The sequence below is a fragment of the Juglans microcarpa x Juglans regia genome, chromosome 4D (genome assembly GCF_004785595.1).
Source record: "Juglans microcarpa x Juglans regia isolate MS1-56 chromosome 4D, Jm3101_v1.0, whole genome shotgun sequence".
NCBI lineage: Eukaryota > Viridiplantae > Streptophyta > Magnoliopsida > Fagales > Juglandaceae > Juglans > Juglans microcarpa x Juglans regia.
The window spans coordinates 14,615,442-14,687,530 of NC_054600.1; the positions used below are offsets into that span (position 1 = coordinate 14,615,442).

The 72,089-nt window shown below is 37.9% G+C and overlaps 2 protein-coding genes and 1 long non-coding RNA gene across 4 annotated transcripts in view; 2 read left to right on the forward strand and 1 right to left on the reverse strand.

Annotated features, from left to right (window-relative positions):
* The window catches only part of LOC121259641, a 64,574-nt gene extending 61,918 nt beyond the window's left edge, over positions 1-2,656 (forward strand). The window contains exons 12-13 of the mRNA XM_041161291.1: positions 1,695-1,828; positions 2,175-2,656. Coding sequence (XP_041017225.1) covers positions 1,695-1,828; positions 2,175-2,349 — 309 coding nt within the window. The 3' untranslated portion in view covers positions 2,350-2,656. The remainder of the gene's footprint in view (positions 1-1,694; positions 1,829-2,174) is intronic.
* Positions 2,657-17,869: 15,213 nt separating this feature from the next.
* On the reverse strand, positions 17,870-43,075 carry LOC121260384 (adenine DNA glycosylase). Of its 2 annotated transcripts, XR_005939710.1 has the most exons (8): positions 42,449-43,075; positions 42,274-42,333; positions 26,471-26,590; positions 26,307-26,404; positions 25,414-25,955; positions 18,893-18,999; positions 18,089-18,324; positions 17,870-17,975 (listed from the first exon to the last, which is right to left on the reverse strand). XR_005939710.1 is itself a non-coding variant. In XM_041162239.1 (7 exons), the coding sequence occupies exons 1-7, from the start codon at positions 43,010-43,012 to the stop codon at positions 18,241-18,243; spliced, it is 1,575 nt and encodes a 524-aa protein (XP_041018173.1). In that variant the 5' UTR covers positions 43,013-43,075; the 3' UTR covers positions 17,870-18,240. The 2 variants fall into 2 exon arrangements, 1 of the variants encoding a protein (XP_041018173.1); XM_041162239.1 differs by having other exon boundaries at positions 17,870-18,324.
* Positions 43,076-43,898: 823 nt separating this feature from the next.
* Positions 43,899-46,146, forward strand: LOC121261714. The gene is made up of 3 exons (XR_005939946.1): positions 43,899-43,930; positions 45,704-45,842; positions 45,926-46,146. It is a non-coding gene; the product is annotated as an uncharacterized LOC121261714 (long non-coding RNA).
* Positions 46,147-72,089: the final 25,943 nt, after the last annotated feature.

Here is a 72,089-nt window from a genome sequence, read left to right on the forward strand (position 1 = left end):
CTCAAGATAATCTTCTTTAACACTCCCACTCAAGTTGGAGACTATATCCCATCTTCAAGCGGATTGATTCTACCCGACCACAACCAAGGGCCTTGGTAAATAAATCTTCCAGTTGAATTTCTGACTTTACATATGGAGTGGTGATTTCTTTAGTGATTAACTTGTCATGATCAAAGAGGCAATCTATTTCGATTCGTTGTTTTGTTCATGTGTCTGTGGGTTGCTACCTGATTATCCACTATAAATCCCATTTCTTGAAGAAAATCTCTCTACACAACCTCACAAATATTTTTTTTTTGATAAGCAAACGATTGTATTGATGATAGGCATAGCCCCAAGTACACAAGGTATACAAGAGATAAGACCTATCTAGGTCGCAGCAACAGAAACAAGAAAATCATGAATATCTAGGCCATCATAACCTCACAAATTTTGCGGGACATACTTTAATGTTCTGCTTCAGCACTAGACTTGGCACCAGCAATCTGTTTTTTACTCTTCCGTGTCACTAAATTATCTCCCAGAAATGTACAATATCCAGTCTTAGAGCTTCTATTTAACGGTGAACCAGCCCAATATGCATTTGGGTACTTTTATATTCAAGTGTCAATTAACTCCATCATCCAGTTTGAATGTAATCGATGCAGTAAGAGTAAATATTATTTTTAGGTTGATTTTTCCATAATACCCTTAACTATCATACTTATAAAAAAAATAGTCTCAATTATCAGATTTATTTTTAGTAGATGGAGGCTGGAGCTATGTTGGTAGAGGGAAAAAATACCCTTGACTATTATATTTATTTTTAGTAGATGGAGGTATGGTGGTAGAGGGGTTGTTGAGGTTGGCTACGTCTTGGGTTCAAATCCTACTCCTGAAGAGAGAATGATATATTGATGCTATGTTGCTAATGTTTCCCAACTGATTTGGAGGGGCTTTATCTCTTCGTGAAGACTATAATTTGAGCAGAGCTCAGTGTGATAGGTTTGGAGTTTTGGTGTTGTATTTTATTACATTATGTGTACTATATAACAAGTGCCTTATACGTTGAATTTTCTGAACATTACATGAACTGTATCTATTATCCTGTATGAGTCTTGTTTTCTTACAACTATATTGTTTTGGATGTCCCTAAAATTCTCCCCATCTCTCAAGACTCCCCCTATTATTTAAATGGTCATTTGTTGCATAAAAGACTCTTTGATTTCTGATTCCCAAAAGACCTTTTAATTTCCATTTCTCAAAAGATCCTCTGGGCTTCCACTTCAATTGTAGTCATCACACAAAAAATAGGACTTTTTTAATTTTTTTTCTTTTCCTATAATGAATTTAGGGATTTTTTTCCCATGCATATAGTTTGGGTGTGAGACTACTTTGCCTGAAAGTCGAAGTATCTATTATCAAAATATGCTTTGGCTTCTATATCACCAACTCTTATCAATATGTCTGTATTTTGAGACTTGATGTGACCATTTTAAAACTCCCCACATCATAACACGCTAGTAACACGTTTGCCTAAACATATATTGCCATTCCATGCTCTCCATATTTGGCGGGACCTCCCAAGAATATAGTGAAAGACTAAAGTATTTATTTGGTATCGTTTCATTGGTTTGGAGACTATACTGCTCCAATAGAAGCATTTGCTTTAATTGTATTGTTCTTTTTGAAAGATTGAAATAATGAATATTCAGGTAATAGAGTTGGGTGGAACACCCACTATTGGGGACTGTGCCATGATCTTGCGTGCTGCAATAAGGGCTCCAGTGCCATCAGCATTCTTGAAGATATTGCAGACAACACATAGTCTTGGCTATGCATTTGGGAGGTGAGATAATGTTCTCTATTCGAGGAGAATGAAAAAAAAAATAGAGGTTTGATTTTCTTGATCTAAAAATTAGGCTGTCTACACAAGATTGTAATTTGATATTTTTATGGATTGTTTGTGCATCATATTGCAAAACCGGGAGCTTTTTTACTGCATTTAAGTTGAGTCTTGCCTCTTCCTAATAGCATGCCAGATATCTTTTTGAAGATACAAACTTGGCAATTTCAACATGAAGTATCATTCATCAGAAAAGTTTTTTAACAAGAGAGCCTTAAATTATGTATATTTTTGTTGGCAAACCAAAACCACTCCAACATAATCTCATTTGCGGTTTCTTCTATTGCAGTCCCCTTTATGATGAAATCATCTTGCAATGTCTTGATCTTGGAGAACTAGATGCAGCCATTGCAATTGTTGCAGACTTAGAGACATCTGGGATTACAGTTCCAGACCAAACCTTGGACAGATTGATTTCTGCTAGACAGACGATTGACATTACTGCCAATGATGTACCCTCCTAGCTGCGGTTTATAATTCTAGTTCCCTTTCGAATAGCCTGATTCTGGAAGAGCAAAACAGTATTTGTTATGGTGGCACAGCAGACAAGTAGCAGCTTCCGTTGCTACAAATCTGTGTAGAAGATGACGGACGGTATAGATGTCTCAACTTCTCCGATAATAGCAACATTTATTAATAATAACAAAAATTTGTGCTTAGGTCTTCCAAGAGAGTAGTGTGGTCACTTACCCTGATCTAGTGCATTTTCAGTTTGTAATTGAGACTCAAACGCATCAAATTAACCAAATCACTGATACTAATTATATAGAATCTTGCATAGATGTCTCTTTCCTTTTTTCCTAGGATACTATTCAGCTATGTACCATCTATATATTATTGGTATGAATTTCAAACCAAGCATGGATGTGCAAGCTAAGTATGTGCAAATCAAATCCTGCACAGATTGAAGGAAAAAAACAACTGATAAAGTACTTAGTTTTTGTGTCTACGGAGTCTCAATTTGATTTGAATCATTTTATTTTGTCATTCTATAGGGAGTCCTGAAAAGCTAAAAAGTTGAGAGAAGTTTGTTAATGTCGTTAAAAGAATTGGTGTCAGATTTTTAATGGATATTGGAGTTGTAGCAACGGCTCTCTCTTTCTTTGTACAAGAGTGCGAGCATCAGTTTCTTTGACCCCTTTTGTTATTCAGTTAGTTTAATTAATTAGCCACCAAGGTCTATAAATTAGTGAGAATCAAGAAATGGTGGGTGGATCTTTTCCATTGTGGACGGGAGGAGGAGATGGCCTATGGGGTAAGCTGACGGGAATGCATCTTTAGGATAAAGACGTGACCCTTGTTGCCAAGTTGCGCACATTTGTATTTGCACGACTAGCGATTAAAGAGAGAAACAAGTCTTTTTGCTTTACAAGGAGATCCCTGATGCTCTAGATGGTTGGTTCAATTTCCCAATATGTTGATGATACAACTTTGTTTAGGGCCTTGTAGACAATCTCGAGTCCCCTTCTGGAATAATTTGTTGTTTCTTTAAGTTCTTTGCTTCAGTGGATGCAAGGAGAGCCGCTAATGTTTCTATAGTTGTAAGGTCATTTGTGAGGCACTTTTTGGTCCATTTGTGGAGTATTCTTCCCTTTTTATTGCAGCATAGGGCATCTATGATTGAAAAGTCTGGATGTACGACAAACATCATAGTTGATCTTGAGGAATCCTTGTTGTGGTGGTTGCCATTTATGTAGGGGTTTCATGGTGGGGTTTGATCCCCATGCCTTAGTGTGCTTTGATGATAACCTTGCAGCCTATGCAGCTACTTGTCTAGGATTCTGGTGAGTTCCTCCATGTATAACTCTATTTCTTTCCATCCAATTGAGGTCTAGAGTTACAGTAGCAAGCATCTGAAGGCTGTCACTTGGTTATTGGGGATCTGTAGAGATAGAGTGGCACATACCTTTGCTTATGAGGTCGTTTGTTCCCATCTTCCATGTCCATGAGTTTGTCGGCTTTGGTTTTGTTTGTAGAAAAAAGGAATTGTGAAGGTACTTTCTAGAGATGTGATGTACCCAAAGTCTTGGTGCTGCAGTGTGGATCATCTAGGCTAATTTGGATACCAGTGCCCTGTTATGATTATAACTTGGTTTGATGCCAAGTCCTCTGTGACAAGAAGGGAGACAGATTGATTGACATGCCTTTGGGGTATAATTTCTAGCCTTCTCCTCAGGAAAGCCCGACCAAAATCTTTTGAAAAGTTGATCTATTGAATACGAGTGACTTTTGGGAAGGAGGAAGGTTGGCATTGGGTAATATGAAATTCCTGATGCAACAATGTAACACCCTTGTAATAGCTCTAGTTGTATTTAATAGTTTCTATAATGGATGATGGAAAGGTGTGATGAAAATGGAAATAGCTCACTTCAAGGGTGAGAGCCTCCAGAGAAATAGAGAGTAAAGGGAAGGAAATTGATAACTAAATTCTCATAAAATATGGTTTAACCTTCTCACGTACAGACTGACCTCATATAAGGCTGACACAAGGAATACCAAACTTGGATTCCTCTTCTGGAAACTCACTACATGGCAAAAACTAATAACAGAATGCAAAACAGACTTCTAGTGGATTGGACTAGTTCACGGGCTAGCCATCTGGCCCATAACCTTTACAAACACATGATAATCACTAACGTAACACTTATTAATTGGCCCAACCCTTAAACCCTCAGCTCGAGCCCAGCCCAAGGGCCCAATTTGATAGCCAAGACACAACCCTAACTCATCTGCTTCTTCCTTCTTCGAACCAGTGACCTACGATGTGTGACAGAGCTGCCCTTTTAGAGCACCTTGCCCACAAGGTGCAGGTAAGATGTCTTCAACCACTCATACGCATTTCACGTTGCATCATCTTCATTATGATCTTTCCATTGCACTAGCAAATATGTCACTGGAAGGTTCTTGCTCTTGCAGAAACGACGGCTCAACACCCGTATGGGTTCGAGCGTCAAAACCCCTACGAAATCGATGGGAGGTAGATCGGCAAGAGGCTTTTGTTTTTGTCCCAACTTTTTTTTTTTTTTTATTATTCTGAAACATGGAATACCGGATGTATAACTGTTGTGGGTGGTAGTTGTAGTTTATAAGGCATAGATCCCACTTTTTGGATGACCTAGAAGGGTCCAAAATACCTTGGTGCTAGTTTTAGGTTTTGACGTGTTGCTGCCGATAAGGCTGGAGACGAAGATAAGCCCATTCTCCGATCTCAAATTTTTGATTTTTCTTCTCAGATCCGCGTACTTCTTCATGTAGCTTTGGGCCTTCTGCAAATTTTGCTTTAGGAAAATTAGGATCTATTCTTTGGTCTTTAGATTTCCTTCCACTGCTTCGACCTCGATTGTTCTAGGCACATAGCTTAGTAATCGAGGAGGGGGATACCCATATAGGACCTAGAATGGGGTGGTCTTAGTAGATGAATGTTGGGTGGTATTGTACCCCCACTTAACAAGAGGCACCCATAATGCCCAATCTTGGGGTCTGTCCCCTGTGAAACAACACAAGTAGTTCTCAATACACTTATTGATTGCCTTAGTCTGGCTATCAGACTAAGGATGATAAGCTGTGCTAAATGCCAACTGCACCTCTTGAAATTTAAAAAGCTCTCGCCAAAACTGCGAAGTGAAGGTATTTTCTCTATCAGAGACCACTGAGTTAGGCATCCCATGGAGCTTGAGGATGTACTTGGTGAATAGTTGAGCTACTGTCTTAGCAGAAAAGGGATGGGCCAAAGGAGTAAAGTGTCCATACTTCGTTAACCTATCCATTACCACCCATAAACTATTAAACCCTTGAGACAAGGGCACCCTTTCAATAAAGTCCATGGAGATTTGTGTCCATGGTTGTGATGGTATAGGGAGAGGCTATAGTAATCCACTAGGTTTAGTTTGATCTGCCTTGACACTTCGGCAAGTATCACACTCTCGAACCTTTTTACATCAGTGTTCATGCCATGCTAGAAGAAATCTCTTCTGAGTCTATGAAGGATTTTATTTTAACTTAAGTGCCCCCCACTGGACTATGGGGTAACAATTTGAGCAATTTTTGTTTCAACCTTTGGTCATATGCCACTACCACCCTCTTCTTATACAACAATGGGCCTTCTCTCACCTTGTAGGCTGGTGACAACTCCCCTCTTTGAAATTTCTGTAATAACTCTTGAATCTTAGGGTTTGGAATGTAGCCTCTTTTAATGTCCTCCCACCAATCCAATGTAGGTAGAGAAATGACTGCCAAAGTGGCACTGTTATCCCCTAGGTGCTCTATTTCAGTCTTCCTAGACAGTGCATCTGCTACTTTATTCTCAAGTCCTCTTTTATACTCCACCAATAGGTCATACCCTAGTAACTTTGACACCCATTTATGCTGCATAGGTGTTCCCACCTTCTGTTCTAGTAAGTGTTTTAAACTTTGGTGGTTGGTTTTGACCACAAATTGGTGCCCCAGTAAATAAGGCCTCCACCTTTGTACTACAATTACCAATGCATATAGCTCATTCTCATAGGTAGACAAGGACGAGATTATCCCCTTAAGGGCCTAACTGTAAAAGGCTATAGGTTTGTTTTTATGCATTAATACTGCCCCAATGGCCAAACCAGAAACATTCTATTACAAATGGTAAGGAAAAATCAGGTAGGGCCAACATAGGTGGCCTAATTAATGCTTCTTTTAGTTTTAAGAAAGCCTTTTTAGCTTCCTCATTCCAACAGAATTGATTCTTTTTAAGTAACTGAGTCCCCTTTATAAACCTTATGTAGTACCCTGTCAACCCCAAGAACCCTCTTAGGGACTTGATTGTAGTTGGGAATAACCAATGCCATTGATGCCAACTTTTCAGGATCTGTTTTAACACCTTCAATAGAGATTAAATGGCCCAAATATGTTACTTATGTTGTAGCAAACCAACACTTAGAGTATTTGGCCAACAAGCTGTGTTTTTTCAAAATTTCTAAGTTTTCTTAAAGTAGAAGGGACATTTGTTAACCCAAAAGGCATTACCAGAAATTAGTAATGCCCTTCATGTGTCCAAAAGGCAATTTTATGAATGTCATTAGGTTTTACCCTGATTTGGTGATATCTTGAATGCAAGTCAAGCTTAGAAAACAACCTTGAACCACTGAGTTCATCCAATAATTCCTCCACCACTAGGATGGGGAATTTATCCTTCAATGTGACCTTATTTAAGGCCTATAATCCACACATATACGTCATGATCCGTCAGCCTTTCGCACTAGAAAAACAGGGGAAGAATATGGGCTATGACTGGGCCTTATAACTCTAGAATTTAGTAGTTCATTCACAATTTTCTCGATCTCATCTTTTTAGAAATAAGGGTAACGATATGGTCTTACTGAAATTGGATTGGTGTTTGGAAAAAGGGTGATGGAGTGGTCATGGTCACGGGTTGGGGGAAGGCCTTTAGGATCATGAAAGACATCCTCATATTGTTTGAGTTGCATTGGTTTTGGAAAGTCTCTTGTTGAATCCTCCTCATTGTGCTCAATAAGTTGCAATAACGGTCCCTTCTTTTCCAACTTATTAATCACATTAGGATTACCCTCCTCAATAAGGTTAGAAGGATATAACCCCTTTAACTCAATAGCCCTTCCCTGGGATTGAAATTTCATGGATAGATTCTTAAAATTCCCAAAAATGGGTCCCAACTCATGTAACCATTGGACCCCTAATACCATGTCACACCTTACTAGTACTAGCACATATGCATCTACAGTGAAAATTGTCCCTTGCAACTTAATCTTGATGGCGCACACCTCCCTTCACTACCAACTTGCTCCCCATTAGCCACCTTAACTTTGACAATCTCATGCACATTCACTGGTAGTCTCCCTTTTTTAACAATAGAGTGGTCCAAAAAATTATGGGTACTACCTGAGTCAATTAAAATCACCACCTCTTGACTTCCTATTTTCCCCTTAATTCTCATAGTTCTCGGGTTTAGTGAACCAGTGAGAGAATGTAATGAAATTTATGGTTGGTTAGGTTGATTGACAAAGTCTAAGAATTCCTCAGTCACCACCTCCTCTCTTTCTGCTTCAGCTTCCCCTTGCTCATCCTCCACCTCATCTATTAAAAACAACTTGGGTTGTGGGCACTTATGGCCCAGATTCCACTTGGAATCACAATAATAGCATAACCCTTTTTCTCTCATTTCCTTCATCCGTTGTGTTTTAATTTTTTGTACTGGAACTATGGCTTTTGGATATGATTGGTTGCTGTTATGGGTTTGGTTGGGTGTATGGTTGCTATTTTGAGAAGTAAATTTTTACGGATGCCAAATTCATGGGGTTGGAAGTTTCTGTGGCTTTTCTTGGTAACAATGACATTTTCTTCTTAAATCTTAGACAAATTGTAGGCTGTTAACAGATTTGTAGGGTTAAACATCTATGCTGTATGCCTAATCTCATCCTTTAACCCATTGAGAAAACATCTTAACTTGTATCCTTCAGATAAACCCCTTAACCTATTGGAAAGTGACTCAAAGTTGGATTTATATTCTTCCAAAGAACCAATTTGTTTAAGTCTTGTTAAGGACTCCATGGGGTCATCATAAGAGGACGACCCAAACCTGGTTAATAAGGCCTTAGTAAAACTCTCCCAGTTCCTTATTTCTCCAGAATCTTCTACATCTTGGAACCATACTAAGGCTTGGCCTTCCATGTGAAGCTAGCCTTACTTTATGTTGTGGAAGTGTGTTATAGTATGCAAAGAAATGATTAGCCTTATATAACCAACCAGTTGGGTTTTCTCCATGAAAACAGGGAAAATCATTTCTTACTTGTCTGGGATGGGGCTCCCCCTAGCTCCATCTGCTCATTTTGGGGGATATTATTCCCAGAAGATGACTCTCCTTGAGGGCTATTGGTATTCCACTTCTAAAGTTCTAGAGTCAAGGAAGCAAGTTGTTGCATCACCGACTCTGATTGTCACTTGAGTGCCAACATCTCTGTCTCCAAGTTCTTCAACTGAGAGTTTGTGGATTTTTTCAAAGCCGAGAGGCCATCTTGAAGCTAATTAAGCCTTATGCCTTATGCCATGTATTGCCATTATGGATCTGATTCTCTGATACCATAATGCAACACCCTTGTAATAGCTCTAGTCATATTTAATAGTTTTTGTAATGGATGATGGAAATGTGTGATGAAAATGGAAATAGCCCGGTGAGAGCCTCCATAGAAATAGAGAGAGTAAAGGGAAGGAAATTGATAACTAAATTCTCATAAAATCTTGCTTAACCATCTCACGTACAAACTGGCCTCATATAAGGCTGACACAGGGAATACCAGACTTGGATTCCTCTTTTGGAAACTCACTACACAACAAGAACTAATAACATAATGCAAAATAGACTTCTAGTGGATTGGACTACTTCACGGGCTGGCCATCTAGCTCATAACCCTTACAGACACATGATAATCACTAACTTAACACTTATTAATTGGCCTAACCCTTAAGCCCTCAACTCGAGCCCTGCCCAAGGGCCTAATCTGATAGCCAAGAAACAACCCTAACTCATCTGCTTCTTCATTCTTCGAACTAGTTGAAACGTCTGTCCTTGTGGTGAGATTTTTTATAGAATGATTTTAAAAAAGACAACGAGAATTATCGTTCGATTTAAAACTTTTTACTTCCATACCAGGGTGCAAGACTTTACATTTTAAAATAAAATATGCTTTGAGAATAAAAGAGGTTTACAGTGGAAAACATAAATCTTAAGATAAAAATGCCTTTCATACAATTAAAACTCTTATGCTTAGACTTCCATGCTCTTCCCCTTGGGCCGTATCCGTCTTGACGCGTACTGCTCATTTAGTTCCTATGGGGGGAAGGCATACATAAAACTAAAATGAGTTGATGACTCGTAAGCATTACTTCATACAGTTAAAATATAATAACATAAGTTTTCATCCATACATTCATCACTCCATATATACTATACGTACATGAGGCATGCATTCGTTTTCAAAACATCACTCGGCGGGATTTTTCTTTAAAAAGTGTTTTCTTTTCTTAAAACATAACTCCTGTCAGTGCCTTCATTTCTTAAAGAATTCGATGCATTCATACATTCTTTCTTATCACTTTCTTTGGCCGGTACACACTGTCACGCCCTGTGTGTTGTGGTTAGCGGTCTTCTTTTAGACCTGGACTTCGCCCGTGGCTATGGGTTGGGAACCCCTTTCAGCCAGGGGGCATCACTGGGTACTACCAGTACTACTTACCCGGCATTGCAATCTGCCCAGTCCTTTGGTACCCTTTTCATTCATTTATGTGGCCGTTACGTATTTTCATACATTAAACATTCAGTCATTTCTTTCAATTCAATCATTTCAGTCATTTCCTTTCATTCAGTCATTTTCATTTAACAGTTCATTCATAGAAAAACGTCATTTAAAAGTATGAGCTTAAACATCATCTTTCATGGCGTCATTTAAAGCATCGGTTAAAGCACGAGGCATAAGCCGCAACATTTCATTTCGTAGAAAATACATATAATAGATACTGCGTATAGTTATCCATTCACATGCATACACTTCATACTTTGGTTGCATAAAAAGGGGCTGCCAAGGAGGGCAATACATACGTATACCTTTGAACACTTAGCATGCTTTCGTAAAACATCTTTTGTGTCGTTTCGTAATGCATTGTAAAGGAAAAACATTTCATTTTCATTTTCATATCCTTTAGAAAACTCTAGAAGAGTATGAACGTAATGCTTACCTGGACTCCATGCTATACTCATATCATGCAGTTCGTTCATGTGCATGTCAGATGGCAACCTACATGCATACACGTAACCTTAGCGTCATCTTTATTTAATGCATAAGTAACAAAACTTAGAATAGAACTACATTTCAGTTGAAACACTTTCCTTCTATCGCATGCTCTTACGTGTCCCTTTACTATGTTAAAGCCTTCGGGGACCACTTACGGTCACTATCTCTTCCAAATTTGACGTTCTATTACGAGTGCTTATCCACTAGGGTGAACCCATGATTCACCTTAGGATTAAGACGCTAAGACATTCATCTTACTCTTACTATTAACCACATTTCGACACATGATTCCGACCGACGAAGTCATGCATCCCAATCTTAGGCAATGCACCCGTCACTACCTTCATGCACCTTAGCTCACACTAAATCCTCATTCACATCCATACACGCCACACGGCTCTAAGCCAACTCTGAGGCTTAAGCACCGTGTAACCATGCTTAGGATAGATTACCCATTACATATGGTGAATTCGTTCGGCACATGTGTCTAACCAGATTACACACATGCCTTACTCCTTTATAACCAAAGATCAATATACAATCTATTGATCACATGCTCGTAGGGACAAGCGCCATACTCCGATACCAACCTTTTCTTAACCCAGCTAGCATGACTCTTTATGTTACTCGTCCCTCTTGACAGTTCATCCCAACACTTAACACGACAAAACTCCATTCATAACTACGCCTTATGTCACATCATAGCTCGAGACTACTCCCAAGCTACACCGTGACCTTGTCACGTCACCTGACATCCTGCTATATCATTCTTACACTAACTCCTCACCCATCACAAGCACAACTTCTTACTTAACCATGTCACTTCGTAACATGGCCCCATCATGCTTCCGCTGTGCTACTCTTACACTTATTCTGTCACTTCTCACATACTTCCAGCCATAAGTCAACAACACGGTGACACTTGTCACCTCAGACTATAGGCTATGTCATAACTACTTAGGGACACTATTCCACAGTTCCCGACACTACTCATCACGTTCCATGCTCATCAACTATACAACCATCCTTATCTTCACGACACCACACAATGTATCGCTGCACCTCATGGAGTACACTCTACGAGTACTCCCTTCACACACACTACGCCACATCACTAATACAGCACACTTCACACCCACACTTCACAACACACTACACAGATATGCCTAACATTTCACTCCACAATTACTAACAACATAGTACACAACCTAACCAACCAACCAACTAACATAAATAACGAGGGATAGAGGATTATACCATCGTTGGGTTTTACCTGTATGTTGTTCGCTGACCGTCACGATTGATGACGTCGGAAGGGTTGTACATGGCGGCTAACCCACGTAGAGTGGCTGTTTGGGCCCTTGAAGATGGCTACGGGTGTTGATCCATGTGGATGAGGGTTGGGTCTCGTGGTGGTGCTGAAGTGGCACACATAAGAGACATGGTGGCTCGTGGAGGAGTTTAGACTGTGGGTCTCAAATAGGGGAAATGGAGGGGGGAGCCCGGATGGTCGTTGGCTAGCCATGGAGAGGCTCAGGAGGTTGCTGGTGGAGCTATGGTGGCAAGGTGGAGACGGCACGGTGGCCTACGGTGGCGGATCTAGGCCATGCATGAGGGAGAGTCCGTAAGAGAGTAAGAGAGAGTGGGGCAGCTAGGTGGCTCGGCTGGACATAGGGGTGGCTAGAGGAGATTGCTGGTGGGAGGAGAAGCCTCTTGTGCTTGGGAGGCGGAGCACGACCGTGGGTATGGAGAACTTGTGTGTGGAGGAGCTACATGTGTGCGGTCTAGGGAGAGACTACCGGCATTGGATCAAGGGGAGGAGGAGGGGGGAGGTCAAGGGTGTTCATGGTGGTGGCCTTGGCTGATGGAGGCGATGCTAGGAGGAGATAAATGGGTGAAACCCATTTCAGTTGGTTACCATAGGAGAAGAGAGAGAGTTGCGTGTGGGGGAGATCGATGGTGGCTTGCTTGGTCACCGGTGTGAGGGGGAGTCGCCGGTGGCGGCGGTGAGGCTGGGCGGTGCATGGTGGCGCCGAGCTGGGCTGAAAAAGATTCGGCTGAGGGAGAGGGGGCATGCAGTGTAAGCTGAAGGGAGAGGGAGGAGAGAGAGAGGGGGAAGGGATAAGTAAGGGAGAAAGAGAGGGGGCTTGGGAACTTAAAAACACTGAGAAGAATTAAGATAGAATATTATTTAGACTAAACTTTAGTTTATAAAATAATATTCCTTCATCGTTACTAAAATGATGAAGTCTTATTTAATATCTTTAAGGAAATAAAACCATATAATTAATTAGAGTTTTCAACATAATTTAAATCTCATAATATTTTAAATAACTAAAATTAGAGGTCCAAAAATATTATAATTTTCTTATTTAAAATCAGGGTTGGTTCAATAACATTGGAAATACCCCATACAAATATTTCCAGACATTTAAAATATTTGAGGGCTTTAAAAGACTGAGCTTACTTTAGAAATCACATAATATCTTTAAAAACACACTATCGAGGTTCGACACACATAACGAGACTTGCAATTGAATTTACTTACGTCAGAAAGGAGCGGGGTGTTATGCTAGTGACCTATGAAGTGTGACAAATAGTCTTGATGAGTGTGGTTCTAAAGGCTAGAGATAGGAGTTTGATCTGGGCATTAGTAGTGGGATTTCGAGATGTTTTGGGATCATTTAGTGACGTTTGAGATCTATTGATTTCAATTACTCTCTACTGACGAAGTGTCTACTGAAATATACACTTGGTTTTTGCCAATTTATGCTCTAGCTAGACGTGTTAATTAATTTAGGCGGCAATTTAAGGCAGTAATTGTTTTCTTGTTAGCTTTCCCAAAAAGAAGGAGATCATCTGCAAAAGAAAAAAGAAAAAAAAAGGTGGGTGATTGTCACAATGAGTTTGGTTAGGGTTCGAGCAGATGAGAAGGGAAATTGTGGGTTGGAGGCTTGGAGCAGATGGACAGAGAGGAAGAACAAGTAGTGGGCCTTGCCCATGAACTTAAGTGGTTAATGTTGAATTTAGTACTTTTATTTTGTTTCAATTACTTTCCTTTGGACTTTCCGTTTGGCCCAGGGGCCCGAACTAGTTGTATTAGCAATTTACTTTTCTATCCCTAGTTTGTTAGCAGTGAATAATTTCTATTGGTTTACTCTGTATGTCTCGAGAGCATGTTCCCTATATAGTAATGTGGACCATTTGTAGAAAGGTATCTAGAGAATTAAAAAAACTTTTTGTTATCTCTTCTTTGTCTTCTTCCCTTTCTAGAGGTTCTCACCCTAAGTGAGTATATTCTATCGCAAAGTGAATTTAGAGAGATGATTTTGTGACAGTGATTGAAGGAAATTGGCAACGGATCTTAATACCAGAAAGATGACCTTGCCCATTGGTGAAAAGCCGGTGATTTACTTGATCTGTGAGATGGGGTGGGTTATACAAGTCTAGGATTAAACTAGATAATAGACTGTAAAGACCTAGCCCAATAATTCTAAGGTCGAGATAATAATAATTTTTATTGATCCTAAATTATATTTAATGGGTCATATTGGATAAGTCTACGAGCGATAACTTATTGAGACTGATTAGGTGTTTTAATTAGGCTCAATAACTAGGTTAAATCTCATTTATTATTTATTGAATGAGTTAGACCTATTTTAGAATCTAAAGATTTGCCATTAGAAATTTCTTTCAATTTAAAATCATCACTAATTGGAGTCTTATACGCAGTCTTAGTCACTACTAATCATATATTAAATGAACTACTAGATCATGTTTTTAAATTCATACTCTCATCTTAAATCGAACTCGAACTCGAACTCGTTGGCATCCTATTCCAACAGGGATACAACTCTATAAGTCATCTTCACGTTAAAACTCTTTAAATCGAGTCCAACTCAAATTGGACATCACCTACTCCCAAATCTCTTTATAAATATCTCAATTCTGCGTGTTATTTAAAAAAAAAAAATCATAAACCTCCCAGCCCAGCACCGTGATCGATTTTGTGTAAAAAATTTTAAGAAACAACACTACAAGGTAAGTAACTTGATCATAAATTAAGATTAGCATATGTTAGATAGTTATATATATTATTATTACAACCAGTTCTTTCAAAGCTAGTGTTTACGTACCACGCATGTCAGGATATTTACAACCACGTCATTCATCATGTTTCATTCTGCATATTATAGTTATATATGTATTATGCATCTCATGCATCTCGCATTACATAAGACACGTGAGCTTTCATATGATCAAGTGTAAGATAAGATCATAATAGTTAATCAGATGATCATTTAGATGCATGGTATCAATGCAGTTTCAGGGTAGGCGTGCAAGCCACAGACTCAAGCGTGGTCCATCATAGTATGCCAGAGTACTGCACAGTTGACTTCCTTTGCTGCAGTAGGGGAAGTTAGTGCACAACCTTGCACACATGGTTAAGTGTGTTGGCCAACCAGATAAGTCAGATCAATCCGATAAATTAGATAAGTCAGTTAATTCAGATAAATTAGTCATGCATAGCATAAATATCAGTATGATCAGTCATGATTTTAAGTTCTCAGCATGAAATATTTTATGGAAAATCTTATGTTAAGTATGCTTATGTTATGATGAGTTCTTACTGAGTCATCAACTCATTTTAGCTTATTTTTATGTTTTTAAACCACCCAGGTCAGGATAATTATGACATTAAAGCTGCAGGACGAGACTTAGTCCAGAGAGGCATGACAGTAACCTATATCATGTCCAGAAATTTTAAATTATGATTTTTATGGCATGGATTTTGAGAAATTTTAATAAATGCTTCCGTGCACTCGCTTTTATGATCTCAGTATTTTAATAAAAAATTATTTTATTTATAGAATTTTTGTACCTGACGCTTCCTTTAAAATAAAAGAAAATATTTTTAAATCAAAGTTCAGTAGTAGCACTCCAGGTTTCAAGAATTTTTAAAAATGAGTTTATTATTAACCATGGGAAGTGGGGTGTTATAGTTGATGTCAGAGCTAGGTTGAAGATTTTGTAGACTTTTTTTTGTTTAAAAAAAAATCTTTTTACATGGAAAATGGAATTTTGAAAGTTGAAAGTGAAAAAAAAAAAATCTAGGCCAAGGTCTCCTTAAGGCATGTCCTACTCTGCAGTAAATATTTTTAATTGTAATATTTTATTGTTTTAATGAAAATTATGAATGAAATATGCCAAAGTGCACCTACTACATGAAAGGGGTTTAGTGCATAACGTGAGGAAGTTTCTAAATATGAGGATAGGAACCTTTGGTTTTAAGATTAATGAAACATCTTGTTAATGAGAAAATAGTCTTATATTTTGTGGAGCTTGATCCGATGAAATTAATAATGAATTTATGGAATTTTAGAGTTATGACATAGATCTATGTATGGTGTATGGTATTTCATGATAATTGGTGGAGAATATCTTATGGTCTATAGGTAACACGATTCTATCACCAAGAATGAGGTGTAAGATTTAGAACCTAAATTTTGAAGAGTTTTAGGTTACGATTTATTGAGGTTATTATTTTAGGTGGAGAATTTTATTATTATTTCATGTGAAGAGTTTTATTTATGTGAGAATCGTTAGTTACTATTGTATGTGGAGCTAAAATAATCGTTGGGTGAATTTATTATTAGGCTTTTAATTGATCTCATTGTGAAGGCAGATACTTGTTTAGGTTTGAGTTGAATTTGGAATGTATGATGGTTGATACATAGCATGCCAATGTGTATGCTTAAAGGTTTAGTGAAGCATCGAACCAAAATAGGGGACAATTATAATTGTTAGAATATTAAGTTCGACTAAACTATTGAGGAGTAAAAGAGACAGAAAGAAAGTAGGTTGTTAGAGGTCTAGTAAATTTCGAGGATGAAATTTTTATAAGGAGGGGAGATTGTAACGACCCAACCCAATAATTCTGAGATCGAGATAATAATAATTTTTATTGAGCATAAATTATATTTAATGGGTTATATTGGATAAACCCACGATCGATAAATTATTGAGACTGATTAGGAGTTTTAATTAAGCTCAATAACTAGATTAAATCTAATTTATTATTTATTGAATTAGTTAGACTCATTTTAGAATTTAAAAATCTGCCATTAGAAATTGATTTCAATTTAAAATATCACTAATTGAAGTTTCATACGCAATCTCAGTTACTGCTAATCATATATTAAATGAACTATTAGATCATGTTTTTAAATTCAAACTCTCTTTTTGAATGATCATGACCGAGTCCAACTCGAACTCGAACTTGTCGGCATCCTATTCCAACAAGGATACAATTCTACAAGTCATCTTCACGTTAAAACTCTTTAAATCGAGTCCAACTCAAACGGGTCGTCACCCTCTCCCAAATCTCTCTATAAATATCTCAACTCCGCGTGTTATTTAGAAAAAAAAAATCATAAACCTCCTAGTCCAGCACTGTAATCGATTGTGTCAAAAATTTTAAGAAACAACACTATAAGGTAAGTAGCTTGATCATAAATTAAGATTAGCATACGTTTGCTAGTTATATATATTATTATTACAACCAATTCTTTCGAAGCTAGTGTTTATGTACCACGCATGTCATGATATTTGCAACCACGTCATTCATCATGTTTCATTCTGCATATTATAGTTATGTATGTATTATGCATCTCGTGTTACATAAGACACGTGAGCTTTCATAAGATCAAGTGTAAAATAAGATCAGAACTGTTCATCAGATGACCATTCAAATGCATGGTATCAATGCAGTTTTAGGGTGGGCGTGCAAGTCACGGACTTAAGTGTGGTCCATCATAGTATGCCAGAGTACTGCATAGTTGACTTCCTTTGCTATAGTAGGGGAAGTTAGTGCATAACGTTGCACACATGATTAAATGTGTTGGCCATCCAGATAAGTAAGATCAGTCAGATAAATTAGATACGTCAATTAATTCAAATCAATTAGTCATGCATAGCATAAACATTAGTATAATCAGTCATGATTTTAAGTTCTCAGTATAAAATATTTTATGAAAAATCTTATGTTAAGTATGTTTATGTTATAATAAATTTCTTACTGAGTCATCGACCCATTTTAACTTATTTTTATATTTTTAAACCACCTCAGGTTAGAATAATTATGACATTAGAGCTGCAAGACGAAACTTGATCCTAGGAGGCATGACAGTGGTATTCCGCGGGTAGTACCCACCAATAATCTGCATTGTTGCATGTCCAATGATAACTACAAAACAACGAATCATGGTATTCCGCCGGAAGTACCCACCAATAATCTGCATTGTTGCATGTCCAATGATTACAAAACAACGAATCTTACTAAGTCCTAAAGTACCATATTGCAAGCATGTAAAATGAGAAGCAGCAAAACCCGAGGGCCAGCACTCACCAATAATCTGCATTGTTGCATGTCCAATGTGCACTTCTGTGACAGATAAATGTAGAGAATAGGTCTCATGACGCCTTTCTTGTTGAATTAGTTTAATAAAGCACCCCCTTTAGATCACTTGAACAGGCTCAAGCAGGAATATGTTGTTTTGTTCATGTCATTCTGTTCCTCTTTCTTGATGGGGTAACATTATTGGACAACTTTTCCTGCTTAAATTTCTGAACCATGATGTATGCCTGCATTAGGATAAAGATTTACTTGCAAGTAGTTGACATTGCAAACACATTCAATTCGATAACCGAATTGCACAACTCAAATACTACTTATAGACTAGGCAAAATGACAGAACAGAAAAAACTATTATGTCCAGCCCAAATTTAGAATAAGAACGAAAAAAAATCAATCTTGAGAATCAAGTTCAGGAATTTATAATAATATACTTTTGACTAACTTATAAAAAAAAATAATATACTTTTGACTAAGAGCTCCCATTTTGCAACTGAGGGTTTGAATCATAATATGCCTTTTTTTCATTCTAACTAGAGCTTGGTAGAATACAATGCTCAAAATTGAACTATAAAATTAGCTCTGCAGTTTTCGACATCAGCCAACATGTATCTATCTCAGTGGCTTTGAATACCAACCAACTGGAAAAATGGCCCAAGTAGTAAATAACTAAAAGGCAAGTGAGTGAGCGGTTAGTGTCAATTATAGAGTTCTTCAATAGGAAGTATTAAGCAGCACGAATTATATGTATATAAATTTAGAACTGTGGATAGGAACATTTATATTACGTGTAGTTACCTTCCTCACAGCAGATGTCAATCCCAAACTTGAAAGGGCATCGCCATCCACACATTTCCAATGCATAGCTTCTTTGTCTTGCTTTCCAAATAAGTGATTTTTCCTCCCTTCATGCCATTAGAAAGCAAACAAGGATTACGCAAAGACATGAATGTGTGTGTGAGCATATGAGTGGAAAAAGCTTGAAAGAGATCCTCTTCACCAAAAGGAATAAAAAGAACTAAAACGGTTAAATATGTATACCCTTCCAATAGAAAGTAACGCAGCTACCAGTCTAATGATATTGCCGTAAAAGTATGCTGTCACAATTTGTATCATTTTCCAAATATTCTTTTATAACTAAGATAAATATTATTAATGATGAAAAAGGGATAATGTCCCCGTAGACAGTAAGTACACACGGATCCACTCAATGAACGAAAGGAAAAGAGCTATAAAGTATAAAGTCCTAAAAATTAGAAAAAGAAAAGGGAGCACCATAATGTGCCTTTTGTCCAATGATACAAGGTGTTGAGAACAAAAATATTTTTTAACTCCGACACCAATATTTCGCAGTCCCTCAAAACTACGCTTGCTTTGATCATTTTGCAAATATGACTTCTCTTTGACATTGACCTACCCAGAAAAAGTAAGGTCATAATATAATACAAACAGCATAAAATTGAGGGGTATCTTCAACTATTCTGACTTCTCTTTCTATTATAGCTTATCATACTGGAAAGTGTTCTCTCATTCCTCTCCCTTTCTCTCTCCTCACTCTATCTCTGAAGGCTACCTCAGGTGATTCATGCTGGAGATACCTCCTTTCCTCATCATTTCTGTCTCGCAAATACTCTGCTCTCAGCAGTTTATATAGTCTAGACGCTATTTGTTTCTAAAAACTTAATATTTTCGATTGGATTGTCAAATTATTTTTCGATCGAAGCAAAGTCATTTGTCTTCGAATCACCTAGGCCCATTAGATCTATTGCCACTGCCCACAAGAGCAAAGTTTTAAAAAGAAAGCTTTTAACTCACCATTGTGCGCTTGCAATCTTCAAAGCTTCTATCATTTCTCTCCCTCCAAATACAACAACACATACATATAGGAGCCATCTTCCCAATTGCCACCACTTGTGGGTTGCCATGAATGCCTCTCCAACTTGCAAGAAAATCCACCAGTCTTCTAGGGATGACCCATTATATTCCAACTCTTGCAAAAAAGTCATCGCACAAAGGCCTGGCCACCTCGCAGTGTAGAAGCAAATGATTCACCGATTCACCATTCTTCTTGCACATGCAACACCATCTAACACCATGATCTGTCACTTCCTTAAGCTGTCTATAGTAAAGATCTTTCCCAAGGAGGCAGTCCCCATGAAAAAGGTTGCTTTCAAGGGAGCTTTAGTCTTCCATATATTCCTCCACGGAAAGGCATTCGCGCCTTGGCTAGTCAAGACCTGGTAAAAAGATCAGACAGTGAATCAACCTTTCTTGGAGGGGCTCCATGTGATCTTGTCAATAGTTCCAAATGTCACTCTTGTGGAGTACAAAATAGAGTAAAAAACTCAGTGACAACATCTAATTCAAAGTCTTGTGCTACTCTGATAAAGTTAACATTCCACTGAGGAGAGCCTCTAGGGAAAATTCCAAGAGCTCAGCTATTGAAGCTTCCTTCGCGCGTGAAATATCAAATAATGATGGAAATGTGTCTTTGAGGCTTCAATCACCACACAGTATGCCATGCCAAAATTTGATTCGAGAGCCATCACCCAACTCAAGACAATAGGCTTCCCATCCTCTTCTTATGTGCTTCCATAAACCCACCCCATGTGGTCCACTTACCTCATTCGACCACCAGCTGCTCCCATGCTTCACCGACTTTGAATCTATAACGGCCTTCCATGAAGCCTCCCTTGCTTGTTGGTATTGCCACAACCATTTTCCCAAGAGAGTTTGGTTGAACATCACCAACTTACAAACACCCAATCCTCCCCTGGAAATTCGTGTAGATACCATTGACCAATTCACGAGATGAAATTTAAACTCATCCCCCATCCCATTCCACAAGAAATCTCATTGTAGCTTCTCAATACGGTTGGCAACCTTTATAGGAAGTGGAAACAAGGATAAAAGCTATGTGAGCAAGTTCGACAGAGTGCATTTGATTAGAGTAAGCCTACGTGCTTTGGACAGTTTAATCTTTTCCGGGTAGCTAATCTACACTCCAACCTTTTCAATCATAGCATCCCAAAAACCTGCCGTCTTGAAAGTAGCACCCAGAGGGTAGACCAAGGTACTTCATGGGTAAGGAAGATAGCCTGCATCCCAAAAAAATAGCCAGGTTGACCACAGTAGGAACATTTCCCACTGGGACCACTTTGGACTTAGTTAACTTCAATTTCAGACCAAATACCACTTCAAAACATAAAGAAGTGCCCTTAGATATCGAATTTGACCTTGGTCTGCCCCACAAAAGATGAAGATATCATCACCAAATAAGAGGTGAGGGATCTCAAGAGAACTACCCTTCCTCACCGAGAAGCCTGAGAGAAAACCAACATACACCAGACCTAATACCAGCTCAGTAGAGCTTCCATGACAATAATGAAAAGTAGCGGGGAAAGCAAATCCAACTGTCACAAGTTACAGGACAGAAAAGTGAACTATAGAGATACAATACACTATCCAAAACCATTTCACCCCAAAGCCAACTCTCTCAAGCAAATAGAACAAGAAATTCCAGTTGACATGGTCATAAGTTTTCTCAATGTCCAACTTGCAAATTAGCCCATGTTCTCTTGACTTGAATCTACCATCCAAGCATTCATTAGAAATTAATACGAAATCTAGAATTTTTCTACCTTTGTCAAAAGTGTTTTGAGGCTTCAATATTGGCTTCTGCATCACCATACTCAATCGGTTCGCCAAAACATTAACAAGACTGATAGGGCAAGAGTCTTTCATATCCACTACCTAGGCTTTTTGGGAATAAGAGAGCTATGAAGGTAGCATTAAAATTCTCAAAACTTCTAATAATTTCATTCTCAAAAATCACTCAAACAAAAAACACTTTTCAATTTCAAATTATCAACTTTTTGATCTAATCATTACCTAATCATTATTCAAATACAAAAATCAATACAACTTTTACAAACTTCCAAAACAAAAATAGTATTAAAAAATAATATTCAATCAATTTTTTAACTTTATAATATTTTTATTCAACTCTCTCCTTTCCCAAAACCCAATAAAACATCTTCACTCAAATCATTTCACTACTATTCACAAAATTCTGAGATACTACAAGCATCCAAACATGCCCTAAGACTTTTTTCAAACCTTGCATTTGTATGGAAATCTTGGAATACCTTCATTAGGTCATCTTTAGCCACTTCCCAGCAAACTATTACAATTGACCATTAGAATAATCTGGACAGGTCGGTTTTTTCAATAATAGGCATAGCACATGTTTACAGTACATATGCAAGAGAGACACCAAAGTATGATTAACAACCAATACAAGAAAATCCTGGACACTTAGTCCAATAAAATCTATTACAATTGACCATTGGAATAAAGTGTTAAGGTAGAGAAAACTCCAAGTTCCTATGTAGTTCGCTTGCAGTCTTCAAAGCTTCTATCATTTCTTTCCCTCCAAAGGCACTATTAGAAGAGAAGTGGGAGCCATCTTCCACCAAATTGCCATGTAATCCTCTCCAACTTGCTAAGAAATTTACCAACCTTCTAGGCGGTGATCCCATCCTATTGAAAAAATCATTCCATAATATGTGAGTGGCAATCTCACAATGAAGAAGTAGGTGATCAACTGTCTCCCCATTTGTTTTGCACATACAACACCAATCCATAATGATAATCCGGTGCTTCCTTAAGTTGTCTATGGTGAGAATCCTTCCTAATGAAGCTATGCATACAAAAAAGCTGCTTTGACTGGCGCCTTATGACAGCAAGACCTTCCTTATTTAGCTTTCCTAATTGACAACAAGACCTTCCTTATTTAGCTTTCCTACTCTGTATATATATACTTCCTTACTTAGACAGACCATGTTCCTTATTTAGACAGATTATGTAAATAGTCCTAGTTTCCTTTTGTAGACAGATTTGATTGATATAAATTTGGCTCGATTCTAGCCTTGTATCATGCACACTTGTGCCTATATAATGAAAGGAAATCCTCACAAAGGAGGCATTCAAATCCAATTTGACACCATAAGCCTCATTTGGATGTTGAAATGAGATAAAAAAAATCTATGAATAGTAGTGAAATAGTTTTTGTTAAGATGTTTTATGGGGTTTTGAGAAATGAGAGAAAAAGTTGAATAAAAATATTATAAAGTTAAAATATTGTTAGAATATAATTTTTTAATATTATTTTTGTTTAGGGATTTGAAAATGATGAATTATTTTTTGTGTTTTGTTTGGAAGTTTGGGAAAGTTGTAATGATTAGGTTAATGATTAGATGAAAAAGTTGAAGATTTGAAATTGAAAAGTGTTTGTGTTTGAGTGATGTTTGAATATTGAGAAAAGAAATTTCTCATCTCATCTCAACATCCAAACGTGCCGTCTTCCAAATAATCCTCCAAGGAAATGGATTTGCATTTTGAATGCTAAGGGTGTGATTGAATGAAGGACGATGAACTTCTCTTATTTAAAGGCACCAGAACACCTTGTCTACATCTCCCATTCTCACACTAATAGGGTATAAAAGATTATAGAACTCTATGAAAGCATCAATTTCTCAATCTAGTGCTGCTCTAGAGAAACCGACATTCTATTGAGTAACAACATTGGACAGCTCCAAAACATCTGTATGGAGGGTTCCTTCACCCTTGCAAATTGTACACATCTGGAAAGGCATTCCTCAGGATCACCTACCTCAAGCTGAGTATGCGCCGAGAGAAAGTCTATGTGCTTCCACAACCCACCGGGCCACCCCATGTGATCCTTGCACTTCATTAGAGCATCATCCACACCAAGCCCCACCAAACTGCCTTCCAAAAAGTCTCCATTTCTTGTTGATATCTCCAAAGCTGTTTCCCTAATAGCACGGTTGAAAACCAACAAGTGACAAATTTCTAACCCTCCCTTAAGATTGGAGTGCATACCTTTGCCCAGTTCAAAGGATGAAATTTGAGCTCACCATCCATTCCTCCACCCAAGAAATCACGTTGTAGTTTCTTACATTTGACTGTGAGAAACCAAGGCCTTGTAATCGTCATTGCATGTGCAAGATAAGTGGAGAATCAGTGGAGCGCCTTCTTTTATGTTGCGAGTTTGCTAGCATTCTCTGAAACATGGTCTTTTTGGCCTCTTTGGGATGTGTTGGGCAATGCCTTCTTTGGTGGTGGATCTCCTAAGGAGTTGAAAAGGGCTGTTTGGAAACCATCAATGCACACTTTTGTGGAGGATGAACTCATCCTGCTTATTACGTGTCTGTGGAAAGAAATAAGCGCAGCTTGGAGGATCATGAAAGATTGTAACCAGAGCATAAGTGTTTCATTCTTAATACCCATTATGATTGGATAATGGACCACTATGGTGTTGCCCTTTCTATTTCTTTTCAAGAATTTCTAGCACCTTTCCCATTAGTTAGTTAAGTGGATCTCTTGTACTTCCTGTGTATTGAAGTAACACCCTTTTTCGTCATAAAGAAAATATTTAGCTTACATATGAAAAAAGCAACAGCATAAAATACAAGTCAAAAGAACCTTATAGGTGATTAATTGAGCGTGTTAAATGCCCAACCATCATAGAAGAACAATTTATTGGTGTTGGCATGCATAAAGTTGCACCGAGTACATTATGACACTTCTTTCCACAAGTATCTAAAAATGGGGGAAAATATAGAGGGAGCATATCCAAACACACAAAATTCATATTATTTTGTTCCATTAATTTGCTCCAAAACATAACACGATGGTTTGAAAATTATGTTGCTAAACCTTGGATGCTTCATATCAGTTTTAGACAAAACCAGCATTCTGCAAAATCCAATTAACATATTAGAATTTGCTTAAACTATGCTAATATAGTTTTGTAAATGGTTTAGAAATATATATTTTATTGACAAGTAATTTTCAAAGTGCAAAGGGGTGCAAATTAAGCACATGGACCATACACTAAGAAAAACCCAATTAGATGGATGAAGAAAAAAGAGCAAAATTCCATAAAATCTAGAAAGCTAGAGGAACAAAGGTATTTGTGTCTCCATCCAAACATACAGAGAATAAAACATAATGGCTCTTAATTCTAACACCATCCTCTCACAACCTTCGACAGCCCGAGAATTTCGTTCCCACTGAATACACCATATCAAATGCAAAGGGACCATGCTCCAAAAGAACTTAACCAAGAGTATGACCAGAAAACATGAAAAGTACAATTTTATACACTTTCCAAAAAAGAATTATTATTAAACTCATCAAAAAAAGAATTATTATTAAAACCAGTTATTTAAATAAGCACACCTATTTGCCATATCAGAATGAGAGAGAGAGAGAGAGAGAGAGAGAGAGCAAACCTTTTAGACGAACTACCAACAATTCCACAAAAACTTTTAGACGAATGTGAGTGAACATATGGACAAACTCTCCAACATCTTTCCTGACAACTATGTTGCCGGTCTTTTTAGAATCAAGTCCAAACTTCTTTTCCAGAAAGTGGTCAATTGCTTCTCTTCTAGTCGCCAAACCAGCATCTCCATCCAGCAAGACAGACGGGAACTCCCAGAGGCCAGCCAGCAGACCTTCATCCGGCCTTTTTACAAGAAGAAATCTACTGTCACTTTGGTTTCCCTCCAATTTTTTTTGACCTCCCAGTAGTTCCACCACACATACGGCAGAAAAATCATGTCTCTGTTTGACCTTCACTCCCTTAGCAGGGAAATCTGTCACCTGTACCAAACTATCGTGTCCAGAGACTGACAGTGCATGGCAGTGTCCGGATGCAGGACATGAAGAGCAGTTTGGGTTCAATGGGGTGCATACAGTTGCACCAAGTTCCATGAGAGCCTGATTTAAGTCTCCAGGCCGGATAGGATCAACTAGTTGAGCTGCTAGTTTCCTATTCCCACGCCACATAAAACCTAACCATGAGACTTCCGGGAAATATTTTCTACTTATTACCACCTTGTAATCACTTCAATTGAATCATGAATGCTGACGCAAATGTGACTGGTATGACCCGTTATGCAAGTTTTTTTTCTATGCCAAGAAACCCTGGAGATCATTATGCAAATTGCTCTATAGATGACTAAAAATGCATGGTTTCTTAATGAACAGAATACAATTAAGTCCGAAAAAAGAGAGTAGATAAAGATATGTTAACTAAAATCTTCTATTCCACCAAATCAAAATGAAGTTTATACAATAAATGAAAATCAAAGAAAAAGTTGTAGGGGCCACTAGAGCTCACCATATTTTCTTGACAGTCACCAAGTCTTTTGGATTTGCAGAAATAGCCCTTAGTCTAGTAATCACCCTTATCACGTTCCCATCAACCACCGGCACTACCTGATGTAGTAAAACTTGAACAAGGGTTGAAACTGATCAAACAAAATAATTCCATAAGCTACTCACCTCCCCAAATGCAATTGAAGCAATAGCCCCAGCAGTATAGTCTCCAATTCCTCGAATCTTTCGCAGTTCAGAAACTGTTTTAGGAAATCTACCTCCTCCCGCAACAACCATCTTGGCTCCCTTACAACAAAAACAAAATTGAGAAAGAGAGAATTAGGACATGGTTTATGGTCAAGATAATGATGGGAGTCTCTCCTTTTTAAATTAGATCGCTGTTCTTTCCTTTGAGATTGCAAGAACTCGCCCTTCTCATCTCAAATACACAAAACAGATCTTCAGTTGAGATCAAAGATATAAAAAAGACCGTTCACAACTGTCTAAAGGCCTTCATCGTAGACCCTAAGCTCTTCACGACAACACGAAGATGTTGCCAGTCCACCTATTAGGAATTCCACTTACTTTAAGATGTCTAAGAACCATAATGTACTATATCACTAGTTCTCCGGATGCTAGGGTAGGGAGAAGGGTGGATGGGGGAAGCAATACCGTGGTGGTATACCACATCAGCACCTCCATTAGGGTTAAACAAAACTAACAAGGGAACCATTTTTCAAAAAGAGGAAAAACCCCTTGGAATTCCTCTAGGGCAGCTGGCCAATAAGAGAAAAAGGAGAGGCAAAAGCGCAAGGTATGGGGAAGGGTGTGACTGGGTTTTTATGGAGGAGCTCCAATCCTTTTCCATATCGGAGTTCAAATTCATTTCAAAGAAGGAATCCTAGTCCTTTTGTTTCTCTTTCTTGATAAGTAATAAGATTTTATGAGATAGGCACAAAAGACACAATACAAGTACACAAGAAGTATATAAGAAATACATCTTTCTAAAAGGAGAAAATCGAAGGGGAGTATAATCACTCTGATCAAAAGCACTTTATCTAACCTCCCTACGTACTTTTTTTCTTTATTTCCTTTACCTGCAGGTGTAGCTTCTTGTATTGAGAAAATCTTCTGTAATTTTCTTTGGGGAGGAAGCTAAGTTTCATCTTGTTTGTTGGGACAAAGCTTGTTCTCTAGTACCTTGTGGTGGTTTGGGGTGCGTAACTTAGGACCTTCAATAGCTCTTGGGGAAGTGGTTATGGAGAGTAGTTATAGATTCAAAATACGGGAGAATTAGGGGGGATAGTGTTCTAATGAAGTTAGGAGGGCATATGGTATGGGGTTAGGGAAAAATATTCATTCAGGGTGGGAGAGCTTCACCAACTTTTTCAGATTTGAGGTTGGGAAGGGCCATGGTGTTTAATTTTGGGATGATTTTTGGTGTGGTGCGCGGGCTCTTTAATTTTTCTTTTTACACTCTCCACCGAATTTCAAGTGACAAAGAGGCTGTGGTGGCTGACTTGTTGGTTTGTTCCAATGGCTCTATCCATTGGAATGTAAATTTTTTTAGAGTGGCTCAAGATTGGGAACTTGGAACGTTTGTTGATTTCTTCAGTTCATTGTATGTTATGACTTTTGGTAATGTGGTGGAGGACAGGATGATTTGAACTCCTTATGGGAGTAAAAGATTTTCAATGTGTTCCTATTATACGGCCCTTTCGGGATTTTCTAATGATCATTGCTTACCCTGGAAGAGTATTTGGAAATGTAGGGTTCCTCCCAATATTGCTTTCTTTGAATGGACTGCATCCCTTGGGAGAATCCTCACCACTAACAGTTTGAGGAAACGGGGTCTAATCATTATGGATTTGGTGTTTCTTGTGTAAGAAAAATGAGGAATCCGTGGATTATCTATTGTTTCATTGTGAGGTGGCTAAGTTTTTGTGGGATGAGATCCTTAACCAGACTGGTGTGGCATGGGTAATGCTTGGAAGAGTTATTGATATTTTCAAGTGTTGGACAGGTATTAGGGGTAATGCTCACGTTGCCGCTTTGTGGAAAATGATTCCTCATTGTATTATGTGTTGTTCGTGGATGGAGAGAAAAAAAAACAATTTATTGGCACCGGGTGTCTGGAAATAACATCCATGCTAATCCTGAGGGTGCACAGACCCTCGGCAAAGAGTTTCCTACAAATGCACCTCAGTTAATTCAGGGGGAAAATCCCTCAGTCCGATCGCCCCTAGAGATTGTTTGCACCTAAGAGAATTTGAACCTTAGACCTGGGGGAAGCATACGCCCAAACCCAAGGCCTTTACCACTTGAACCAACCTCTAGGCCTAGGGCTTATAATAGGTGTGTTGAAGACCAGGAGCATTCCTTGGACGAGCTGAAGAGATTCTTTTTCAACACACTATTCTCCTGGGCTTCAGTCATTATTTGTAACGGGGGCAGATTTCATAATTTGCCTATATCCATCATCAGTGCTTAGTGGTATTTAGGCGCATTTTGTGTATACTTCCTGTGTACTTGGGCTACGCCTTTTTCTATTAATAAAGTTTTACTTTTACTTATTAAAAAAAAAAAAACCGAGAATATAATACATGAAAATGAAAGTTAAACCCGTTAAAGTCTATGGAAGATGTCCAAAGGAAGTTAGTGTTGGGAAGTGGTTGTGGAGATACACTATGGAACCGGAAACCCTTTGGAAGTCGGTGATAGACCTTAAATATGGAGATGTGTGTGTGCGTGTGTGTGTGGGGGGGGGGGGGGGTGTTTGGAGCACTAGAGAGGTGAGTGGGGCTTATGGAGTGGGAGTTTGGAAGCATATTAGGCGAGGGTGGGGGGGTTTTTACACATCACACAAGACTTATGTTGGGAGATGGCTCTAGAATTAAATTCTGAAGTGACCTATGGTGTGGAGATAATGCCCTTAAGATTCATTCCCTTCAATTTTCAGGATTGCTTGTGAAAAAGAAGCTTCAGTGGCAGATGTTTTGGTACTATCTGGGGATCAAGTCCAATGGAACATCAACTTTAGTAGGGCTGCCCAAGATTGGGAAATTGGTAGCTTTGAGGATTTTTTTCGTATTCTATACTCCATGAGACCGAACGTTCAACGAGCTGACAGGCGGTGGTGGAAACCAACAGATAGAGGCATGTTCTCGGTTTGTTCTTTTTATAAGTCTCACACAATCGCAAGACAACCAAGTTCCATGGAAGAAGATTTGGCAAAATAGAGCACCGCCTAAAGCGGCATTTTTGGCTTGGTCAGCTTCCTCGGGTAAGATTTTGACAATAGACAACTTAAGGAAACAAGGGGCTGATCATAGTAGACTGGTGCTGCATGTGTAAGAAAAGTGGTGAAATTGTGGATCATCTTTTACTACATTGTGAGGTAGCTAGAGAGCTATGGAATGATGTGTTCTGCAGGTTGGAGTTAGCTTGGGTCATGCCAGCTAGTGGTTGAGTTCTTGGCCAGCTGGACAAACCTAAGAGGAGCCCCCCAAATCACATCTGTGTGGAAATTGGTGCTAATTTGCATCTTGTGGTGCCTATGGAAGGAGTGTAATGACCGGACGTTTGAAGATAAAGAATGCTCTATAGAGGAACTTAGATCACTTTTTGTTAGAACTTTATTTTTATGGGCCATAGCTGTAGATTTTAATGGCCTGGGCATTCATGACTTTCTTGTTTCTTTTTCTTCTTCCTAGATAGGCATTAACTCGTGTATACCCTCTTGTGTACTAGGGCTCAGCCTTTTGTTATTAATACAATCATTTACTTATAAAAAAACAAAAAAGGAAGTGAGTGTTGAAGAAGAAAGTTTTGAGGTCCTCAAGGTATTTAAACTATCCTAGTCATTTCCTACGTAGGAATCATAATCCTATTTCAACCAGGAATTCTAGTGTTCTTCCAAGTACAAGCCATATCCTTTTCTAGGTAGGATTCCATATTATTTTGCTAGAATCCCAAGGAAATTTCTTTATGTTTCAAAATTAGGATGGTTTCATAATTTGAAACATCAAAAGTTTCCTAATCCAAAACAACAAGAATTCCTAACCAGGTCTAGTTTCCTAATTAGAAACAACTAACTGTCCTAATCTAGAACCAGGCTACTAATCCTGTACACCCCAAGTTTCCTAATTCCTAATCTAGGATAACATCCTCTCTTTAATTCCACATAATAGATCTTTTCAACAACTCTTGCCCAACATGGTAGTGCGAGTCTTTAGGAGTACTAAGTTTGTGCTATAGTCCAGTAACACTAGTCAATCTGTTTAATAAGTAGAAAGAGTAGTCAAATTATAATTAGATATCGCGGAAATTGACTGTAAACTCAAGTTTCACATATTAAACATCACATGTGACTTGGTACTCAATTATATATTTGCATTTCATTCACCTAATGCTAAGACTTATCACAATCTGGGGTACCACATATTACACTCAGGGTTTCTTCTACGCCACACTTCTAAGAGGACCGCATCGCACGGCACTTTAAGAAAACTCCATAACTTTGACGTTTAAGCAAATTGCTACATTTTTGTGGGGGAGGAATTGGCGATGAGTTCAATTCCACCTAGTTAGGTGGGATAAGATCTGCACCACAATTGCTGGTGGTGAATTGGTTATTAAAAATATGATCCCATTCAATAAAGCCTAGAAATGGTTATTGTGGTATACCATTGAGAGGAAAGCTTTATGGTGATTGGTTGTGTAAACCAAAATATGATAACATGTGGGGAGGATGGTGTTGAAATGAGGTCAGTGGGCCTTTTAGGGTGGAGGGACCTCTTGCTTTATTAAATTTATGGTGGATGAAGAATCTAAAAATCAGATTTGGGTATGATGTGTGGTGTGGGGACCAACCTTTGAATACAGTATAACTAGAGTTGTTCCATTTATCTTATCATAAGGAGGTTTCAGCTATAGAACAACTTGTAGATCTCAGATAATGTGCTCAAATGAAATATTACTTTTACAGGATCAGCCCATGATTGGGAGTTAAGTGTTTCCTCTTCATTCGAGGTCATGTCCAATTTCAAAATGCTCCTCCCTTCATTGGCCCTTCTTTATCCTAGAAGTGTATTTAGAGAAACAAGACATCTACCAGAGTAGCTATCTTTGTGGATGGCAACCTTGGAAAGATTTTCATTTTTTTTTATAAGTTGAGAATTTTTTTTTATCAAGAATTAAACCTTGGAAAGATTTTAACGATGGGTATCGTGAGAAGAAGACATATTGTAGTATTGGAATGGTGCTGAATATGCAAGCAAAACGGGGAAAATATTGATCACGTTTTACTGCATTGAGAGTAAGCGAGGAGCTTATGGGTTGGGATTTTTAACACTTTGGGTTTGAGTGGGTTGGGCCCTAGAGGGTGGACCTATTGGTATGTTGGCAGTCTCCTTGTGATGACCACAAAAATTCAAAATTTGGAGGATGGCCCCTTTATGTTTGATGTGGTGCATTTGGCAAGAGTGTAATACCCGAGCTTTTGAAACTCGGAGAGGACAATGACGGAACTAAAAGCCATATTGCTTAACAATCTTTATGCTTGGACGAAAGCTCACAACAGCCCCCCATGTTTCCAACCTTTTAGATTTTGAGGATTTTTGCTCTTTTTCACCTTCTTGCTAGTTGGGTGTATCCTTTTGTATACTTTTTGTGTACTTGGAGTTGTAATACCCGAGCTTCTGAACACTCGGAGAGAATGCTGAACACTCAGAGAGAATGATGACGGAACTAAAAGCCATATTGCTTAACAATCTTTATGCTTGGACTGTCAAAGTAAGGCAAAATACTGTATGAATGGCCGAATCCTTGGCCTCGAGAGTTCTGTATATTATATAATCTTTACAAAGCAATTCTATACATGGAAATAAATCAGTATACGCCTAATTCTAGCCCTATACATGGAAGCTATAATCTGTCAAACTAGAGAAATAAGGAAAGAGTTGTATAAGGAAAGAATAATGAACGATAATGGGCAGCGTTGCTGCCCATTGACATGGACGAAAGCTCACAACAGCTCCCATGTTTCCAACCTTTTAGATTTTAAGAATTTTGCTCTTTTTGGGTGTATCTTTATGTATACTTCTTGTGGACTAGGAGTTGTGCCCCTTTGCACTTTCAATAAAATTTTGTATCACTTACAAAAAAAATTAAGTAAGCATGCTCAATTTAATAGATACATTTATATATAGACATTTAGTAGCCAACCGTGATGGGACTTAAGACTTTTTAAGTTTTGACTACTAAGCTCAACCTAGACAAGAATAGAAACCATAAAATATAAAAATATAAGAGGGGTCCTGATGGTTTGCACTTGATAAGCTTGTGAAAGATTGACAGCATGGATGAGAATAACATTCCACCACCAAATATGTAAAAGATCATTATAGAAGACTAAGAACTAGAGAGTTCCAAGTTTTGATGAAAATTATAGGTCAACCAGATGGACTGTATCTCTATTTATCCAACAAAGAGATAACTGATTCCCTTAGAAAGGTCAGCCGTTGATTCTGGTTTTATCAGAGTATTAGAGGGTTTATTTTTCAATAGCGCAAAAATTGGTCTTCTCTTGTTCTTGGTTCCATGATAATGACACCTTAATAGTGTTTGACGATCGAGAAAGAGAACACTTGGTGAAACACGGAGAGAGAAAACCCTAAGGAACTCAATCCCCGCCGTCACCCTCCACCCAAAACCCAAGGCACCCCGCCACAAACAAGATTGACAGGCTCCGGCAACACTGCTGAGGGCAGTTCGGCGTCGATCCTCCCTCCAGCAACCTAGAGTGTTTTTCTAGGGCTAAATCGACGAGATTCTCGATGACAAGGAGATCTCTCGAAGGTGACATTGACCATCGAACCTGTGCCTCTGCCACTGCCACAGCCACAGACAAGACCGATGGGTTTCGACAACTCCTTTGAGGGCACTCCAGGGTCGGTCCTACCTCCGACAACCGGGATTTTCCATTCCTTTGGTTCGTTGGCCCAAATCTGGGGTAGTTCCATAACTCTTTTCTCGTAGAACATCTCAGATTGCATTTTATTCCCTTATAACATCTTCTCTCCTTGAGATGATGAAGTGATAAGATCCTGGGAGATGATCCTATGATTTGGGATCAGAGGATGACGCCGCACGACATGGATCTTTTTACGAAATAGGGAGGAAATAGTTTTTGCATCTCTGAACGGAGTAAGACTCAGCCACTGCAGCCCCTTTATCTCTAGCAATCCTAAATAAATTAGGATAAATGACTTAAGAGCTTAATCCCCGCACCAAGTATCATGCCAAAAGTAAATATTTGCCCCATCCCCCACTTTAAAATTTAAGTTATTAACAAAGTCTCCCCATACTAACCGGATGGACTTCCACAAGCCCACCCTATGTTACGGAGATATGATTTGGGATTTGATTTATTGTATTTTTTGTGATAATTTCCTTTCTAGCTAGATTAGATATTGCTATAAATACTTACCTTATATAGCATATTAGACGCATAGAATCTGGTGACAATCTTGTATATTCTCTTCTATATAATGAAAGCAAACCCTCGGTAAAGGGTATTCAAACCAATTTGACATGGTATCAGAGCCCCTACTCTGCTATTCATCTCTGTGGTTTTAATCACTCGTGTGTGACAAGAAGAATTTTTTTTTCTTCTTGCTCTTGGTGTGTTGGCACTTTCTGTGGTCACCGACTTCGTGGGTTTCTTGTTTTGTGGTTGTCAATGTACTGTTCTGGGTGTAGCGTACACCTTTGAGTTGCGCATCCTTTTCTTCGGGTGTTTTTCTCGTCCTGGCTAGCAAGGTGTCCATCGGCTTCCTCTGTGGCAGTCGACCTTGTCTGTGGAGGCGTTCGGCATTTTCTGTGGTGTTGAGTGGTGTTTGCCCATCTCTGTGGTGGCTGTTGCTCTGTTTCTAGCAGTTATTCTCTCTTTCGGTGCTTACTTTGTGGTGGTTGGGTTGATGTGGGCACGTCGGCTCTCTATGTGGCAGATGGGAGGTTCTGTGGTGGTTGCGAGGTGGTCAGCCAGTTCTGTTGACGTCGGTGCTTGGTGCACATTCCTCTCTATGTGAACTCGGCATTTTTGTTTGCCGATTGGGCAGGTATCATTTTTGGGCCCTCTTATTGTGTTACTTGGGCCTCATCATTCTGTCCGTGAGCTTCTATTATTTGCATTGCGTGTTTGGGCCTCTTTTCACTTGGAGTTGGAACTGATTTACTTTGGGCTTGCTGTTATTTTTTTTGACTGCTTGGGCTGATTTTGTTTTACGTAATTTTCATCATGTCTATGGAAAATACTATTGTTCGTTTTACTGGGAAGAATTTTCCTACGTGGGAATTTCAATTTAAAATGTTCTTGAAAGGGAAAGAATTATCAAATCATATTGATAGTTCTGTTCGAGTTCCCACTGATGAAAAGGAATTTGCCCAATGGGAGGTCAAGGATGCTAAGGTGATCTCTTGGCTATTGGGAACGATTGAGCCCCATCTTGTCACCAATCTTCAGTGTTTCACTACGGCTCAAGCTATGTGGGCCTATCTGCATCGTATTTATCACCAAGACCACAGCGCTCGGAAATTCCAATTGGAATTGGAAATTAGCAATTACACTCAAAGTAATTTGACCATTGAGCAATTTTATTATGCTTTTATTAATATTTGGAGCGAGTATTGTGCTATTGTTCATGCTAAGGTTCCCACCGCGACCCTCGCGGCTCTTCAAGCGGTTCATGCTGAGAGTCAACGTGATCAATTTTTTATGAAGCTTTGACCTGAATTTGAGCTTGTTCGAGCCGGTTTATTGAACCGTAATCCAGTTCCTTCCTTGGATATTTGCTTGGGAGAATTATTGCGTGAGGAACAGCAATTATCCACTCAGATGGGTATGACTTCTGAGAAGGTCTTTTCTGAGACTGTGAATGTCGCCTATGCAGCACAAGGGAGAGGGAGGAACAAGTTGCAGTGTTTCAATTGCAAGGAGTTCGGTCACATTGCTCGCTACTATCCGAAGAAAGTTTGTAACTACTGCAAGAAAAATGGACATCTTATCCAAGACTGTCGTGTGCGTCCTCAAAATCGCCAATTCCAAGCCTTTCAAGCTGATGTTCAGTCCTCGTCTTCTTCTGCGCCCTCCACTGTAAGCTCTGATTCATCTGTTCTCACACCTGCCATGGTTCAACAGATGATTGTGTCTGCTTTTACGGCTTTGGGTCTTCAAGGTACAAATCCTACCTCCACTTCTTGGATTGTTGATTCGGGTGCCTCTAATCATATGACTGGTAGTACGACGGGTCTCTATGGTGTTCGTAAGTATGGAGGCACGCAAACTATTTAGATTGCTGATGGCAGCACACTTCCCATTGGTACTTTGGGTTCTTCATTTTGAAATGTTTTTATCTCTCCTGGCTTATTTACCAATTTGATTTCTGTTGGATAATTGGTGGATAATAACTGTGATGTTCATTTCTCTCGTGGTGGTTGTCTTGTGCAGGATCAGGTGTCGGGGACGGTGATCGCGAAGGGGCCTAAAGTGGGACGTCTATTTCCTTTACAGTTTTCTATTCCTAATGTTGTTTCTTTTGATTGTACGGCTACTGCCAATAATAATGAAGTCTAGCATAAGAAATTGGGTCATCCTAATTCTGTTGTCTTGACTCATCTTTTGAAACATAGTTTTTTGGGCAATAAAGATTCATATTCTCCGTCTCATGTATCTTTTGATTGTGCTACTTGTCGTCTTGGTAAAAGTAAAACATTACATTTTCCTGCGCATGGTAGTCGTGCTTCTACTTGTTTTGCGATTGTGCATACTGATGTTTGGGATGTCAGTCCAATTATTTCTCATGGTCAGTATCGTTATTTTGTGACGTTTATCGATGATTATAGTTGATTTACTTGGATCTATTTTCTTCGTTCTAAAGCTGACATGTTCTCTGTTTTTCAAAAATTTGTTGCACTTGTCGAGACATAGTTCAGTACTTGTATCAAAATCTTACGCTTCGACTCAGGGGGGAATACATGTCTCATTCCTTTCAGGCTTATCTTCATCGAAAATGGATCATTTCTCAGCATTCTTGTCCTTATACCCCTCAACAAAATGGAGTCGCTGAGCGTAAGAATCGTTATCTCTTAGATGTTGTTCGTACTTTGCTGATTGATTCATCTGTCCCTTCTAAGTTCTGGGTAGAAGCTTCATCTACTTCTGCTTACCTGATCAATCGTTTGCCTACTACCACTCTAAATTATGATTCTCCCTATTTTCGATTATTTGGCATATCTCCTGAGTATCAATCCTTTCATACTTTTGGGTGTGTTTGTTTTATTCATCTGCCACTTGTTGATCGTCACAAGCTTGCTGCCCAATCTGTCACATGTGCTTTTATAGGATATAGCCTTACTCAGAAAGAATTTGTTTGTTATGATGCTCATGCGAAAAAATTCCGAATCTCCCGAAATGTGATTTTTTTTTTAAACTCAATATTTCTTTCAGTCTCAGGTTATTTCTGATCCTTCTATTACTCTTCTACCCGCTTTTGATGATGTGTCTTCTTCTTCTTCTATTGAGCGATTTAAACCAGGTGTGGTGTATCATAGACGTCCTCCTTCAACGCCTCTTCAAGACACTGATCCGTCATCTGATTCTACGCTTCCTATACCTCGACGCTCCACCCGAGTTATACATCCACCAAATAGATATGGTTTTTCTCATACCTCACTTATTGCCACTCTCGACACTGTTTCTATTCCTCGCTCTTATACTCAGGCAGCCACCCAAGCATGTTGGCAGCAGGATATGCAAGAAGAAATCCAAGCTCTTCAAGACAATCACACTTGGGATCTTGTGACTTGTCCCTCTGTTATCAAACCTATTGGTTGTAAATGGGTGTACTCAGTCAAGTTTCGATCTGATGGCTCACTGGACCAATATAAGGCTCGTCTCGTAGCCCTTGGGAACCAGCAGGAGTATGGTATTGATTATGAAGAGACATTTGCACCTGTTGCCAAAATGACTACTGTACGGACTATCTTTGCACTTGCTGCGTCGCAAGGATGGTCTCTCCGGCAGATGGACGTGAAGAATGCGTTTCTACATGGGGATTTGAAGGAAGAAATCTATATGTCTCCACCTCCCGGCATGTTTACTACACCTTCCTCAGAGATTTTTCGGCTACGCCGATCTTTGTATGGACTGAAACAGGCTCCGCGTGCGTGGTTTGATAAATTTCGCTCTACTTTACTTGCTTTTCACTTTAGTCAGAGTTAGTTTGATTCCTCTCTGTTTCTTCGCAAGACTTCTACAGGGATTGTACTGCTTCTGGTATATGTTGATGACATTGTGATTATTGGCTCTGATACTGATTTAATTAAGCAATTACAACAACATCTCAAGGCCTCTTTTCACATGAAAGATTTTGGTCCCTTGCAGTACTTTCTTGGCTTTGAGGTGCAGATTACTCCGACTAGTACATTGTTACACCAGCACAAATACACACAGGAACTGATTTCATTGGTCGGTCTCCAGTCGGGTAACTCTGTTCTTACTCCCTTGGAGGTAAATCTTAAGCTTCGTCAGGAGGAAGGCGAACTTCTCTCAGATCCATCCTTGTATCGACAACTCGTTGGGAGTTTGAACTACTTAACGATTACTCGTCCTAACATTTCTTTTGCTGTGCAGCAGGTCAGTCAATTTATGCAGGCCCCCCGACATCTTCATTTAGCTGCTGTCCGCTGCATTATCCGATATCTGAAGGGCACCTCTACACGCGGGTTATTCTTTTCTAAGGAATCTTCTTTACAGTTGGTGGGGTATAGTGATGCTGATTGGGCCGGATGTGCGGATACTCGTCGCTCTGTTACTAGTTGGTGCATGTTTTTAGGCAATGCACTCATTTCTTGGAAGAGTAAGAAGCAAGACAGAGTTTTCAAGTCCTCCACTGAGTCTGAGTATCGTGCTATGTCTTCCACATGCTCTGAGATCACATGGCTTCGTGGGTTATTGGGTGAACTTGGTTTTCCTTAGCTTTAGTCCACTCCTCTTCATACTGATAATACTAGTGCTATTCAGATCGCCGCTAATCCTGTCTTCCATGAGCGTACGAAACATATCGAAGTCGATTGTCATTCCATACAAGAATCCTTTGACAAACATGTGATTACTCTTCCTCACATTTCCACCGAACATCAAACTGCCGACATATTCACTAAAACTCTTTCTCGACACCGCCATCAGTTCTTGGTTGACAAATTGATGCTTCTTGACCTACCAGCATCAATTTGAGGAGGGGATGTTACGGAGATATGATTTGGGATATGATTTATTGTATTTTTTGTGATAATTTCCTTTCTAGCTAGATTAGATATTGCTGTAAATACATACCTTGTATAGCATATTAGACGCATAGAATCTGGCGACAATCTTGTATATTCTCTTCTATATAATGAAAGCAAACCCTCGGTAAAGGGTATTCAAACCAATTTGACACCCCATACACCACTTTAACTTCATTTGTGCACCAGCTCCCCCACATTCTCCCATATTTAAAATTCACAATTTGTCTCCATAATGCATTACTCTCAAAATGGTACCTCCAAAGCCATTTTCCAAGTAGAGCTTTATCGAAAAGCTTTAAATTTCTCACACCCAAACCTCCACATGAAACTGGTTGACAAACCTTATTCCAACTCACCAAATTAAATTTTCTTTCCTCCCCATTACCATCCCACAAGAAATTCCGAAAAATCCTCTTATCTTTTTTGCAACCCCCACGGGTAAGGGAAAGAGAGAAAGGAAATATGTGGGGAAATTAGACAAAGTACTCTTAATTAGTAACTCTTTCCCCTTTTGACAAATAGCATTTTTTCCAACCAGCTAGCCACCTCCCAATCTTCTCAATAACCCCATCCCATATCGAAAGTGATTTGTGAGGAGCACCCAAAGGTAATCCAAGATATTTCGAAGGTAAAGAAGCTACCTTACATCCCAAGATGTTGGCCAAATCAAAAATATTCCTAACCGTACCCGCCAAAACAATTTCAGACTTAGATAAGTTAATTCTAAGTCCTAAAACAGCTTCAAAGCATAGCAATAAGGCTCTCAAAGCACGGAGATGATCTTGACTTGAATCACTAAGTATTAAAGTATCGTCTGCAAAAAGTAAATGTGAAATAGTAATTTTGCCCCATAAGTCATCTCCCACCATAAATCCCGACAAAATTCCTCTTCACAGCCGCTTCGATCATATGACTCATAGCATCCATAACTAATACAAAAATATAAGGAGATAAAGGGTCTCCTTGCCTTAGTCCACGAGAGCTATTAAAAAAACCCACCGGAGTGCCATTCACCAATAAAGAAAATCTGGCCATCGAAATACAATGTTATGAACACCACTTCTCTCCAAAACCAAATCTCCCAAGTAATTAAAGAAGAAAGTCTGAATTGACATGGTCAAAAGCCTTTTCCATGTGCAATTTAACTAAGATTCCCGATTTACCCATTCTAATTCTGCTTTCCAAACATTCATTAGCAATTAAAACCAAATCTAGGATTAGTCTTCCCCTCACGAATGCATTCTGAGACTTCGAAATAATCTTGTCCATGATCACACTCATGTGGTTAGCTAGCACCTTATAAATGATCTTATACATCCCATTCACCAAGCTCATAGGGCGAAAATCCCTCATATCTACAGTGCCAGCGATGAATGTAGTATTAAAACTCTTCTCAAATTTTAAGAAAGAATAAAATTCTCCAAAAACTTTCATAATGTCTTCCTTCAAAATATCCCAACATGCTTGAAAAAAAGTCATCCAGACCCAATGCCTTATCTTTACACATACCTTTAACAACATCAAGAACTTCCTTTTCCTCAAAATTCCTTTCCAACCAATCTGCACTAAGCTGATTAATGGACTCGAAAGACAGCCCATCTAACTTAGGTCTCCAAGAACATTCTTCCCAAAAAAGCTTCTCATAATAATTCACAAAAAGATCACCAATCTCCCCATTATCGGTAATAACATTATCACCTAAATGAAGAACCTCAATAACATTATGTCTACGGTGTGAATTAGCCATTTTGTGAAAGAATTTCGTACATTTGTCGCCTTCCTTCAGCCAAAGAATTCTTGATTTTTGCCTCCATGAAATTTCTTCCATAAGAGTGAGCTTTTCAATTTCTGTCATTACCCCTTTCTTCTTCTCTTTTTCCTCATAGGATATTTCACCCTTCATCTCCTTTTCCTCCAAAATATGCAGCTGCTCCACAAGTTGTTTTCTTTTATTATTAACACTGCCAAGAACCTCCACATTCCATCTTTTCAAATCCTGTTTTAACGCCTTAAGCTTAGCAGCCAAAACAAAGCTTGGAGTACCGGAAACTGATATGAAACCCACCACCTCCTTACCCTTTCAATAAAACCCTCATCCTCCAACCACATATTTTCAAATTTAAAATATCTCTTTCCACTAACAATGCCCCCACAATCCAACAAGATAGGATAATGTTCTGAAACAATTCGTTGCAATCTTTTTTGTCTTAATTTCAGAAAGTGTGCTTCCCAAGAAGCCGAAACCAAGAATCTATCCAGCTGGGACCATGCTCTCCCATTTGACCACATATAGTCCCCTCCCACCATTGGTAAATCAACCAGCTGCAGCTCAGAAATGAAATCAGAAAACTCGGACATAGCTCTAGAAATCATAGAATCCCCTACTCGCTCACAAGGATAATGAGTAATATTAAAGTCTCCTCCTATACACCATGGAAGTTCCCACCAGCTGCAAATTCCCACGATTTCATCCCACAAAATACTTCTACTAGCATCAAAATTTGGCCCATATACACCACCAAAAGCCCATTCTACCTCACCATCCACATTCTTAAAGTGACATGCAGCCAAAACTTTTTTTTTTTGATAAAGAAATGTAACCAAAATTTACCCACATAATAGTCTACTAATTCCACAGCCCTCCTATCCCACATTACAATAATACCCCCCAAAGCTCCATTTGAAACTAATTCAACCCATCCCACACATTGGCAGCTCCATAAACTATTAATCAACGATTTATTGACTATCTTCAATTTAGTTTCTTGAAAACAAATAACTTCAGCCTTCCATTGATATATATTGATATATATAATATTTTTACTTATAAAAAAAAAAAAGTCTGAGAACTAGAAAATACCAATGACTCCTAACAAAAAAAAAAAAAAAAAAACCTCAATCAAAACAAAATCAGCTCCGAATTTTGTAACACCATGAGGAATGGTCTGAACTTTGAAGATCAAGAAAAAACAATGGATGAACTTAAACGTCTCTTTTTCAACACTTGTTCCTTTGGGCAGTAGCTAAAGATTTCCATTGCATACATATGCATATATACATCTTTTTCTCCCTACTCGTAACTTTTTGTAACTTAAAACACTTTCACATCATATGCATAGTAGAAGAATGCAACACAAAAACAAGATAAACTTGTGAACATAACATATCATGTAAGATACCTTAAAGGGGGCTTTGGAAGAAAAGGCAACAATTTTATGGGTATGATAAACATAACTTTTTTCACAACCCTTTTTGCAATCATAGTTTAAATGATGGGCATTTTTGTAAACTAACTCATAAAATAATTACAACAGTATTTTAAATGATGGGTATTATTATTTTACAAAAGTACTCCCATTTAAAAACTGAAAAGAATTGTTTGTCCATCATTACTCGAATGGTAATCAAGCAGAGTAAATAATCTACCTTTGTTCAGGTGGTGCGTAGCCAAAACTGGTCATTAGAGTAGGTTTCATAAAAGAAAACAAGAAATCGAGGCAATGCGTTTCATGCGTTCTAAATTGAGTCTTAAAAAAAAATAGAACCGTCAATTAAAGAACGAGGATTTTTTCTGCAAAGCAGGAAAAGCTAATTTTGGAAGGAAAGCAAGGAAGACACAATGGCAAATGATGAGAGAATACCTCCAACAGAAAACGTGCACGGCGGTAGTACCCCAGACCAGCCCACATTTCATTCACCTCCTGCTCACAAGATTAAAAGGAATGGAGTTCTCAATCTATGTATGAATCAAGGAAACAAATAGAGACGGTTTTGTTTAAATCAGAGAAAAATAAAAATAAAAGGAGCCTTCTTTACCTCAAGAGAAGCCTGAGAGAGAAGGTGAAGGGTTGGCCATTTGTGCATCCAACGGTTGTAGTATTGAATGACAGTCTGAACCCTCGTCTGTTGAAGCATTACTTCCGAAACCCAAACCCCATAAGCCCTTTCTTCCTGTGGTTGTGATGGTGATGATGAATCTAATTTCTTTGAGCGCCAGGGCAGGTCCCTCTTGTTCAGGTCGTACCACTCCAACAAACATTCACTAATTTTATGGGTTTCGTCCCCGCTGAAACTCCACTTAACGATATCTTCTATGTCATCTTCTTCTTGTTTCTCTGTTGGTGAAGGCGGTCGTTCTCTGGCCACTCGTCGTGGCCTCTCAACAACGACAGCTTTCTTACCTTGCTTCTGCTGCTTCCTTTTCTTATTATTTTCCTCGTCCTCCATGCTTGAAATGCAAAACCCGCTTGCACTTTTTGATTTTGAAGCAGAAGTGGCGACCGATGCGTGGCGCTCAGTAGCGACCGATGCGTGGCGCTCAGTGAGTCCAACAAAGTGCTGGGCCGTCAACTTCCTGTCGTAAAAGACATTGATCTGCATGAGTATGATGCTGATCAGCTTCCCATCGGCGAGTCCAATCTTCGAACTTGGCAACCAACAACAGTTTCGCAGTAAATTGGTTTTTGAAAATTTGGGTCCCACAGCCGCTTTATATTGCCCATGGGTAATATCCCATCAACTCTCGTCTCGTTTTATCGCATTTTAATTTATTCTCAAATACCATATAAAAATAAGTACTTTTAAATTAATTATTATAATTTTTTCAAATTAATCATTATAATTTTTTTAAATTTTTAAATAAAAAATAATTTAAATTTTTTAAATCTTAAAATAAAAATTATATTATAATAATATTTTAACTTTATAATATTTTTTATTCAATTTTTTCTCTCTTCTTTTTTAAATTCAATAAATATTTTATTCAAACTATCTCCCTACTATTCATAAACGATTTTATTATTATTTACAAAATTTTTATCATCATTCCATTCTACAAACTTTCGATTTTCTTCAAAACTTTATCTAGAAATAATTCTCGTATAAGTTTATTAGACGATACCTTTCATTAATTTTTGCATTCATCATTTTAATTGAAAGGAAAACTCTAAAGGCAGGCGAGATGCGCAGGCGATTGCGCACCTATCCAACGTGGCTTAGATAAGTTTAATGAAACGATTCGTTTGGGCTGAAGGAATTGGGCGGGATTGAATTTTGAGCTACAGGCATGTCTCTTCGTTGTTAGTGAAACGGTGCGTTTTAGAGCAAACGAACCGTTTGGGCTGAAGCAGGAAGACGAGATTGAATATTGAGCTACATGCACCTTCTTCTTCTCTGGTTGGAGCCCCGAAGCGCCCTTCTCTCTTCTCTGGTTTGAGCCCCGATGCACCGCAATCTGCTTCTCTTCTCCAGGCCGTCGGTTCTCTTCTCTCTTCAAGCCGTCGAAAGCTCCCATTTTTCGTGCCTAATCTCTTCTCTGGTTTAACCCTCATATTTGGTCCGAGCCCTAATATTCTCCGCGTGCCTTTGTTGCGCCTCTTCCCCACGAATACAGCTGCGGCCATTAGTTCTCTCTCTCTCTCTCTCTCTCTCTCTCTCTATAACAGATTAATGCAGTTGATTAATTTTCTATTGTGCATATATTTTTATTTTGTGGTTCTGAATTTAGGTTTTGAATTTAGGTTTTTACATTCTCTATCAATAAAAAATGGTAAGAATCAAGCAACTGAAACCTAAGCCTCTGAGTTCTCAGGTAATAAAATTTAGGGGAAAAAGATATGAAAAAAAAAATGTTGTTGGTAGGCTGGTTGGTTTATTGAGCATTTTATATTAATTCTGAATTCTTGTTTTTGGTTTATTTGAGAGTACTCTCAGATGCCTTGGATTTATTTGAGTACTCAGGTAATAAAATTCAGGGGAAAATGTGGCAAATTGCATGAGTGGAGTACTCTCAGATGCCTTGGATTTATTTGAGTACTCAGGTAATAAAATTCAGGGGAAAATGTTACATATTGCGTGAGTGGAGTACTCTCAGATGCCTTGGATTTATTTGAGATTGATTGCTGAGTTGCCTCTTTTTTATTTGGAAGGCTTTAAAAGATTTTAAAAGTTGGGGTTGATAGATAGAAATAGAAAGCCTACAGATGAGTCGTGCATTTATGTGGAACACCCATATGATCATGCCCCTTTCTGACTCTGTGTGTGTGTGTGAGAGAGAGAGAGAGAGAGAGAGAGAGAGTTGTGTGCTTAACAGTCCAAAATCCTGACAGAAATTCACCCATATGATCATGCCCCTTTCTTCCACATGTTTCAAGTTTTCAACCCTATTAGGCCAAGCCCGGAAGCCCCCACCAAACTGTTCCTTGACAGAAATTCACAAATACTTCCAAATTCTTTTCTTTCCACCAACAGAATGTTTATCACCATGTTATAATGTTTTTATCAAAAAGAAATTATAAAAGTAAAACATAGAAAAGAAAACCAAAAATTTGAAGATATGTCTCATCTTAAATAGGAATGGTATTCTTTTCTTTGTGGGTTTAACTGCAGCATATATTATGCTATGAGATGACAATCTAAATGGTAAGAGTAAACATGTTGATGCTTGTGATTTGCTTGTACATGGAGGACAAGCATATTTTCTTTTCTTTGATCCAATGGCTGTACTCTGTTTCATGCTGGATTGCTCACTGTTATTGTGATTCTAATTAAGATATTATATATAAAGTGCAGCTATCAAGTTGAGCTCCTTTCATTATATCTTGTCTACTTGATTGTCTCTATTATTTTGCTTGTGAGAGTGACTGTTTTGTCGTGTGCATGCAGATTGGTAACTTGCAAAGTTTTGGTAATATAGAATTGAGCTATTATTCAAAGTTTTGCACAAAGTTTTGGTAATGTGCAAAGTTTGGTAACTTGCAAAGTTTGGTAACTTGCAAAGTTTTGCTTGTGATATGCAAAGTTTTGGTAATGTGCAAAGTTTTGGTAACTTGCAAAGTTTTGGTAACTGATATGCAAAGTTTTGGTAACTTGCAAAGTTTTGCTTGTGATGTGCAAAGTTTTTGTAATGTGCAAAGTTTTGGTAACTTGCAAAGTTTTGCTTGTGATATGCAAAGTTTTGGTAATGTGCAAAGTTTTGGTAACTTGCAAAGTTTTGCTTGTGATATGCAAAGTTTTGGTAATGTGCAAAGTTTTTGTATTCTTTGGTTGATTTGTTGACATTGTCTTCATTAGGATGTCATCCTCAGCTTCTTCATGGATTTCGACGAACAACCCAATGTGCACTTGTGGGAAGCTCGCAAAACTTAGAACATCGAATACGCCAAAAAATCCGGGCCGATCATTTTTTGGATGTCCAAACTACAATACAGAGGTAGAAATTTTTTAGTATAACTTTGACGTGTATTTGAGTTTCTACAAAAGTTTGATATTTTACGTTTATTTCTTTATAATTAGGGATTACCACACTGCAACTATTTCAAATGGGCAAATTACAGTGAGAAAAGAGAAACAAAACTCTTCAAGATAGACGATGAGTTGTTAAGAAATGAGGAAGAGCTTCGAAGAAGAGATGAAGAGATTGTAAAGTATAAGTTGGGAATTCACAATGACCAACTTGATATTCAAAGACAACAAGCAGACATCCGGCGTGAACGCACACTACTTCGTGTCTGTTGGATTATTTTTATATTAATTTCATTGTATTGCGTCTGTAAACAATGAAATCATATTACTAAAGGGAACTTTGTATATACTTTTGTGGCCTTTGTTGTGTATAACCTTAAGCAACTAGTTGAGAAATTGAGATGTAAACGATGCATGCGAATCAATGTTCTTGTATATAACTTATCTATGTATGAAGCTGGGAAGTGTTTCCTAAGATTATTTGTTCCCATGAAAGTACTTTAAACAGGTTGATGCCAGATATTGTCCTAATACATTAGTAGACAGATCATGGCAAATTCGTTGGCAAAAATAAGCTATTCACCAAGCATATAATTTCAAGTCCCTGATTTCATTTTAACCAAGCAACTATTCACAAATCCAATCAAAATTCTACAACTCAGTAGCATAACTTCAAGTCCCTGATTTCATTTAAAAAAAATATAATTGGTTGGCAAAATGAAATCAAGAAACCATTCACAAATTACATGAAAAATTACACAACTCAGTAGCATAACTTCAAGTCCCTGAATACACTTTAACAAAATATAACTTCATTAGTGTCCCTAATTTCACTTTAACAAAATATAACTTCATTATATACAAGATTCCATTGCATATACATGTAACATTCTACCAACGAAATTAATTATAAATGAAAGTCCCTGAATACATCTTCAGTCCTGCACGTGTCCACGATCTTGAGTCCCATCTAGAGCTTTATGAAGTTCTAGTTGTCTCCCATCCCCAAGTTGGGTTTCACTAAAGTCCAACAATTCGGTAGTGTTTTGAGGAGGCTAGCAATAGATAAAAAAATAAAAAAGTCAGAATCATATTACCAAACATTGCAAAAAATAAGAATAAAAAATAAGAGAGATGCCTGAATGACAACACTCTCTTGAGTCCCAACAATTGTTTGCCCAAATAAATTCCTGCATGTGTCAACCCTATCGATATCTCTTCCATGTGGCTACAAATCAATAAAAAAACCAAATTATGTCTAAGAAACAAATACACAAGATAAAAATATCAAATTTTCATAATGGAACACTAAGTTTACCTGTTTACGTTTTCCCTTCTGAGTAGTCTTCTTCACCGTGGGTTTGACTCTCTCAATCATTGATTTTTTCCTGAGGCATGGTGGTCTTCCTTTGCCTCTAACTACAAGGGGACTTACGACTTTCTTTGAACTCCCAGCTGTACTTGCATCAACAACTGTATTTGCAACATGTTCCAAGGGTCGTTGGGGTGACTTCTTGGTGCGGTAGACGATGTTCATTGCATGTAACTTATCTATCATATCATCAGCATGCTCATCACATGACGCTGCATTTGTGGCAATGTCATAGCATACCTATTCAATTTTTTTTTTTTTTTTGTTAAGTTCAAAACAAAATAGGAATGAACAATCCAACTATGTAACAAACCACTAACAAAAAGATATACGTGAAAATAAGATTGACTGCATACCTTCAAAATACGGGAATATCTGCTCACTTCTGGCCTTGCATCAACTGAGTCATAAGTACTGCGTATGAGAGTGTATGTCCTTTTAATGTCTTTTCTCCATCGATCTAATATATACTTTTCTGGCACATTTTTCACTTTGTTAACTCTCATAATAGCTAATGCATGTCTACACAATATCCCTCTCATTTCGAACAGTGAGCATTGACACTTCACATCAACTTCGGCCTCATTAAAGTACACCGTTTGAGTCACCTCCTTGATGAAATCATCAACTTCTATTTCATCTTCTACATGGTACGTTGCAATTACACCATCTTTTCGGTGTAGAGTTGGAAGAACACCAAGCATTCCCACTACTTCTTTTTGAACTTCTCTAAATTTAGAGTTCGTATATGTGGCTTGAAATATCTTCTCAAGTGGAGAAATAGAGACGGCGGGAATTGTGACGTTGAATGAGTGAAAGTCTGCTGCATTTTCATTCTCAATCTTCTTTCTCAACGCATTATCGAATTGATCAACAAACTCTTTTAAGTTTGTCCTAGCATGAACGTACCCGTCAAAGAAAGCATTCATGCTCTCGCTTCGTTGGGTTGTGCTCATTCCAGCCCAAAATATTTCTTTCAGGAATACTGGTGCCCAATAGGTACGCTCAGTATATAAACTCTGCAACCAAGCATTCTCCTGGAAGTTGTATGTTGTAATCATCACTTCCCAACAACTCTCAAACTCCTCTATTGTTTGAGAGTCATACACACACTTAAGAATTTGACTTTTCAACCCATCTTTGTATGCACCATGTGAACCGAGTTTTTCAGGTAATTTCTTCAGTATGTGCCATAAGCAAAATCGGTGTCGGGTTTTCGGAAAGACAAGCGCAATCGCATTTTTCATGGCTCTATCTTGATCTGTGAGAATAGCCTTTGGAGCTTCACCATCCATACAGTTCAACCAACTCTGAAACAACCATGTGAATGTTTCTGTATCTTCATTAGAAATCAATCCTGCCCCCAAAAGGATTGACTGTCCATGGTGGTTTACACCAACAAACGGTGCAAACGGCATCCCATACCTATTTGTCAGATATGTAGTGTCGAACGTGACAACATCACCAAAATATTTATATGATGCCCTACTTCGTGAATCTGCCCAAAAGACATTTTTCAACCTCCCATCATCATCCATATCCATTAGTGAAAAGAATCCATTATTTTTGTATTGCATCCTAGCAAAATACTCATGGAGGGCTCCAGCGCCACCTTTCCCAAGTCGAAGGTGGCGTGCCTTGTCAATGTAGTTACGGCAGTCTTTTTCATTGAATGGCAAGTTCTCAAACCCGCCTGCTTCTTGCACAAGAGCGGCAAAGCTCTTGTTCATTCTGATACCAGCCTGATCATTTGTATCTAACATTCTCTTAACAGACAAACTCACTTCTCTATTGCAGCGAAAGAACCTCGACTTTTTTGGACTTAGTCCGTGATTGTGGGTATTGTGAACAGTCAATAACTTCAACACCCCTTCAAAAAATGTAGCATTTATCCTTGCACTACAACCTGTCTTTGATGTCGGACGTGGTCGAGCTACATTTGTGGTCCGATTCCGTGCCTTCCCGCCACGAGCACAACCCAATGTGATATATCTGAGCCTCCCATCCTCAAACCTATGGCTCCTTTGTGTCATTATTCCAAAGCCGCATTGTTTCCCATAGCTTTTATAGTAAGAAATTAAATCTTCTTCAGATTTAAACACCATCCCCAACTTCGGCTCCTCAATGATATCGGCCTCCTCAGTATGCACGTTAATTTGTGTCCCTTCTTCATTGTAATCTTTGGATTCAGAGGGCATAGACAAAGTTTTAACCTCCCTCGAGTCAGGTGTGGGCTCCTGAATTTCTTCCATATGGCTTGAGCTTGCAGAGTTTAAACCAATCGCAGAGGGGGCTGATGACTGCAATCCCTACATAAGATTTACATTCAATTTACAACAATATTTTGAATCAATTTAAGCATTTTCAAAAATACACACGCTACTTCAAAATTTAACTCATCACCTGACAAGTCCATTGAGATGGATTGGCATTAGGACGAGATAAGAATGGTGGGAACCAAGCATGTGGCATTGGTGCATGGCCCTCATGCATATAGCTTGAGAAATCCGGATAAAAAGGCATTGGTATCACCTAACATATAGATCAATAATGACAATTAACCAAAGATGTAATAATAAATATAGACATTAATATAAAATAGATTATATATACATTAATTCAATCACCTAATGCACGCGATCGATCCTTACAAAACATGATATATAGGTAATAATTAATTATAATCAAATAAAATTAACAATCTATTTCATTAGCTAAGATTCTCTCAAAGATCATCCATATATATTATAAGCAGTACCTACCACTACTACTTTCATATATATATATATATATATATATATATACACGTACTTCTTGTACAATTATATATATATATAAATATAGAATATAAGTATAGGCTGCTTTTTATGTCAGGAAATTACTAATTTCATACAACTATTCACTATTTAGAAAATTACTAATTAGCTCAATCTATAAACATGTTATTTCTTTATAGGCTACTTTTAGGGTCTATCATGATTGGGATGAAGATAGTAATTACAGGGTGATTTGTGTTTTAAAAGACCTTCCCTAGCTACCAACAAAAAAAAAAAAAAAAGGAAATATTTTGACATCCAGCTTCATCTTTTTCTTATTCACTAAATTAATTTGTTGTCTCACAAAGAATTCCTGCACGTGTTGTTCTTCCAATTAATTCATATATGTATATATACACCAATTCAAACTAAAGATTTGAAGATAGATCAAAATCAAAATTAAATATATTGGCTGGCCTGTTCTAAATTTTTTATATTCATAATACCTGAGTTGCAGGATTGATAGATGGATCTATGCTAGGAGGTGTTGACAAATATGTATAAAATGGTCTTGGTATCATCTGATTTGATGGATTTGGTGATAGATTTGTGGTAGGAGGTGTGATAGGAGATGCGTGCTCTTTCCCTTTCTCCATCAGAATACTTTGTTGGAAGAGGAGCCACTACAGACTTATTAATTTTGTTGATCAGTGCTTGAATGTCCTGTACAAGAATAAGAGTGTAAATTAAAAATTAATCCAATACAATCACTAAATGGACAAGACAAAGCTTAAAAGCATAGAAGTTGCAGCGAAGCCTTCCAACATTAATCATGAAGAACAAGTTACCAAATAAAAACAAGTTATATCAAAGGAACTACACAATCATACAACCAAATTTGTTGCATTTACTGATTTTTAACATACTTGGAATTCCAAATCCAAGCAATGCAAAGAAGAACTTCAAATATTTGAAACTTCTAAAAAATCTCAAACTAAGTTCATAACAAGTGGATATTCTAAATTCTAGAAATGCTAAACATAGATAGAATTGCACAACTAATAAAAGTTTTGCTTTAGATGATTTTCTTGAAGTATGAAATTCTCCAAAATTGAATTTTCATAAAGTTCCAAGCTAAGCCTTGAATCCAAAAGCAGCCATAATTGAAACCACTCATTCAAACTTTTAGACTTAATTATTTATGTGCGATTGCACTCATAGACAAGAAACTGAGCCAATTAGAAATATCACGTATACCTATTTGTTATCACTTAAATGGTTCTTTTCTTGTAGATCTTCCCTCATTGTAAGACCAAAGTGGGTCCAAAGCCACCAAGACATATAGTTTTCCTCACTCCAATTATTTGAAGTTTTACACGCAGCTCTCACTACTGTCACTCCAATGGGAAAACTGCATGAAGAGAGATTTGAAAAGAGGGGCAAAGAAATCACCTCCAACTATATACATTCCCTAGGTGCGTGGCGGAAATCTTTTTTATTTTATTTTTTACTTAAGTTTGTTAATGTGAAATATTTTTATGATTATTTGTTCTATATCTCTGTCAGGAAACACTAATTACTTTAATTAGATTTGAATAGCATGGAATCTAATATTCCCTCAAAAGCAAGAACAAAGAGTAAAGTAGTGCATTCATCAGAAAAATAGAAAAAAAAAGAAGCTTAATCCTAATTAATCCTAGAAGTGGGTGACTCATTTAGAGCAAAAGCTACTCTCTTTTTCACTCCTCATGGTTGATATTTAACCTCTTCTTACGAGGATTTTAACACTAAAGCATGCTTTCTTTTTTTTTTTTTTTTTTTAACATTCAGATGTTCACCTTTTTCATTCTAAGAAATTTTAGTGGCGAAAGCAGAAAAAAAATAAATAAATAAAGATATTCTTGTAGCTCAATGTACAAAACCTTATTACTTGACCATGTGCATCATTTTTCGGTTGGTTGATTCTTCATAGGAGATTTGGAGAGATGGAAGGAAGCAGCTTTCGATTTTGGAGGGAGACATGAATAGTGCTGCTTTCGATCGAGAGAGACGGAAGAATAGTTCAATTTTTCTTTGTTTAATTGCTTTTCTTTTCTTAGTTCTTATAATTACATAAATGCCCCTATTACATGCCATGTCATCTTTCGGTACACAATTGGTACGCAGTTCGGCTTGTATGTAGCAGCATTGTAATTGAAAACAAGTGACCGGATTATAGATTGTAACTCATCCGTTTGATTTTTTTCCATCGAAATTTAATTAACATTTTAGAAAAAAAAAATAAGAAATTTGTTTCTACTTTTTTAAGTGTTTACATTTTGAGCTTTAAAAAAAATACAAAATCTCAAATCAATCCTAAAAAGGTACGAATACATGAGAAAATCGTAAAATTAGATGAGGTGACAAACTGAGTTTTACACCACTCAATAGAAGGGAACGGGTTAGCAGTCCCATGTACTTACCGTAGATCCAGTTAGGGATGGGCAAAAATTTTGACATTCTAACTTCATCTGAATTCCGACAGCACTTCGACTTCGACTTCGACTTCCCTACTCGAAGTTTTTAGAAATTAGAGTCGGAGTTACTCTGACTAATCACATAATCAAAACAATATTGTTCCACTCGTTTCGTTCATAAGGGGGTAAAAAATGCAGGACCCCCTATTGAAGTAACTAAACGACGTTATTATGGTTGAAGCAGAACGACGTCGTTTCGTGAAGAATGGGGTCCAAAATGCAGGACCCCCTTCTTCCCCCTCACTTTCGCACAACACCTGCAACTCCCTTTATCTCCTTCTTCTCCACATTGTGCTTCACCTCCCCCGCCGTCTACCATTGTCTGAGGTCGCCACGAGCTACCTTCATGAGTTTATCGGTTGATTGTATTTGTAAGCCACTCACTCACTCAGTCAAATTGTCACATTGTGGTTTGAGATTTATTAAATGTGTATGATTTGTTGATAATCCCAATGATTTGTTGTTTGCATTTCAATAATTTCAATTTTAGGCTGTTAAATTTAAGAATTGGGGGATTTAGGTTTTGGAAAATTGGATATTTTTTTTATTCTAGACAACATTTACTCGATGCCCGATCAATTGTGGCTCAAGTGAACTTCACACAGATTCTTTGCTCGAGCCTTCGCTCGAGTGTGGCTCGAGCGGACATTTAGTTTTTGTATTTTATTTATTTTTAAAACCACAAACATGACTAGACACATATGTTTTTCATTTTCAATGTGTAGATAATTTTCGTAACTTGTTAAATGACAATTGTTTGTTAATTGTTTTAGATAGTTTTATACGAAAGTTGAGCAAATTATGGATGTTACACCATCTCGTAGTCGCCGCGAACTTCCACAAGAGGAGGATGCACAACCATTTGCCAATAGGTACTTCGGGTCGTAGACCCCCATTTAAAGCAATTGTCTCCTATGCAAGTAGTCGAGTCCCAATAGATTTATAATATGTAGATATGCTTAAGGCAAGGAGACCCTTTATCTCCTTATCTTTTTGTATTAGTTATGGATGCTTTGAGTCATATGATAGAAGCGGCTGTGAAGAGGAATTTTGTCGGGATTTATGGTGGGAGATGACTTACAGGGCAAAATTACTATTTCACATTTACTTTTTGCAGACAATACTTTAATACTTAGTGATTCAAGTCAATATCATCTATGTGCTTTGAGAGCCTTATTGCTATGCTTTGAAGCTGTTTTAGGACTTAGAATGAACTTATCTAAGTCCGAAATTGTTTTGGTGGATACGGTAAGGAATATTTTTGATTTGGCTAACATCTTGGGATGTAAGGGAGCTTCTTTACCTTTGAAATATCTTGGATTACCTTTGGGTGCTCCTCACAAATCACTTTCGATATGGGATGGGGTTATTGAGAAGATTGGGAGGTGGCTAGCTGGTCGGAAAAAAACGCTATTTGTCAAAAGGGGGAAGAGTTACTGATTAAGAGTACTTTGTCTAATCTCCCCACAAATTTCCTCTCTCTTTCCCTTACCAGCGGGGGATGATCTTGACTTGAATCACTAAGAATTGGGGTAGGTGACTCACTAAAAAATGAGTAGCATAAAGGCTATCCCAAGTGCAGGAGGGTGTCGCGTAATAATTAGGAATAAATTCCTAGATCGTCTCCTTAGAGAAAGTTACTTAAAATCAAACTAGTTTAAAACTGTGAAAATATTCACAAATAGAAAATAAAAATGATGGTATGTGCAATGGATGGAAGAGTGTAACAAGAATGAAAATGGCACTAGTCATGGACTAGATTCATATTTTTAGATTTGTGTGTCGAAATGAAATGTAAAAGACTAACAAATTGAAATTAACAATCAAAGAATCAACTAAACTAAATAATCTTAATTAATCTGAAAATTAAACAATAAAACTGAAATTATTTAAGTCCTAATTAAACTTTAATCAATCTAATATGCAATGGAACTAAGAGATTAATAAAAATAAGCTAAGAATTAAACTAGATTAGAAAGTAATTGACAAAATACGAACTGAAAATTGAAAAGCCCCAAAATCAAGATTCTAGGGTTCATCCTTGTATTCAAATCACAAATTCTCAAAATTAATCCATAGCAATTGTAATCACTGTTCAATGAAATCTTAAAAGAGCAAGAAAAATAGCGACATTAAGTAAAATAAATAGCAAATAAATTGCCCAAATTTCTAAGCCAAAAATCTTAAAATTACTCTATAAACTTTAAACTAAAATTAAATAAACAATAAAGAGTGAAAAGAGCAAGCCAAATGAATGGAGATGGAGGTGGTAGGCGGCTGGAGTGGCAATTGGACCCTGGAAGAGTTCTTCAAATGTGCGGCGCTACTCTGCAAAAAGTCTCCAATTTCGTGCTAATGATATGCTTAAATATGGTAGGAAAGAAACCCTAATGTCTTCATATTCCCACACATAAAATCGCTTAAATTTTAGGACTCAACTTGGCAGCCACGTACGTGCTTTAGGAGTTCGAATTTGGAAATCCTTATTAGAGATAACTTAGCATCCCTTTAAGATAGCTTTCCAACGCATCAAGAATCCTATCAATCTGATATTTAAGCGGAAAGTTATGATTAAAATACTAAAGTGTATCCATTCTGTAAACTTGACTTTTCTTAAGCTTTTCATTTCTTGACCTTTTGGTACCTTGACTTTTCTCAAACTTTTCATTTCTTGACCTATAAAAACAATAGAAATTAGAAATAAAAAAAAAAGAATAATAGAATCTCAAAAATATATTGTGCATGTGAATGAACATTATCCAATTAAATCATAAGTTATAAAATTAAGCATAAATCATGTTATTAACCAATTTAAATCACAATTCAGATTTATTCATCTTAATCATTTTTCCATCTAAAACCAATAATAATGTAATAAAATAAATAAAATATATTTGTTCTAAATGTATAAAATATGTAATAACTCAGCTCAATCAGTAGGAGGAGTTGAGGAAAGTTGAGGCCGATTGACCATTACGACCTAGTAAAAAAAGGTCATGGACATGAGAACATTTCACCAAAATTCTCGGTGATCATGAGAACTTGCAAGCTCGATGCCACTACTATGGGCAACTATGTGGTTATCATCGAAGAAGTAAGCCACGTCAGTATTAATAGCACATCTTACGGGCTGCCAACGATATAAGATATACAAAGAGTTGTGGTGATTGATCAGACGAAGGTGAGTTACGAGAGTTCTATGGCCACTGATGGCACGCAGATTAAGAAGATGTCAATCCCTCAATACAGTGAGAAGATGTTAAGGTATATGCTTGCAGCGATGACCATCATTGATGAGATGTCTTTTTACCAAGGTTAACAAAGCAGACTTCCACAAATTTGTGCACATGATTGAGCCACAATTTTCCATGTCTTCATTGTATATAGTGATGCGCGGTTGTTTGAAGAGGCATGCCAGAGATGAAGGAAATGTTTGTTGCCACTGGCCAGATAGTGTCATTTACGACTGATACATAGACCTCTATACAGAATATGAGTTACATGTGTATCACAATCCACTTTATTGATAGTGAGTGGATGTTGCAAAAGTGGATTATCGGTTTCAAAGAAATTTTTGATTACAAGAGTTCATTCATTGGCAAGGAGATAGATGATTGTATAAAAAATTGACGGATCAGAAAAGTGTTTTATATCACGGTTGACAATGCTAGTGCGAATGACACTGCCATTGATTGGTTCAGGTAGAATATAACGGTAAAGGAGGATACCATTCGTGAGCACCAATTTACCATGTTCGATGTTGTGCTCATATCATTAACCTCATAGTTTCTGAGAGGTTAAAAGAGATTGATGATTCCATTACTAAAATCCGAAACCTTGTGAGATATGTGAGGGCTTCCCCCCAATGGCTCCGCCAGTTTAATACAATAGCCAAACATCTTGAGATCTCATCTTTCAGTATGCAACTGGACGTTCTGACTCAATGGATTTCTACATACATGATCTTGGATGTAGAGCAGAAGTACCAGAACGGGTTCGAGTAGATGGAGGTCGAGAATGAGGGCATGAGGTATGCTTTGTTGGAGTCAGTTGGGGGGAGAAGGGGGCTCGGTGCACTGGACACAGTTGATTGGGCCAATGTCAAGTATTTTGTTTAATTTTTGAAGTTATTTTATGACATAATTATATAGGTATCTTGGACAAAATATCCTACTGTGAACATGTACTTTGAGGAGCTCTCAAGGCTTTATGACCACTTGCAACAGAGTTGTACTCACAGTGAAGGTTTGTTGAATGGATGGTTATGAGGAAGAAATACAAATATAATAAATATTGGGGGATGTTGAGAAGATAAATAGATTATTATTTGTGGCTACGATTCTTGACCCTCGATATAAGTTGGCAATTGTAGAATTTTGGATTAGAGACGTCCATGGTGATGAGAATGCTGATCAGTTTATTAAAGAGCTTAAATATGATATTGATGATTTATATAGTCATTACAACAGTAGTGGTTAGAGTCTTCAACCAAAGGTGGTAGCTCCTCACGCTCTACTGGCTCGATATCTTCCTTAGATGACATATGCACAAAGTTCAAATCTTTTGATGCTACGGTATCATCAAATCTGTACATTGAGGAATATCATACAATATAAGTCTAATGTTGAGATTTACTTTATGGAAGATGTCAATGTATCTAGTGCAACATTCTAAATATTAACTTGGTTGAAGGTGAATTCTGACAAGTTTTCAGTCATTTCCTGAATAGTCAGGGATTTGCTAGTCATTCCTATCACTACATTCCTCTAAGTCGCAATCGAACTCCGAACTCCGATCAGAGTCGAAGTCGAAGTGCATATTGACGTCCGACTCCAGGAGTCGGATGTCGGAGGTGGGCATTTTGACTCCATTAGAGTCAAAGCCCACCCCTAGATCCAGTGACTATCAAATTAAACTCACTTTCACTTTTCCTCTATCAAAGACTAAGAACTCATCAATCCCAAATCATGTCTCAGTCGCTCTCTCTCTCCTCACTCTTAGCAATCTCTCTCTCTCTCTCTCTCTCTCTCTCTCTCTCTCCTCAACCCTGATTCTCCCTCAGTCTCACTTTCTCCGCCAGAAAACCTTCCAGCTGAACAGTCGATCAAGTCTTGTAGAATTTTGTACAACGAAAATTAATAGATTTTCGACAATATGATGACACTCTCATGATGGTTTTTGTCTAACAAGTTGGTGATGGGCAAATGAGAACTCAAATATGTTAATTGTACACAAATAGTCTCTATTTGTAGACCATGAGACCCTAGTTGGCTAGGGGTACAACCATTGGTAAGTGACACAACCTTTTGACTAAAATTAAAAGTGAAAATACAAAATGCAAGAATTTGACTAGAACTAGGTGACTAAGATGATATACATCATCTTGTGTTGGAATTTGTATTTTGGATAAATGTAAAATACTTTGACTTTATCTAAAACTTGTTTAGATTTTATCTAGACGTTGTTAGTAAGTGTTTTAGATAACTCAAAATAGTTGAAGTCAAGTTCCAAGAGATTGATCTTATCCAAAAAAGAGTTTGAATGTGAAACTGCCATTGCTAAGAAGATAAGTGCCACGTGTCAGCAAACCGTCAGCAGAATCTATCGTAACAAAATCATTCTGTCATTATCTTATAAATTGCTTCCAGATAAGATATTAAAGCTATCCTATTAATTAGGATCTGGAGTGATTAGCCTTGGGGGACATTGGAGAGTATTTTTCGAGTACTTATGTAAGAGAAAATTCTCAAGATTTTCTAGTTGTTTTCTCTCGTTGAGTGTAATCGTGCTCCATGTTGGAAATAAAGTGATTGTGTTTCAGTCAATTTATGAATGTGTGTGGTATGCAGTTGAAAAATGATGGACTATGCCCGTGACAACTTTGGATGATAAGATTAGAGATGAGATCAACAACTACAACTAGAATTGCAAAAGACTTAATGCTATTTTCATAGTTGTATTTCTCAAAGAATTTAAAAGAATCTTCATGTGTGAGATTGTCAAAAAAGCATGTGATATTTTGGAGGTCGCATATGAAGACACAAGAATTGTAAAAAATTCGAAATTACATCTGTTAACCTCAAAATTTAAGGAGATTAAAATGCTAGAAGATTAGAGTTTTAATGATTTTTATGCTAATCCTAATGATACTATAAATTCCACTTTAATCTTGGTGAGAAGGTAGAAGATTTAAGGGTCATGAGAAAGATTTTAAAACCCTTACCAGAAAGATTTCACCCAAAAGTTACAACCATTGAGAAAAGCAAGTATTTTATATGCTATTAAAGTTGAGGATCTGGTTAGCTTTTTGCAAACATATGAGTCATTGCTTCCTCAAAAGAGAATGGAAGTCCATGACATTAAAGACTGTGAAAAAAGATCGAGATGATTTTTTCGATGAAGAAAACCTGAACGATGAGGATATATCTCTCATTACAAAGCGATTTAGAAAATTCTTGTTTAATGAGAAAGCTAGTGGAAAACAAAAATGAGGTAAGGAATTTACTGCAAAGAAAAATGATACTGAAAATGGAATAAAGAAAATCTGTGAAAAAGGACAAAGTGAAGTATCATGAATGCTCTGGATATGGTCACATAAGAGTGGAGTGCCCAAAATTTAAGAAAAACAAAGGAAAGATATTGAATATCACATTTAGTGACAGTTCAAAATTTGAAACTTATAGTTCATCGTCGGATGATGAAAGTTCCTTTATGGCATTTACCACTGTTGTTGAAGATTTTCCTGAGATTATATAAGCTAAATTTGAAAGTGAATCTGATGATTATGACTCGGATATAACTCTTGTTGATGTTGACCATGAGCTAAGCATACAAGAGACTTATAATGATTATGTGAAGAAGTGGTCAAGCTGACAAAGCTTAATAAGAAGCTGTACAACAAACTCACAGCAGTGAAGAATGAAAAGAATAATCTTTTGGAGACACTGAAAATTTCTAAAGTTGAGATGTCGAGATTGAAGAATCAAAAGGATGCACTAGACAAAGAATTGAAGAGTTCTCAAAAGTGTCAACAAAAATCAGCAACTCACAAATTAAATGAGATGTTAAATATTCAAAAGTCCAGTTGTGATCATATTGGTTTGAGGTATACAATTGTGACAAATCGCTCATTTTTCTCTCAATTGGTCACGAGTTTCACATTTGTGTTTTAATCCTGAAGTTGCATTTTAAATTTAGCAGATAATTTTTAAATGGAGCCCAGCATTTTAAAATCTTCGAAATATTTTAAATGAGGTATTTTTAGTATTATTGAACCAAGATCATATTTTCAAGTAAGCCTTTTTTATATTGTGAAGTCCTGAAAATGATTTAGTTTTACCAAATCATTTTATTTAAATGATTTTAATTCTTTAAGAGTATTATTAAATATTCATTATTTTATTTTATATTAAAAATTTACTTATTTAGATGATATTATTTCTCTTAAAAATATTTAGTAAACTTCATCATTTTATTTTATGATGAAAGATTATATTTTTAGAATTTAAGTTGGGTTTTAAATTAGTCTCATTGTATTTCTATTTTATCTTCCTATTTTTTTAGTTAGTTTATTATCTGTGTTTAATTTCCACCGTTAGATCAATCTAAGGACCCCTACATGAAGGGTTGGGATTAAATTCAAAACACCCTAACTTTTTCCCCCATTTCTTTTTCTCCCTCTCTCTCCTACCCCATCCAGCCGTAGCACCCCCTCCCCTGATTTCCTCTTCCTCTCGGCTTCCCAGCCGCCTCAGCCCCTAGTCGGTGTTGAGCCCCTCTTCTCCCTAGCCACCTCTTCCTCTGAACCCTTCCCCCACCACGGATCTCTCTATCCAAAGCCATGCCCGAAGCCCCCCCTCTCTCTTGTTCTCCTTTGTCGCGCCTAGCGCCGCCACCGTGCCTTCCCAGCACCACCACGGGCCACTGTGGGTCTCCTCCAAGGTCGAGCCACCTCCATCCACCTGCCAAGCAACCCCATGCCTCTCTCTCCCTCATGAATCTCACCTGATCTAGTCTACTGCCACCGTGCGCTGTCTCCAGCCACCTTAGACCACCGTGTGAGCCTAGCCGCCTCCCTTTCTCCCTCTGATTCACCCCTCTCACGGCCTACCATCAAATCGACAACCATGGAATTGCTCAGCACCACCATGGCCCTCAGCCCCAACACCACCGTATATTGGCCAGCCTCCAGCTTAGCCCCTCACTACCCCTGTACGAGAAATCCTAGACCCAGCCCCTCCAAAATAGCCCCATTTTAGGGTCACGGTAGTGACCACCAAGGGGCAGTAGCCGCCTTAGCGGCTTTTGACGCCAACACAAGACCACCGGAGAGCAAGCGACGTTACGAGTCAGCTCCAACGTATGGTATAATTCCTATTCATTTCTCTCAATAGTTATTTTATTGTGAAGCTTGATTGGCATTGTGGACTATGTTGTTGTTATGAAATATGGACTATGGTTATGGTGTAGTTGTGATGTGGCGGTGTGTTATAAAGTGTTGGGATGATTGCGCAGTCGTTGAGTGTTCTGTGGATGGTGATGTGAAGTGTTGGGATTATTGTGAACGGTGTTGTGGAGTCGTTTGTGATGTGACTGAGTAGTTTGAGCTAACAGGTTTTGTTGTGCAGGTGTGATGTAGATGGTGTTATGGCAATGTGCTATGAAGTGACGTGGGTTAAATGTAGAGTTGTGCTGTGAGAAGAATGTGATGATTGAGTAGTTGTGCAGTGGCCGGATGCCAAGTGAAGTGATGGGATCACGGTGCAGTTTGGAAGTAGTTGGAAATTGTGTGAAGTTTTGGGATTGTGAAGGTTGGGGAAGACTGTAAAACGTGATGATTGTATGTGTTTGAGTTGGATGTTAGTGTCGAGTACATTAAGCTTGTTTACACAAGTGGGCGTTTAGTAGATTATATGTCGATCTTAGGTGATTAAAAGGGTAAGGTACATATGTAAATTGGTTGGACACATGTGCCAAGTAGATTTACCATATGTAATGGATAATTTGTCTTAAGCATGAGTACGTGATGTTTATGCCTCAAGGTTGGCTTAAAGTTGTGTATTATGCACGGTTAAGATTACGATGAAGTGTTGGTAATTGTGTATGGATGAAGGAAAGGATATATGTATTGACTAGGATTGGGTTGTATAACTTGGTTGGTCCAAGTTATGCATCGGGATGAATGGTTTGATAGGAAGAGTGTGATGAAAATGATAGTGTGTCTTAACTTTAAAGTGAATAATGGAGGTTCACTTTAAAGGATAAGTGCTTAAAATAAAATGTTATGTGTTGGAAATGTGACCTCAAGTGGATTCCAGCTATGGGTTTGAGAATTTAGAAAAGTGATAAAGGAAACCATAGAAGATGGACTTGGACGATAAAGTGTGTCTAAATGAATGAAGTCTTAGTGAAGAGAAATTTATATATTTTCTAAGTTTAGTTACTTATGCACTTGAAAATGAAATGATGTTAAGGTTATGTGTGCATGTAGGTTGTCATCTGACATGCACATGAATGGACTGCATGAAATGTAAATAGCATGGAGTCCAAGTAAGTATTATATTCATACTTTTATAGAGTTTTATAAATGATATAAAATAAAAATGAAAAGTTTCTCTTTATGATACTTTATGAAATGAAATGAAAGGATGTTTATTAAAGTATGTTAAGTATAAGTGTTTAAATGTTCATGTATGTAAAGGCCTTCCTTGACAACCCCTATTTATATACTCAAAGTAATAGTTGCATGCATGTGAATGAATGTTATATATAGTAGCCATTATCCTTATTTTTATGAAAGGAAATGTTGAGGTTTATGCATGATGCTTTTAAATGATGTTTAAATGATGCGATGAAAGTGTATTTAAATGAGGGTATGAAACGAGTTTTAAATTATGCTATGAAAGGTTGTTTAAAGAATGCTATGAAACAATGTTTATTGATGATGTTTATGCTTATGCTTTTAAATGATGTTTATGAAATCAAATGGGCTGATGACTGAAAGGAATGAAAAGGAAAAGACTGAAATGAATGAATGAAAGGAAAGGAAAGGACTGAAATGAATAAATGTTTTAATGTATAAAAATACATAGCGATCATGACTAAATGAATTAATGATGGTACCAAAGGACTGGGTAGATTGTAATGTCGGATAAGTAATATTGGTAGTGCACCCAGTACTACCCCTGATTGAAAGGGATTCCCAACCTGTGGCCATGGCGAAATCTGGGTCCAAAAGACCGCTAACCCCAACACACGGGGCGTAACAATATGTACCTGTTAGAGGAAAAGTGAAAAGAGTAAATTGAATGTATGATGCTTTAGTTTCTTCATGAATGAATATACAAGGTGTGGGAAACGTTTTAAGAAATGAAAATTATTTTTAAGAAAAACTTCACCTTGTAATGTTTTTAAATGAAATGAATGTTTTACGTAAAATATGGAGATGAATGAAGAATGCATGAATAAAAACTTATGTTAGTATACTTTTATAGTATGAAGTAATACCTACTGAGTATTCTACTCACTTTAGTTTTATGTATGTCCCTTCCCATCTCAAGGACAAAACGAGGAAGAAGCGTCAGGACAGACATAACCCAAGGGAAATGTGGCAGAAGCCTAGGTAGGTTTTTACGCAATGTATGAAAGTCATATTTTTGTAAAATGCATTTTAATTTAATTTAATGATTTTCACTGCAAAACTCTCTTTTTTATTTATAGAGTAGATTTTAGGTTTATTAGAATCTTTCATATACTGGGAAGGAAAGAGAAAAAAGTTTTAAAAAGGTTAATAATTCCCGTCTCATTTTCTAAAGTCTCACTACAAGGATGGGCATTACAACAACTTCCAAGACAAAGATCCTCAAGCCTCATCATCCATTGCCATTACCTCTAAGAGTATTGTTTTTGTCAAAGGAAGTCAAGTTGTGGATGCTCCAAAAGAAGTCTCTTCAAAGTCAAATCAACTTGAAATGCCACATGAAAGATCAACCTCAAAGAAACTGAACCGAGATAAGTTTGTACCTATTTGTCATCATTGTAGTATTTCTGGCCATATAAGGCCATATTGCTTTAATTTGAGTAAAGTGTAGAAAAATGGAGGTGTAAGAAAATCAAAGAAGAAGGTAAAGACTCTTGAAAATTAAGTTCAAGAGTTGAGTTATCAAATAACCTCCATAAACCTAAAGGTAGGTGAACTATCTAAATTTTGTGTTCACAACAAAGAAAAGAGCATGCAAAGTGGTGATGGTGAAAAAAGTTGCTCAAAACTTAAAACAAAATGAGTGGTCAAAGAAGATGGCGTATGCTTAGTTGCTCACACAACCCTTTAAGTCAATGGATAATTGCCTTTGGTACTTGGACAGCGCATCCTCGAGACATATTTCCAATGACAAGACTTTGTTCAAGAAGATCAAGTTGAGTAGTAGAGGCAACATGACCTTTGGAAATGGTAGCAAGTCCATTTTTGAAGGGAAATGGAGTGTTGAAATACCTGAATTACCTATTCTTCATAATTTTTTATTTGTTGATGGTCTTTAGGCTAACTTGCTAAGTATTAGTCAATTTTTTGATGATGATTTTTCTGTACAGTTTTCAAAGGATAAGTGCGGCGTTTACAACAAAGCTGGAGAATGGATCTTAAAGGGCACTAGAACATCTGACGATTGCTATGGAGTTTCCTTAAAATCCCAATTGTGTTGCCATAGAGTTCTAATTGAATGAAGCAGAGATGTGGCACCAACGACTCAGTCATATCAATTTTAGAGACTTATAAAAAATCTCAAAAAGGAAAGTTGTTGCAAGTTTGCCTAAGTCTCTGAAAGTCAAAAAGATGGTTTGTCGACCATGCCAAGACAAAAAACAAACAATTGCATAACACAAGAAAGTTTCAAATATTCTTACATCTCGACCACTTGAGCTACTTCACATGGATTTAATGGGTCCAATACAAACCAAAAGCTTGGGTGGAAAGAAGTATATTATGGTCATTGTGGATGATTTGTCTAGATTTACTCTGACCATCCTCATAAGAGACAAATCTGAAGCATTTGATCTTGCCAAGAAATTGTTGAAGAGAATACAAATAGAGAAGGATCTTTCTATCTCATGAATTTGTAGTAATCATGGTAAGGAATTTGAGAATACTACTTGTTTCTCTTTTTGTGATGAACAGGGCGTTCACCAAGAATTTTCTACTCCTATTACTCATCAACAAAATGGAGTGGTGAAAAGGAAAAATAAGGTTATTCAAGAGATGGCACAAACCATGTTAAGCAGCAAGAAAATAACTTTGTATTTTTAGAGAGAAGCTGTAAATATGGCAAGTCGCGTCATAAATAAAGTTGTTCTAAGGCCCTGCACCAAACATACTTCTTATGGCTTGTGGAAAAATAAAAAACCCATTGTAAAGTATTTTAGAGTCTTTGACAGCAAATGCTATATCTTGCGAGATTGTGAAAACTCACATAAGTTTGATAGCAAGAGTGATGAAGGGGTTTTCCTTGGATATTCATCTAATAGCAAGGCTTATATAATCTACAACCTATGGATAGAAACAATCATGAAATCTATCAATGTGGTTGTAGATGATGAGTCAGCCGAGACTATTAAAAAGGAACTTGAAAACTTAGAAGAGATAGGCCAAGCTGTTGAAGAGTGTGCACAAGAGCAAAGTAAGGAAGACCACATGGGACAAACTCAAAATTCTCCTCCTCCACAGGATAAAGAACACTCCTCAAGAGTTACACACAATCATCTGAGAGAGAACATTCTTGGTGAGTTGGGTGAAGGTATGAGATTTCGAAAAAGAGTGCTAAATCAAGTTTTTCTGTGTTATTTGTCGCAGGTTGAACCCAAGAAAGTAGAGTAAGCCTTGGATGATGAAAGTTGGGTCAATGTCATGCATGAAGAACTTCATCAATTCACAAGAAATGATGTTTGGAAGTTGGTACCTAGACCTGAAAATTACAATATCATTAGAACCAAGTGAATCTTCAAGAAAAGTCAGATGAACATGAAATCATTGTGAGAAACAAGGCTAGGCTGGTTGCACAAGGTTACACACAAGTAGAAGGAATTGACTTTGTTGAAATCTTTACCCCGATTGCTTGTTAGAGTCAGTCCGCATATTTCTTGCCATTGCTTGTCATATAAATTTCAAGCTATATCAAATGGATGTCAAGAGTGCATTTTTAAATGGCTTTCTACAAGAAGAGGTATATGTTGAACAACTTAAAGGTTTCATTAATCATCTCTGTCATGACCATGTTTACAGGTTGAAGAAAGTTCTCTATGGGCTAAAACAAGCACCTCGTGCTTGGTATGAAAGAGTGACAGCTTATTTACTTGAACATGACTTCACTAGAGGACAAGCTGATAAGACTCTTTTCATCAGAAAACCTGGCTATTCGGGTGTGGATTGGGCTAGAAATGCTGATGATAGAAAGAGTACTTTTGGGGGATTTTTTATATAGGTGGAGATCTTGTAGCTTGGATGAGCAAAAAGCAAAATTCAATTTCCTTATCTACAGCTGAAGTTGAATATATAGCAGTTGGAAGTTGTTGCACTCAACTACTTTGGATGAAAAATATGCTTCAAGATTATGGGTTCTCTCAAGATACTATGACTATTTATTGTGATATCTCAAGTGCAATTAGTATCTCCAAGAATCCTGTTAGAACTCTAGAACCAAGCATATAGACATTAGACACCATTTCATTAGAGACTTGGTCGAGTCTAAGATATTGTCCTTGGATTATATGTGTACTGAGTATAAATTGGCTAACTTGTTTACTAAACCATTAGATGGTTTAAGGTTTGAGTTTTTAAGAAAAGTCATAGGTGTGTGTAACATTAAGTGATAATCTATTGCATTTTCTTTTATTTTCTGCACATCATTAGTATAGGACATGCATTTCACATATTTTTGTTTTGCTTCATTTTTACATTATTTTACATGTTTCTGATTTGTTTCTCAGTTTTATTTTTATTCAGTTGAACAAAGTTTATGCTTGGTGTGCCAAGTCTTGTGTACTCGGGTCTTCACACTTCCTATACTTGGGAGCTGGAACATCTCTTTTTCTTTTGTGCAATCTACAATGTGAGTATAGACCCCATGACTCATTTTGCCAAAGTCAAACTCTAGTGCACTGTGAAGAATTTATTTTCCACATTTTGTTTCATTATGTATGTTACATAAAGTTGCATAGATGTTGTCCAAAATGGGAGTCTATACCTTAAAATGTAGCAAGAACAAGGCTGGTCGGCTCCACTAATGCTAGCGCAGGTGTAGCTGGATCGAGAAAAGCATTCGGCATCTCTTTCCTTCCCAGGTCGCAATTGGTTTCAAAGGATGTCTTGCTTGGTAGGGATATCACCAAGAACAAGCCGTTGAATGTACTTAGTGAAAGACCTTGAATGCAACTCTGGACTCCCCAGAAGAAATGACTGCATTGATTTGCGGCCTTTAGCGATCCCGTGTCTCCACGCCTTGTCACGAAGCGTTAGGAACCACTTTAACTGCCTTTGTAAGGAGAGGGTGGCGTCATGAAGATTTTGGTTCAGCTACTCCAACCGGTCCCTCTCCTCTCGCGCCCGAAATGAGTCGCCTTGAAGACTTTGGTTTGGCAACTCCAACTGCCTTTTCTCCTCCCATTCTCGGGATAGGTCATCCTGAAGGCTTTGGTTGAACTGCACCAGTTGGGTCTTCTCCTCTTCCCACTTTTGCTTATGTTTTTGCTGGCGACGCTCCAACTTCTTCGATCTCTTGCGCTCATCCGACAGGTCGAGCCTCATCTTTAGTTGTTCCCTCTCCTCCCTGCCGCCGCGAGCACGTTCCAAACTCTCCTGAGCGGTTGCCTCCTGATCATCCACGATAAAAGCCACAAGCTGAGAAGTACCCTGATGACGTAAAGGAAAGACTGAGAAAAAGGGAGAAGGAAGGAAAAGAAAAATAAAAGGCGGGAAAGGGAAAATCCAACCTCATGGAAGAAAGCCGACAAGCATTCAACAACCCGGCCAATAGCTTCCTCTCAACTCCCTCCATGGCCAGTTGGGATAAAGAAGGAAGGGTCTCCGCAAGACCCATAAATTCAGGAAGTCCCCCAGAAACCTCAGGAGGAGCAGGCGGGTCCTCACTTAAAGCCCCGAGGAGGGGGCCGATTGCGGCATCTGGATGAAAGTCGCCTGCCAATGGATACTCAGCCATGGTGAGTAGTTCGTCATGCTGACCCCCACTGGTTGTATCACCTACAGAACCGTCACCTTCAAGAGACTCCACCTGGATGAGTGGATCAACGACCAGACTCCTAGAACCATGGTTGGCCTGAACAAGAGAATCTGCACTAGGATTCATCGGACTCCCGAGGACTACAACGTTTGGAGGAGATTTACCTCCTGTGTAATCTTCTACCTTTGTGCGATTGCTGGAAGAAACCTCCACCCCCTCATTGGCTGCCTCGAGAGTGTGACTCCCGATGGCCGAACGAGACGAATAAGGAGGAGAGATCCATGAAGAAGAATGTTATCTCTCATCAGGAATGGAAGACATAAAAATGCTTTGGAGGAGGGTGTCCATCTCGACCTCACCCCTAGGAGCCTCACCAATCGCTGCTAGAAGAGGCACCATGGGAAAACTACTCACCGGTTCGCCCGCCACTTCTGACACCATGGGTGCCCATCTCGACCTCCCCCCCAGGCGCCTCACCAATCTGACACTTCTAACTACGTCAAATAAATAAAATTGCACTTCTGACACCATAGTGAGTGATAATTCTGGCTATGTTGACAGACTAAAACCTATACGATTGGTCGAATCGTAAAAACTTATGGTGTTTCTATGAGGTTCCTAAAACCTATAGAAATTCCATCAATGAATTTCTAGTGGGTTGTTACAGAGAACATAAAACTTGAGATAAAAAAGAATATGAAAGAATACTCTTGAGAAGAAGAGTAAGGGCTCGTTTGAACATATATATGAGATATAAAATTCTCATTTTTTTTATAATTTTTTTAATATTATTTAAATATAAAATATAATTTTTTTATACGTATCTCATATTTATTTACTTTTTCTAAAAAAATAACAATTAAGTACTTTATAATTTTAAATATCAATTTTTATCTAACATTAGATTATCTCATTTCAATCCGGTTTAGATACAGATGATCTCATATTATCTCATCATTATAATTTTTTTGAATTCTCAACATAAAATATAATAAACAATTCAACTTTTTTAAATCTCAAAATAATAATAATAATAATAAATATTATTTTAATAATATTGTATTTAACTTTTAACTTTCATTTAAAATTACTTATCTCATTTAACTATTAGAATTTTCATTATCTAAACTGCAACTCATTTTCCACGAGAACCATTTCTAGGAAAGGAAGAATGAATGTAGGCCCCATCTCAATATTTTCGGTGAACAGAAGTTTTAATAATATAATGATGAGATATATGCAGTCCCAAGACTCGAAAGATTATTATTTTTTTTTAGAAAAAGGTAACTTCATATTAAGATCTCAGGAGAGATGATTGTGAATACATTGAGGATAACCCCTGCATTAACTGAGTCCTCAGACAAGTCTAGTGAACTTTTAGCCAAGCAGTGCGCCACTACGTTGGCTTGTCTAGGTACATAACAAACAGACCAAGAATGGTAAATGCCTAGTAATTTCTTGATGTCTTGAAAGATCAACCCCAGAGTACTCCAGTTTTCAACCGTATCAATTATGCCATTTATTACCTGCTTTGAGTCCCCTTCGAAGATGACATTGTTAAGGCTAATCTCGATGCCAAATTGCACTGCTTTCAAGGCAGCTAATGCTTCTCCCATAAGTGGATCAGGAAAGGAGTAACGAGGGCTCCTGAGAGTTTCTATCATAAGTCCATCCCAATCCCTAATTGACACCCTAATACCTACCCTGCAGTTAACCTTGTCGATGGCTGCATCCCAATTTACTTTATAATAGTTGGTAGGAGGCTTACACCACTTGGCAGGAGGCTGGCTCTGGGGATTATCTTCTGTTGGTGTCTTTCTAGCTTATCCAACTCTATTATGCGATTGTAGACAAGCTTTAAAACCTGTTAAGGTGAAGTGAATCTGGATTCCAAAATAAATTTGTTCCTTCTGTACCAGAGCTCTTTAGCTACGAAAGCTAACTTAGAGTGTTCCTCTATAGGAAGAGTAGATAGAAGCTCTGTGAGCAACTCATAAAATGGAGCCTCCTCAGTTCTGCTTTTATGTATTCTTCTCGAGCTATTGCTCCATACATCCTGGGCTGCTTTACACGTCCATAGAACATGGGACGTGGTTTCTGGGTGAGTTAGACATATTGGACACAAGGGTGAATCTATGATCTTCCTTTTGTGCAAGTTTACCCTGGTGGGAAGAATGTCCCTTACTGATCTCCAGAGGAACATTTTGACTTTGTTTGGCACTCTAAGCTTCCATAGCTGTTTCCATAAGGCCCCTTGATTAGTTGAGTCTGATGCCCCTTATTGATGTCATTCACAGACACTTGGAGATGGTATGTTGACTTAACTGAAAAGATCCCATTTGTAGTGCACCTCCATACCAGCTTGTCATTGCTGTTGCAGGGACTAATATGAATTCTAGATATAATTGCAACCTCCTCAGGGATGAAGATACTCTGAATGAGAGGTAGGTTCCAAGAGTGAGTGTCTTGATCGGTAAGTGAGCTAATAGTTGCTTCTGTGCTAAGCACCTTGGGAGGAGACTGAGTCTTATAAGACGTTGGAATGGGCAACCATCGATCTGATCAAATCTTCACTTTGTTTCCATTTCCTATCTTCCATAGAAGGCCCTCAAACAGTAATGATATGGCTGCTGTGATACATTTCCACACAAAAGAATCACCCCTTCTAACTCTTGCTGAGGAAAACTCAGTTGAAGGGAAGTACTTGGCTTTAAGGACTCGAGAAGCCAATGACTAAGTATTGGTGATGAGCCTCCACCCTTACTTAGCTAATAAAGTAGAGTAATAGAGCTTTGTTGAAGTCTTTGAAATCTCTGAACCCCAGACCCCTAACCTATTTGCCCTTTCCAATCCCTTTCCAACTAAGCCAATGCATCTTGGAATTCTGGTTTCTAATTTCCCACCAAAAGGATTGCATTAGTTTATTAATGTTCCTCAAGATACCCTTGGGAATTAGAAAAATGCCCATGCAATATGTGGGGATGGATTGAATGACTGATTTCAGCAAGATTTCCTTGCCTGCTGGAGATAGCAAGTTTGTTTTCCAGTTACTGTCCAGGATGGGAAAGAAAGCCCTCGATTTGTTCTTACCTATATAAGAAGGTAATCATAGATATTTTTCAAAAGGACCCGAGGCTTTAATCCCAACAGCAGACATGATGGAATTTTGGATCTCTTGCCTTGTATTCTTGCTAAAATAGATTGAAGACTTCTCAAGGTTGAGCCTCTGACCAGAGGCTGCTTCATACGAATTTAGGATGTTATGAAGCCTGCTCCATTCCTGCAACTGTGCTTTACAGAAAACTAGACTATCATTTGCAAAAAAGAGATGATTAATAGTCAAGGAGCCTCTAGTAATAGGGAAGCCCGAGATTAAGCTCTTCTGTTCAGATTGGTTCAATGTAAAGGTGAGGACTTTTGAGCATAGAATGAACAAATAGGGAGAGATGGAGTCTACTTGACATATACTCCTTGAAGGCTTGAAAGGTGTTTGAGGTGAGCCATTGAGTAGGATTGAGTAAGACACAACTCCGATACACTGCATGATCAGCTCAATCCACTCCTTGTCAAAACCCATCTGCTGAAACACAAATTGAATAAAAATCCACTCTAGCCTATCATAGGCCTTGCTCATATTGATCTTGAGGGCCATGAAGCCTTCTTTGTGGTTCCTCCTTCTGTTCTGCATTGAGTGCAAGAGTTCATAAGCCACTATAGTGTTATCAGAGATCATCCTTCCTGGAACAAATGCACTTTGGGTGCCTGAGATTAATTATGGCGGGATGGTTTTTAGGCGATTTGCAATAACCTTTGCAATAATTTTGTAGTAAACATTGCATAGGCTAATGGGCCTATAATCAGTGACAAGTAAAGGGGACTACTTCTTAGGAATGAGAGTGATGAAAGTATGGTTGATAATTGATTCCTTGAAAACCAGACTTGGTATTTAGGAACTCTAGGACAGCATCACCAACAAGTAAAGTTGATTAAATACTAAAGAAGTAAAGCTGATTAAACACAAACAAATTCTGAGCCTTCTCTTCTATAACTCTCGCTCTCTCTCTCTCAGACTTTTTTTTCTTTGGACTACTCTCTCTCTCAGAAGTTGCGTACTGTTTTTCTTAGCAATGCAACTCGCCTGACACGTCATTCAGGGAATGTCCAAGTGTCAACGAAACGACCTCGCATCTGTAATCCTCGACCGCCCTTCAACCAGCTCCGGCGGCCACTTTTGCTTATGGAATTCCTTCTCTGGCTCCTCACTCTGCCGTAAATTATTCAACTTCGTCAACTGCTGTGGCAGCTCCAGATTCCATCACTGCCACAACGACTACGATTTCACCA

Bases quoted from the DNA above. Each gene is read 5' to 3' on its own strand.
- LOC121260384 (XM_041162239.1), bottom strand. From the start codon at position 43,012: ATGCAGATCAATGTCTTTTACGACAGGAAGTTGACGGCCCAGCACTTT. The intron at 42,334-42,448 runs GTAAAGAAGGCT...TCTTGTGAGCAG, and splicing joins TCTCTCAGGCTTCTCTTGAG to GAGGTGAATGAAATGTGGGC. The intron at 25,956-26,306 runs GTGAGCTCTAGT...GCGTGGGAATAG, and splicing joins GTGACTGTCAAGAAAATATG to GAAACTAGCAGCTCAACTAG.